General features: G+C 45.8%; 2 protein-coding genes across 3 annotated transcripts; one reads left to right on the top strand and one right to left on the bottom strand.

Moving 5' to 3' along the window:
- Positions 1-13,935: 13,935 nt before the first annotated feature.
- On the bottom strand, positions 13,936-65,922 carry C1H22orf15 (chromosome 1 C22orf15 homolog). Of its 2 annotated transcripts, none has more exons than XM_075321474.1 (5): positions 65,730-65,922; positions 64,538-64,624; positions 60,637-60,759; positions 59,701-59,775; positions 13,936-14,262 (listed from the first exon to the last, which is right to left on the bottom strand). In XM_075321474.1, the coding sequence occupies exons 1-5, from the start codon at positions 65,752-65,754 to the stop codon at positions 14,174-14,176; spliced, it is 399 nt and encodes a 132-aa protein (XP_075177589.1). In that variant the 5' UTR covers positions 65,755-65,922; the 3' UTR covers positions 13,936-14,173. The 2 variants fall into 2 exon arrangements, with proteins under 2 accessions (XP_075177589.1, XP_075177583.1); XM_075321468.1 differs by lacking the exon at positions 13,936-14,262 and adding an exon at positions 49,926-51,057.
- Positions 24,568-37,369, top strand: CHCHD10 (coiled-coil-helix-coiled-coil-helix domain containing 10). The gene is made up of 4 exons (XM_075321486.1): positions 24,568-24,856; positions 27,364-27,577; positions 35,573-35,732; positions 37,219-37,369. The coding sequence occupies exons 1-4, from the start codon at positions 24,813-24,815 to the stop codon at positions 37,236-37,238; spliced, it is 438 nt and encodes a 145-aa protein (XP_075177601.1). The 5' UTR covers positions 24,568-24,812; the 3' UTR covers positions 37,239-37,369.
- Positions 65,923-72,089: the final 6,167 nt, after the last annotated feature.

The following is a 72,089-nucleotide window of genomic DNA, read 5'->3' as shown; positions in this document are numbered from 1 at the left end:
GCCACTGTTACAACCAGAAACCCGTCGACAGCTGCGCTGGTCTTTGACCGCCCAACCATGGACTTGTAAATGTCGTTATCTTGACATGTTTAAACCTTACTATATTGCTGATAAGATTCACTAATAAAGAAGATTTACACCGAGAAGCTGGATCTCCCTTCAAGCAGCTTTGAATTCGCCAAACTAAAGACGTCTGTCTGTGCTCCGGAAAAAATGAGACATAGATGACGGTGAGCTGGTTTTCTTCAACTCAGTTTAAAAATGTCTTAAAGAAAGTCTGTCAGCCACAAAATGCATTCTAAACTAACTAGATATCCATATAGTATATAAAATTGTTCCTTTCATCTATTTCCAGCTTACTCCTTTGTTCATGTAACACCCTGGGGTCGAGGGGGTTAACCCGAATCGTTGCCGGGGATGCAGATCCTCTGTACCGTCACGGAGTGACATGGCCCATTTTCGTGATCCTGAGGCGTACAGGGATAGGAAGGTGAGGCTGATGGGAAGGATGGTCTCTTAAAGTGATGCCACCTGCGGTATGCAGCCAAGTAACAGTGGCCGCTGTTGTCGCTGTCCTCTGGGGCAGAAGTCACTGCAGTTAGGGTGGTGTTGCTTCCAGCAGGTGAAGCTAAGCCCCAGGGATATGATGATGTTAGAATTGAGTAATATGTTGAGGGTGCAGGACTGAGGGTGACGACAAGAACTGGACAACACAGGTTGGAGTCTCCTTTTACTTTTACTGGTACTCGGTGTAGTCCAGAAGTTAGTGGCCCAGTCAGCCTGGAAGCAGCAAGGGGGGGAGGTTCTCTCTGCCTGGTAGTTGTAAGCCTCCTTCTGTGCGCAGGTGAAGGATGCTGTGGTCTAAAACTGCACAGCGTCCCTCTATGTGTGTTTGTATCTTCCGTATGACGGGTATTGTGAGCCGGTACTGGGGCCCACTTTGTAGCAGCGACCCCAGGCTCTTTCTTGCCACTTCACCTCCAGATTTCAGATGGGCCAGAAGAGGTAGAATCCTCTGCCATCCGGCATCACTACTGGGCCGTTAGCACACAGTAGTCTGCGATGCCGGTATCCCGCTCTATATGATAGGTCCTGGAGAGCTGGGCAGCAGCTCTCAGACAGCGACTGTTCTCTTTGCTTTGTACTACTGTTCTGAGGTCTGGCTTCCTGTTACTCCCTAATCCCTTCTCTAAGTCAGAGAGGCTTCCTTCAACACAGGTTATGAGCTCCCCCTACTGGTCTGGAGAAGGAAGTGGTGTTGCATGTTAGCGTACCTGGCAGAGATTTCCCAACCGTTCCCAAGCATGGCATTGCTCCCAGTGATGAGAACAACGCCACTATGGCTCCCAGGACCACTGGGGTGTCACATTCAGAAAAACAACTTTATTGACATATACAAATTATGGTGCTCAATGCACCAATAGCATGGTCATGCAGCTCTGTCCATTGTTACATATAGTGGAGCACATACGATTGGTTAAACCTGTGCAATCACACAGGGGCCAAGGAAGTAAGGGGCCTACTATCACCTCCAAAGAAGGTGGAATTGTACATTACATTATGATAAGCTATTGGGGTGCAAATGGCCCATATACAGTTCTTGCACAAGGGCCCCTCTACTATGTGTGTTTTCCGATGGTTACATGGTATGGGTCAAATAAGATACATGTCCAACAAGTTCAACCAAGGGATGGAAAAGGATGAAGAGAAGGGAACTAGGTACATCCATAATACATAATACAGTCATGGCCGAAAGTGTTAGCACCCTTGAAATTGTTCCACAAAATGAAGAATTTCTCTAAGAAAATTGTTGCAATTACACATTTTTTGTCACACACACATTTATTTCCTTTGTGTACATTGGAAGACCACACAAAAACAACTAAGAAAAAAAAGGCAAAATGGACGTAATTTCACACAAAACTCTTAAAATGGGCTGGACAAAATTGTTGGCACCTTTCCAAAAATTGTAGGTAAAAAACCTTGTTTCAAACATGCGATGCCCATTCACACTCACCTGTGGCAAGTAACAGGTGTGGGCAATATGAAATTCACACCTGAAATCAGATAAAAATGTAAGAAGTTGACTCAATCTTTACATTGTGTGTCTGTGTAGGCCACAGTAAGCATGGAGAACAGAAAGAGGAGAAGAGAACTGTCTGAAGATTTGAGAACCAAAATTGTTGAAAAATAACAATTATCTCAAGGTTACAAGTTAATCTCCAGAGATCTAAATGTTCCTGTGTCCATGGTGCAGAACATAATCAAAACGTTTACAACCCATGGCACTGTAGATAATCTCCCTGGACGTGGCCAACAGCGAAAAACTGATGAAAGGTTGCAAAGCAGGATAGTCCATATGGTGGATGAGCAGCCCCAATCAAGTTCCAAAGAAATTCAAGCTATCCTGCAGGCTCAGAGAGCATCAGTGTCAGCGCTATCCGTTGACATTTGAATGAAATTAAACTCTATAGCCTGTGACCCAGGAGGACCCCACTGCTGAACACAGACAAAAAAAGCTAGACTGCAATTTGCCAAATGTACATAAGTCAAAATCCTTCTGGGAAATCGTCTTGTGTAGTAATAGGTGAACCTGCAGATACCCGGAATCAGCGGGTCCAACCAGGTTTAAAAAACCTCCGGTTCTGGCCTGGAATTGATCTATTGGTACTAGAACCTGGTGCTCTAAAATGATGGTATACAGGATAGGGGGATTAACACAGGCACGTTATACTTACCACTCTTCCGCATGGCTGTAAAGCTACTTCTCTGACTGCAACCAATCACAGGTGCTGTGTGTGTCAATATAGTGTAAAAATAAATAAATAAATAAATAAAAACATTGGCGTAGTGTCCACCCATATTATGATACCCAGCACAGATAAAGTATACAGCTACAGGCTGCAGCCCCCAGCCGTGTGCTTATGTTGGCTGTGTATCAAAATAAGAGGGACCACATGCAGCTTTTTCTTAAATTATTAGGCCCCCCAGAATTTTGATACCCAGACATCACAGCTGGGGGCTAGTATTCCCAGACTGGGGAGACCCATGGTTATTGGCCCCAGCCTAAAAATAGCAGCCTCCAGCTGCCCAGGATTGTCCCATCAGATGTCCTTTAGATGAGCTGTCATTAACCCCTTATTACCTTGAATGTCACCACACCAGGGTAATTGGGATGAGTTGGGTAAAGTTCTGGGATTGTTGTATCTAATGAATGCAGCAATTCTGGGTGGCTGCAGGCTGTTATTTTTAGGCTGTGGGGGTCCGATAACCATGGGTCTCCCCAGTCTGAGAATACCAGCCCTCAGCTGTCTGCTTTATCATGGCTGGGTATCAAAATTGGAGGGGACTGCAAGATGATTTTTAAAAATTATTTATTTAGCTAATTAAAAATAATCTGCATGCAGTCCCTCCAATTTTGATACACAGCCAAAATAATCATGGGGGCGGGGGGGGGGGGGTTAGCCTGTAGCCATATGCTTTATCTGTTCTGGCATTGAAAAGAGAACAAGAGTTTTTCAAGTGCAAAAAATACAAATTTTTATTAGACACAGTAGGGGTGAACATCGATTGGGTCATTAAAAACACATTAAAAGGTTAATGGCGGATTACCCCCATGCATAATGGTAACAGGCTGTGGTGTACAAATACAAGACATATAAATATAGCACTGTCAATTTACAGGGAAGACATATGGGCATTGTGGAGACACGGGGCCCAGTGGGTGCTCTCGTCCACTAAAACCCGCCGCCTTTAGAAAGACAGCGTGGCTCAGGGCTCATCCCAACTGAACGCCGGCCTCCTTAACCGTGGGCGTAACACTACTCAGACAACACAGGGTGAGGGAACCACAATAATTAGACTTTATTGGATCCCCAAACAATTAACGGCACATAACACATAACCAGCAAAGCACACAAATGTAACAGGCAACAGAGTCTCACCCTTCCGCTGGCTCACCAGGGATTTAGAATGTCCATGCCTCAGAGCTTCCAGGGCCGCTTACTCCAGTCCAGCAGCACCCTGCTTTTGGCGGGCACCCACCGAGAAAGGAATAATGCCAGATTCAGGAAGCTGTGTGAGGTCTGCAAAGTCTGTAACAGGTGACTGAACTGTCCCAACCTGAGTGTCCTCCTTAGGTAGTCCTGGTATGACGTTACAATCCTGGCAGCCGAAGTCGAAATCCCTAGGCTGTGGATATGGTCTCCAACCGGAACCGGAGTCCCTAGATTGAAGCCATAAGATATCCTGATCTTCTAGTCAGCTCCAAAGAGCTTAGACTGGATCCATCAGCATCCATCAACCTTCATCAACCCTGGTGGCTTAAAGAAGTCCCTTTTATAGCCATAACTTTCCCTTAGGATACACTGCGTCCTCATCGATTGGTTGGATAAGATTGCTTCTCCCATTGGATGAATTTCAAGCTGCATGGATAATGTTCATTTAAATGATGTGCATAGAAAGACTCAGTATATCTACATGGAGTCGGCAAGTCACCGACTAGACAATGGCTACTAAGGTAATTACATTATCAATACACAACTACAATACAATGATTACTGGAAGAGACTGGAGATACAATAGCTAAGCAAACATGACTTAGCACACATAAGAACAATAGTCTGGCTGAATGTTAAGAAACTTTAACCCATGAGAGTCCATGTCGTCACATTCCTCCCCCTTCTTAATATTAGCCAGACATGATAGGCTTCCGATCATCCTTCTCCTTTTGACGGCATTGTCCTTTTTAATGGTGAGGTCAGCAACAGAGGCTTGCATCTATACACCTCCCCCTGATTACCTCCCCCAAGTTGAGCAGCCATATTGTGGACAAGCACTAAGGTGGGGTCCATGAGTTGGGCCTGCACAAATCTCCCACTATCAATCCTCCCCCAGTCAATAGCCACAGTGTTGTTAGGCTTACTCACGGTTCTTGGCTCAGAAGTGGATGATGGAGACCGGGAATGCAAACCATCCCTGGAAAAGATGTTAGAAAGATCCACATCAGGGTCCTGCTTGGCTTGGAGGTGGGTGATGGCTGCTTCAAACTGACTGGATAGTCCTTGTCCTAGGTCATTCTCCAAAATAACTGGTGTGAGCAGGTAATTCACAAGCCCCACTTTCACTTCCCTTTGAGTGGTATCCGAAACAACAGGCTTGGTGGGGCCATCTATGAACCCCACTTCAACTTCCTCCTGGCTAGTCCCCGAAACAACAGGTGTGGGGAGGCTGTCCATAAACTCCATATGGACCTCTTCCTGGTCAGACCCCAAAGTAACTGGTGTGGGGACGGTGTCCATAAGCTCCACAACAGCCTTGCTCTGGTCAGTCTCCACAATGACAGGTGTGGGGAGGCTGTTCACAAGTCTCACATCAACCTCTCCCTGGTCCTTTCCCGAAATAACTGGTGTGGGGACGGTGTCCATAAGCTCCACATCAGCCTTGCTCTGGTCAGTCTCCACAATGTCAGGTATGGGGAGGCTGTTCACAATCCCCACATCGATCACTTCCTGGTTGGTCCCCAAAATACCAGGTGTGGGGAGGTTGTCCACAAGCTCCACCTCGACCTCTGCCTGGTCGGTCCTTAGGTCCAACTGCACACATGCCAGAGGAATGTCTGAGCGCTGGCCCTCAGCCAGGGAGATGGATAATTGGGAATCTGGTACAGGGTCTTCTGGGGAAACAATAACTGGGCTTACCAGAGTGATGGAAGATCCAGTGTCTCGAAGTCCCTGAGCCTGTATATCACCGACCTTGACCGTCTGGATGTGGGGATGGAGGTTGGCTGGTGTACGGTGTCCGGCCTGCCGTAGGGTGTGGACTGGATAAACCACTTCCTCAGCTATTGGTGTTTCTTGGGAGTAGCATTCCTCAGGTCTCGTTGGTTCATCTCGGCATATGTTGACTGGTTGGAGTGTCAGACGGGCTCCAAGCATGCGGTCTCGGTTTTGGAGACAATCTTTATCTATATGTCCATGGCGCCCACATGTATAACAGCGCCATAGATTGGGCGAGTCACAGGCCCTGTTTGTAGTCCTTTGTTTTGGCGCAGCTTCTGCTGGGTAGCAGGACCATCCTTCTCGACCGGCTGGTGTTAGCAGTACTGCAGCTGGAATCCCATAAACATATTCCAGAACATAAGCCCTCTCTTCTCTTGAGGATCTAGGCCCCAATGCATCCAACAACGCTGTGGCTTGGGCCATTTTGGACAAAGTTGATTCCCGATTGTCACTAGATCCATGATGTGGCACATAGTTTAAATCCTCTGGGTCAATATCGGCGGGATCCTCATCGTCCTCTGCATCATTCTGGGCATCCCAACGGACTAATTTCTGGATCAAGGCTGACCGAGTCTCAGCGTTCCAGTAGATAATCTTTCGCCTCTGGCACAGATCCTGTAGCATCCATTTACTCCAGCGGTCGTAACTCCTCTCTTGTCCTTGTCCCATGGCTGAGCTGGTGGGGTTGGACATGGCAGCGTCCGAAACCTGAATGCCTCCCCTATGGCCTGCTGGGTATGCTTATGTGCCTCCCTGGTTGTTGAGCCCTGGACGGTGTCCGAAAACACCAGTCCGCTGCAGCTCCCCTGGGTAAACCAGGCTGAGTAGTATCCCACTGCTGCCACCAATTGTGGAGACACGGGGCTCAGTGGGTGCTCTCGTCCACTAAAACCCACCGCCTTTAGAAAGACAGCGTGGCTCAGGGCTCATCCCAACTGAACGCCGGCCTCCTTAACCGTGGGTGTAACACTACTCAGACAACACAGGGTGAGGGAACCACAATAATTAGACTTTATTGGATACCCAAACAATTAACGGCACATAACACATAACCAGCAAAACACACAAATGTAACAGGCAACAGAGTCTCACCCTTCCGCTGGCTCACCAGGGATTTAGAATGTCCATGCCTCAGAGCTTCCAGGGCCGCTTACTCCAGTCCAGCAGCACCCCGCTTTTGGCGGGCACCCACCGAGAAAGGAATAATGCCAGATTCAGGAAGCTGTGTGAGGTCTGCAAAGTCTGTAACAGGTGACTGAACTGTCCCAACCTGAGTGTCCTCCTTAGGTAGTCCTGGTATGACGTTACAATCCTGGCAGCCGGAGTCGAAATCCCTAGGCTGTGGATATGGTCTCCAACCGGAACCGGAGTCCCTAGATTGAAGCCATAAGATATCCTGATCCTCTAGTCAGCTCCAAAGAGCTTAGACTGGATCCATCAGCATCCATCAACCTTCATCAACCCTGGTGGCTTAAAGAAGTCCCTTTTATAGCCATAACTTTCCCTTAGGATACACTGCGTCCTCATCGATTGGTTGGACAAGATTGCTTCTCCCATTGGATGAATTTCAAGCTGCATGGATAATGTTCATTTAAATGATGTGCATAGAAAGACTCAGTATATCTACATGGAGTCGGCAAGTCACCGACTAGACAATGGCTACTAAGGTAATTACATTATCAATACACAACTACAATACAATGATTACTGGAAGAGACTGGAGATACAATAGCTAAGCAAACATGACTTAGCACACATAAGAACAATAGTCTGGCTGAATGTTAAGAAACTTTAACCCATGAGAGTCCATGTCGTCACAGGCATTACATATCAACATGCTGTCTCTCTTAAACTCATACAGCCCATAAACAATATGGCACAGTACTGAACACAGCCCATATTAGACTAATGACCCCACTGAAATCCCTGCACAGGCAGGCATTAGAAATACCTATGGTGGGAGTGAACACCAAATATCAGCCAAAAGAGGTGAAAGGAGGGGGACACCGTCAGAAAAGAGCTTCAAGATGACCTGGTCATGGGCTGTATGATTTTAAGAGAGACAACATGTTGATATGTAATGCCCATATGTCTTCCCTGTAAATTGACAGTGCTATATTTATTTGTCTTGTATTTGTACACCACAGCCTATGTTACCATCATGCATGGGGGTAATCCGCCATTAACCTTTTAATGTGTTTTTAATGACCCAATGGATGTTCGGATATTAGACCCCTACTGTGTCTAATAAAAATTTGTATTTTTGCACTTGAAAAACTCTTGTTCTCTTTTCAATGCTATGCTATTGAGTTTGTGCTAATGGTGTGGGGTTCCAGCAGAATCTGGACCCACCCCTTATTTTCTATGGTACCTTGGAGTACCCTCTCCTTAATTTTATCTGTTCTGGGTATCATAATATGGAGGGGACCCTACTCCAGTTTTTGATTTTTTTAAAATTTATTTTCACACCATTATTCATTTACAGACAGCGTCTGTGATTGTAAGCAGTCAGACATGCTGTCATACAGGGTGGGGTGCTGTCTGACTGCAACCAATCAGAGATGCGAGGACTGCCGGTGGGTGAGAAAAGCAGTGCATATGTATGAAAGATTATGAATGACCCCAGAAGTAGTATGAGCGGTGCCGGTAGTAGCGTTACAGCCTTGTGGGACACTGATAAGTATAATGCGCCTGTTTTTCCCTTTATTTAATTTTTTTAATTACCTGGGTGGCTGGATCCGGATCGGTTCCCTGGTACATTAGGGATATGGTTAAGCCTGCAATATATTTATATACTGTAGCAACTCCTGATTTAGTGGTTATCATGAATAACTTTGTTGCTTAAATACTGACTTTTTTCCGGGGTTTATTCTAGGCTCCTGTATCTCAAAAGGCTTAGTTAATATACTCTATTTGAATAATAGGTATTTAATGTTTTCTAGTACATATTTGGTCGCATAGTACTGTATATATAGTTCACATTCAAAACATCACAAACAATCTTTTTGGGACATTGTGCAATTGCACAATAGTTGTGATAATTTTGGTGCCACCTTGTGGCCATTTTGCTTTGGTACTATTGATATGAATTATATCTGTGATATTTCTCTGAAGGGTATTTGTGGTCGGTACAATCGTGGAATCATACATGCCACTTATATGCACTGTTTGCAAATAATAGTTGGAATATGTTTTACAATTCATTCATACTATTTCATCTTTAGACAAACATTTGTGTGCATGTGAATATAGTATCACTTTCTGCGCAGACCTATTGCGGGTGCCATTTTTTTGTAGACCGCTCATAAGCGCTATTAGATTATTCCATGATGATTAAGTCCACATGATGTCATTTCCCATATGCAGACACGCATGACTTGATACCACTCTGTACATCTCTTGTAGCATTTGCTCAGGATGAAGCCGCATTCCTAGCGGCAATGCCTGTTTAATTTCTTCCTGGATACTCCAGTATGGTATACTTCAGCAACTGACATCTGGAGTCCAGTTTTCTTCTCTTGTTATTGTTATGCAGCTTCATAGCTGGGTAAGCGATTTTCGGTCCATCACATACGTAATTTTTTCGTTTTTCCACGCAAATTTTTCACCCGGGTCCCCACTCCCTCCTTTCTTTTTCCTCCCAGTCTCTTCCCTCCCTCATTTTTCCTTTTTGTTACATTCATTGTCTCAGACATTGTAAATTTTTTATTTTTGTAAATCATGAAGACTATGTCGTTATACTTTATACTAAAAGAAATTATGTTTGTGTTTTGTCATTCATCAGTTCTTGACAAAGGTCCAAACAGTGACCGAAACGTTGAACTGAAGTGAACCTGATGCTGTAAATAAAGACTTTTTCTTAAAAAAAAATATTTTGGAGGGCCTGGTTTTAAATGATTGCATGACGGATTTGGATCCTACCTGAGCACCCAGACGTTACAATCAGAAGTGCCGTAAAATCTATTCTTGTGCGTTTGGAAGAAGCTGCCTAGCCAGTTATGTAATATTTGGGCCCGATTCATTATTGCATTTATGTCTTTTTTGTATAACTTTGTGTTTTTCGTCTGTTTTTCATTTGCGCTTAATTACTTTCTGTCATCTTAAAGTTTATTTTATATGGGTTTGCCTGTTTTGTTTTATTTTGGGGTAGGGTATCCAGAAGTGTTTAGGGTATCCAGAAGTGTTCGCCTGATGAGCTTTGTCTTACAAGAATTGCATGCTCTATTTTGAAGAATTTGTTGGTAAAAACGCAACGAATTCCACAGGAGAAAAAACAAAAGTGACGTAGAAAATCCCACAATGATGATCTGGGGCCTTAAGGCTCATACAGACGTCAGCGAAACTTGGTCCAAGTATGGTCTGGAATGCACGGACTGTCCGCAGGTCTTCCAGCCTGAAATCGATGTCTTCATATATCCCTAAGAGACTGTCGAGTTCAGGTTGGGAGAAGTGCACAGCCTTTGAATTGCAGTCTGTGCTTGGACTTTCACGGACGTCTGCATGAGCCCTAATCCTTTGGCTTCCTGCTTAATACAATTGTCTCCCCATATCTATGTCACACATAAGATATTCAATGGCATGAATCCAGCAGAGGCTTCTGGATTGAAAACCGTCCAGCCACGTTTTATTAGAGAGAAGCTGCTTACCTCACCCTCCTAACTGAAAAAAATAAATCTACAAATTGTGTTTATGGAGAAGATAAAGTGATAATAACTTTAAGGAGCATTTATATTGTATAAATTAATAGTAAACATGAAAATAAGCCACTGTGTAGTATATTTTACAGAAATTTGCTCCTTTCTCCTCCTGGGCTCATTTTTCACTCTCTATTTATGGGTACAATCTGTCTTCAGGAACTATAGATTTTCCCATTACTGAAATAGGAGTTGACAGTTGGTGCTTTTAAAATTCTATGAAGAGAGGAAAGGGAAGGAGCTAGAGGCAAATACAGACATTTTGAAGCAAGTTCTCAGTTTTCCGAAAAAACCTTATGAGCACCAACTGCCATCACCTATTTCAGTAATTGGACAATCCCTAAAGACAGATTTTACCCATGAATTGAGAATGAATGGTTAGCACAGAAAGAAAAAAACAAAACGGATTTCTCTAATAAGATATATTACAAAGTCTCTTATTTTTACATTCACTATTGATTTATTGTATATACAAAAATGTTTCTTTTTAACCATTTGAAAAACTGGATGTATAGCACAACTCTTTAGTATACAATCTAGGAAGCGTGAAAACATGCCATTTACATCCCTGTATCCTTCTCGTAGATGCATCCTTTCCACACATTGCACTGAAAGTTACATTACTCTGTGGATTTCTATCTTTATATATGACACAGCCACAGAATTTCTTCCACAAAATTATTGCAACTGCACGTTTTGCTACACACGTTTATTTTCTTTGTGTGTATTGGAACACCACACAAAAAAACAGATAAAAAAGGAAAATTGGAAATAATTTCATACAACCCCAAAAATGACCCAGACAAAATTGTTGTCGCCTTTCCAAAATTGTGGGTAAACAACGTTGTTTCAAGCATGTGATGCTCGTTCAAACTCACCTGTGGCAGGTAACAGGTGTGGGCAATATGAAAATCACACCTGAAACCAAATGAAAAGGGGAGACGTTAACTCTGTTTTTGCATTGTGTGTCTGTGTGTGCAACACTAAGCCTTGAGAACAGAAAGAGAAGAAGAGAACTGTCTGAGGACTTGAGAACAAAAATTGTTGAAAAATCGCAACATTTTCAAGGTTACAAAGTTATCAAGAGATCTTGATGTTCCTTGGTCCATGGTTTCAAAAAGATTGAAGCTGCTCTGCAGGCTCAGGATGCATCAGTGTCAGTGCAAACTATGAATGAAATTAATTGGTATGGCAGGAGACCAAGGAGCACCTAATTGCTGACACAGAGACATAAAAAAGCTAGACTGCAGATTGCCAAAATTCTTTTTGGGAAGACTCTTCTGCACAGACAAGATCAAGATAGAGCTTTTTGATAAAGTACCTCATTCTACTTTTTACCAAAAGCAGAATGAGGCTTACAAAAAAGAAAACACAGTACCTACAGTCAAATATAATGGGTCTTTCAAAGATTTTTTTGGGGTTGTTTTGCTACCTCAGTGCCTTAACTGTGTGCAAGGCATCATGAAGATTATAAAAAAATTAGGGTCCTAGTGTAGTGCACAGTGTCAGAAAGCTGGGTTTGTGTCTTAGGTCATGGGTCTTCCAGCAGGACAATTACCCCAAACATAGTTCAAGAAGCACCCAAAAGTGGATGGAAACAAAGTGCTAGAAAATTCTGAAGTGGCAGCAATGACTCCAGCTCTAAATCCCATTGAACACCTGTAGAGAAATCTTAAAATTGCTGTTGGGAGAAAGCACCCTTCAAATACAAGAGACCTGGAGAAGTTTGCAAAAGAGGACTGGTCCAAAATTCCAGTTAAGAGGTGTAAGAAGCTGGTTCATAGAAAGCAATTAATTACAGTTATTTATTCCACAGGATGTGCAAGCAAGTATTAAGTTCAGGGAGAAAATAAAATTGTCTACACCATTTTTGAAGTTTTGTGTGAAATTATGTCCAATTTGTCTTTTTTCAATTTTTTTTATTGCTTTGTTCTAAGTCATACAAAGGAAATAAATACATGTATCACGACACATGCAATTGCAATAATTCAATCATTTTCTGGGAGAAATACTTCATTTTCCGGAAGAATATCAAGGGTACCAACACTTTTGGCCAAACCTGTGTAAAAAAACAAAACAAAACAGATCATTGAAGGCATCAAAACTATGAATTAACACATGTGGAATGAAATACTTAACAAAAAAGTCTTATATTCTAGGTTCTTCAAAGGAGCCACCTTTTGCTTTGATTACTGCTTTGCACACTCTTGGCATTCTCTTGATGAGCTTCAAGAGGTAGTCACCGGAAATGGTCTTCCAACAGTCTTTAAGGAGTTCCCAAAGATGCTTAGCACTTGTTGGCCCTTTTGCCTTCACTCTGCGATCCAGCTCACCCCAAACCATCTCGATTGGGTTCAGGTCTGGTGACTGTGGAGGCCAGGTCATCTGGCGTAGCACCCCATCACTCTCCTTCTTAGTCAAATAGCCCTTACACAGCATGGAGGTGTGTTTGGGGTCATTGTCCTGTTGAAAAATAAATGATGGTCCAACTAAACGCAAACCGGATGGAATAGCACGCCGCTGCAAGATGATGTGGTAGCCATGCTGGTTCAGTATACCTTCAATTTTGAATAAATCCCCATCAGTGTCACCAGCAAAGGACCCCAACACCATCACACCTCCTCCTCCATGCTTCACGGTGGGAACCAGGCATGTAGAGTCCATCCGTTCATCTTTTCTGTGTCGCACAGAGACATGGAGGTTGGATCTAAAGATCTCAAATTTGGACTCATCAGACCAAAGCACAGATTCCACTGGTCTAATGTCCATTCCTTGTGTTCTTTAGCCCAAACAAGTATCTTCTGCTCGTTGCCTGTCCTTAGTAGTGGTTTCTTAGCAGCTATTTTACCATGAAGGCCTGCTGCACAAAGTCTCCTCTTAACAGTTGTTCTAGAGATGTGTCTGCTGCTAGATCTCTGTGTGGCATTGACCTGGTCTCTAATCTGAGCTGCTGTTAACCTGCGATTTCTGAGGCTGGTGACTCGGATAAACTACTCCTCCACACCAGGGGTGACTCTTGGTCCTCCTTTCCTGGGGCGGTCCTCATGTGAGCCAGTTTATTTGTAGCGTTTGATGGTTTTCGCCACTGCACTTGGGACACTTTCGAAGTTTTCCCAATTTTTTGGACTGACTGACCTAAATTTCTTAAAGTAATGATGGCCACTCGTTTTTCTTTACTTAGCTGCTTTTTTTTGCCATAATACAAATTCTAACAGTCTATTCAGTAGGACTATCAGCTGTGTATCCACCAGACTTCTGCACAACACAACTGATGGTCCCAACCCCATTTATAAGGCAAGAAATCCCACTTATTAAACCTGACAGGGCACACCTGTGAAGTGAAAACCATTTCCGGTGACTACCTCTTGAAGCTCATCAAGAGAATGCCAAGAGTGTGCAAAGCAGTAATCAAAGCAAAAGGTGGCTACTTTGAAGAACCTAGAATATGTTAGGGCCAGGTGGACGGGCAGACCCAGGAGGTGGATCCACTGGGCCGAACACCTCACTGAAGGCAAGGGGTCCGGTAGCCGGAGCACTACAGGTAGCAGGACAGTCCGTTCAAAGGAGTGGAGTGTAGAAGTCCCTGGGACCACGGAGTCACCGAAGGTAGTCCGGATGACGGAGCTCAGGTTCGGAGGCCGAGATGTTGTCAGGCAGAGTCCGGAACCGACGGAGCGAGAAGACGGGTCACCACAGGGATCAGAGATGGTATGGACTGACGGGATGGCGGACAGTCACCGTTCGGGGTTCGGGAATCGTCAGGACCGGATGGCGAGGCAGGAGCGGCTCTAGGAGAGAGATAGGTAAGTATACCACAAGACACAAGGAGACCTGACTCCTAGCTTAGCAAAACACGAAGAACAGGCCCCGCCCACTTGGAAAGGATTCCCCTATATACCCTGTACCTGATTCTTCAATATCCTGTTGGAGGACACTGGCCCTTTAAGAGAGGGTCAATGACCGCGCGCGCGCCCTAATGCGCATGCGCGAGGCCTGGGTGCCAGAAGCCAGAGCAGGGAGCGGTGAACAGGAGGCAGGAGAGCCGGGCTGGGGCCGAGTTGCCGACGGGCGCCGGGAGCGGGGACTGGGCTGCCTGGGGACTGCAGGCGATGGAGCAGGAAGGCTGTGGAGCGGGGGACCAGGAAGCCTGGCACGGGAGCGGCGGAGCGCGACCTGAGAGCGGGGAAGCGTGGCAGGGGAGCCGGTAAGCAAGGCAGGGGAGCCGGGGAGCCTAGCAGGGGAGCCGGGGAGCGTGACAGAATATAAGACATATTTTCAGTTGTTTCACACTCTTTTGTTAAGTATTTCATTCCACATGTGTTAATTCATAATTTTGATGTCTTCAATGTGAATCTACAATGTTCATAGTCATGAAAATAAAGGAAACCTTTTGAATGAGGTGTGTCCAAACTTTTGGTCTGTACTGTATATATACTGTATATACACACACTACTTTTTTGTCTTTTGATCCCATTTTTCATGTCAGATACTGACGATTTGTTTTCTGACCCTCCAGACCTGCCAATACCGTAAGACTGCTCATTTTAGAGTGATCTTTTATAGTGGACAGCCTAAAGGCTGCTTTACACGGTACGACCAATTGTGCAATTTCACAATCGATCGTACCCGCTCCCGTCCTTTTTGTGTCACGGGCAAATCGCTGCCCGTGTCGCACAAAGTCAGTAACCCCCGTCACACATACTTACCTCTTGTGCGACCACGCTGTGGGCGGCGAACGTCCACTTCCTGGAGTGGGAGGGACGTTCAGCGTCACAGCGACGTCACACGGCCGCCGGCCAATGGAAGCGGAGGGGCGGAGATGAGCGGGACGTAAACATCCCGCCCACCTCCTTCCTTCACATAGCCGGCAGTGGCCGCGTGACGCAGGTGAGCTGCTGTTCATCGTTCCCGGGGTGTCACACGGAGCGATGTGTGCTACCCCGGAAACGATAAACAACTAAATTAAACGATATTATGGAACCTAGCGAGCAGTACACGACTCACGATTTGTGAGCGATACTGCGTCGCTAGGAGGTGTCACACAGGCCGGCATCGCCAGCGATGCCGGATGTGCGTCACAAAAACCGTGACCCCGACGATCTATCGCACTATAGATCTTCTGGTGTAAAGCAGCCTTAAGGCACACCTGTGCAATAATCATGGTGTCTAATTAGCATCGTCATATGCCACACCTGTGAGGTGGATGGATTATCTCGACAAAGGAGAAGAAATGCTCACTAGCACAGATTTAGACAAATTTGTGAACAATATTTGAGGGGAAAAAGGCTCAAGACTTTATAGAAAAAGTCTTAGATCTGACAGTTCAGCTCATGAAAAATAGGAGCAAAAACAAAAGTGTTGCGTTTATATTTTTATGCAGTATATATATATATATATATATACACACCAGATGAAACCACAGTGAGTACGCTACAGCTGGATGACAGTAGAAAGCGTGCACATGACTCGCATTTTCTCAGATGTGGTTTCTAGAGGTTTTTTGAGTTCGCATTTAGTAACGCAGGTCATGGCCTAGAGATACATGTATATACATCCATAGTATATGTATGTGAGTGAGGGTCTTTCATGTGGGGGTTCTCTTTGAACAAGCAGATGTTGAGGCCGCAGCAGGGAGGTCTTTGTGATGTATCAGTTTGGTATGTAGTGGTAAGCCAATATAAATACATACATGTACGTGTATTTATGTCTCCAGAATATCAATGACATACTGAGACCATGCTGGACAGAACACTACATATGGCTCTGTAATAGAAAACCTCTTCTTGTTAACGATTATTCTTTTAAAGACACTTAGAAATCCTACTTGTAAGTACAGAAATATAACCCACAGTTTAGCTTCATATTTGCATCTGACAGTTAAATGCTGATTCCTGACGTCTTCAATAATTCCGCATGACACACTGACCAGAGACTATATAACATCGCCATCTGCTGGTAAAGATTGTGAAATGGATTGCTGAAATCGGAGTGATCATTCTATTAACTCCAGAAAGGAGTTTTCAGACGCCATAACATATATTCCGTGGGGTGTATATGTTAAATAATTAACAAATCTTCATATCTCCCCAAATCACCCCATCACATGGGCTTGGAAGTTAGAACCTTCTCCTATAAGCTGTAATGTGTCACTACAGCCTCAGCCTGGGCCGCCATCAGGGCATTACTACTGTGACTGGTGTACCGGCCCGGTGAAGAGAGGGGGCCCGGTCAGGCCCGGGGTAATTACTTAGCTTTCTTAAGCCCCAGGCAGGACGGGCCCCTTCTCTTGACCAGGCCCCAGTCACAGTAGCAGCAGAGGGGCCCCACAGTGTTGCCTCACTACCATACATGACTAATTTACATGTAAAGGGGAGGAGAACGCAAATTAGCCATGTGCTGGAGTGAAGGCAGGGTCATTGGAGCAGAGCAGGGCGCCAGTGCGTCATCGTTTGGCTGTGCAGTAGGGTGGTGAGGTCATCACTCTGCGACCTCATTACACTCCTGCAAGTTGCAGCGGCTGAGGTGGCGAGGACGCAGCAGTCAGCCGGGAATTGGTAAGCGCTATGAGCTGAAGACGATCGCTGGGGGTGGGGTGGAGTGGCCTGTTAACTGATCCCAGCCCGGGGGCCCCCGCTGATTCTTTGCCCGGGGCCGCCTGCTGACCGACCCCAGCCCCTGCCTTGCTTCAGCTAGATGCACGGGAGGGTGCTGAAATGCATCATGGCTCACTGCTTAGAGAAGACGCCGTGCGACGTGGGAGCCGGGGAGAGTGAGTGAGTAAAATGTTTTGTTTTTTTTGCAGCAGACAAATATGCCAGGAGGCCCCCAGGATGGGACATATATACCGGGAGGAGGACATATTCATCACAAAGGGTTAGAAACCAGGCTGGGAACATATATACCCGCATGTCCCCAGGAGGGAGATATATATACTGTACATCCGAGCTGACCACTACAGGTATGTAGAGAATCAGCCTGATAGTGCCAGTATAGCACTGGCTTTAGGTTAAAGGGGTTATCCGGCTTCTTTGACATTTTTTTTTTTATTTCCCTATTGGGCTACATTGGGGCAGGTAAGTAGATAGAGACCACTTACCTGCCCTGCTGTCAGCCCCTCTCCCCCGGCTCAGAGTGGTCATGTGACCGCTCCTGTCGCGATTTTGCTGCTTCCGGTCATTTCATGTCTACATGGGCAGGGCCATGTTGACATGCAAATGTGGAACAGCTTGTCGCCTCCCTGCTGGGTGTCTACAGTGTGATGAGCCCTGCCCCCCTTCCCTGCACCCTCCCACACATTCCCCCGCACCTCCAGTAACCTCCCCCTGCACTGCTGTGGGGTCCGTGACCTGGGGGTGGGGCCTGGCGGCAGCTGCCATGGTGTCAGCGCCAGCACCGGGCCCCCTGCCCAGGATCGCACATTCAAATGTACCAGCATCACAGATCACCGATGCCGATACATTTGAAAGTGCTGATGAGAAGCAGCGCAGCTTCTCATCACTGTCCCTCCCGCTGTCTGCGCTCTCTTCAGCACAGTGGTGACGTCACTACTGTGCTGAAGAGAGCACAGACAGCGCACGAACATGCAGGAGCGGCGGGGACCAAGGACAGGTGAGTATGTACTCCACATGTGTTCCCGATGGGGATGGGGATGGGGGGGTTGCAGAGCCATATGTGTGCGTGTGCAGAGCCATATGTGTGCGTGTGAGGTGCAGAGCCATATGTGTGCGTGTGCAGAGCCATGTGTGTGCGTGTACGGTGCAGAGCCATATGTGTGCGTGTGCAGAGCCATATGTGTGCGTGTGCGGTGCAGAGCCATATGTGTGCGTGTGAGGTACAGAGCCATATGTGTGCGTGTGCGGTGCAGAGCCATATGTGTGCGTGTGCGGTACAGAGCCATATGTGTGCGTGTGCGGTGCAGAGCCATATGTGTGCGTGTGCATAGCCATATGTGTGCGTGTGCGGTGCAGAGCCATATGTGTGCGTGTGCGGTGCAGAGCCATATGTGTGCGGTACAGAGCCATGTGTGCGGTGCAGAGCCATATGTGTGCGTGTGCGGTGCAGAGCCATATATGTGCGTGTGCGGTACAGAGCCATATGTGTGCGTGTGCGGTACAGAGCCATATGTGTGCGTGTGCGGTACAGAGCCATATGTGTACGTGTGCGGTACAGAGCCATATGTGTGCGTGTGCGGTACAGAGCCATATGTGTGCGTGTGCGGTGCAGAGCCATATGTGTGCGTGTGCAGAGCCATATGTGTGCGTGTGCGGTGCAGAGCCATATGTGTGTGTGTGCGGTGCAGAGCCATATGTGTGTGTGTGCGGTGCAGAGCCATATGTGTGCGTGTGCGGTACAGAGCCATATGTGTGCGGTGCAGAGCCATATGTGTGCGTGTGCGGTGCAGAGCCATATGTGTGCATGTGCGGTACAGAGCCATATGTGTGCGTGTGCGGTACAGAGCCATATGTGTGCGTGTGCGGTACAGAGCCATATGTGTGCGTGTGCGGTACAGAGCCATATGTGTGCGTGTGCGGTACAGAGCCATATGTGTGCGTGTGCGGTACAGAGCCATATGTGTGCGTGTGCGGTACAGAGCCATATATGTGCGGTGCAAAGCCATATGTGTGCGTGTGCGGTACAGAGCCATATGTATGCGGTGCAGAGCCCGATGTGTGCGGTGCAGAGCCATATGTGTGCGTGTGCAGAGCCATATGTGTGCGTGTGCGGTGCAGAGCCATATGTGTGCGTGTGCGGTACAGAGCCATATGTGTGCAGTGCAGAGCCATATGTGTGCGGTGCAGAGCCATATGTGTGCGGTGCAGAGCCATATCTGTGCGTGTGCGGTGCAGAGCCATGTGTGTGCGTGTGCAGAGCCATATGTGTGCGTGTGCGGTGCAGAGCCATATGTGTGCGTGTGCGGTACAGAGCCATATGTGTGCGGTGCAGAGCCATCTGTGTGCGTGTGCGGTGCAGAGCCATGTGTGTGCGTGTGCAGAGCCATATGTGTGCATGTGCGGTGCAGAGCCATATGTGTGCGTGTGCGGTGCAGAGCCATATGTGTGTGTGCGATACAGAGCCATATGTGTGCGGTGCAGAGCCATATGTGTGCGTGTGCGGTGCAGAGCCATGTGTGTGCGTGTGCAGAGCCATATGTGTGCGTGTGCGGTGCAGAGCCATATGTGTGCGTGTGCGGTGCAGAGCTATATGTGTGCGTGTGCGGTACAGAGCCATATGTGTGCGGTGCAGAGCCATCTGTGTGCGTGTGCGGTGCAGAGCCATGTGTGTGCGTGTGCAGAGCCATATGTGTGCATGTGCGGTGCAGAGCCATATGTGTGCGTGTGCGGTGCAGAGCCATATGTGTGTGTGTGCGGTACAGAGCCATATGTGTGTGGTGCAGAGCCATATGTGTGCGTGTGCGGTGCAGAGCCATGTGTGTGCGTGTGCAGAGCCATATGTGTGCGTGTGCGGTGCAGAGCCATATGTGTGCGTGTGCGGTACAGAGCCATATGTGTGCAGTGCAGAGCCATATGTGTGCGGTGCAGAGCCATATGTGTGCGGTGCAGAGCCATATGTGTGCGTGTGCGGTGCAGAGCCATGTGTGTGCGTGTGCAGAGCCATATGTGTGCGTGTGCGGTGCAGAGCCATGTGTGTGCGTGTGCAGAGCCATATGTGTGCGTGTGCGGTGCAGAGCCATATGTGTGCGTGTGCGGTGCAGAGCTATATGTGTGCGTGTGCGGTACAGAGCCATATGTGTGCGGTGCAGAGCCATCTGTGTGCGTGTGCGGTGCAGAGCCATGTGTGTGCGTGTGCAGAGCCATATGTGTGCATGTGCGGTGCAGAGCCATATGTGTGCGTGTGCGGTGCAGAGCCATATGTGTGTGTGTGCGGTACAGAGCCATATGTGTGCGGTGCAGAGCCATATGAGTGCGTGTGCGGTGCAGAGCCATGTGTGTGCGTGTGCAGAGCCATATGTGTGCGTGTGCGGTGCAGAGCCATATGTGTGCGTGTGCGGTACAGGGCCATATGTGTGCGTGTGCGGTACAGAGCCATATGTGTGCGGTGCAGAGCCATATGTGTGCGTGTGCGGTGCAGAGCCATGTGTGTGCGTGTGCAGAGCCATATGTGTGCGTGTGCGGTGCAGAGCCATATGTGTGCGTGTGCGGTACAGGGCCATATGTGTGCGTGTGCGGTACAGAGCCATATGTGTGCGGTACAGAGCCATATGTGTGCGGTGCAGAGCCCGATGTGGGGCTGTTATTTGCAATGCTGTAGTGATACCAGGTCAGGTGCTGGGGAAGAATACTGACATGGAATGTGTGTGCAGGGGGCGGGCAGAGGGCGAGGCTGGACACTGGGGCGAGGCTGGACACTGGGGTGGGGCTGGACACTGGGGTGGGTGGTGACAGCTCTGACTGAGGTTTTGCACAGGAAGTGGTCATGTTTGCTGGAGCTGAATGTAAACAAGAGCTGCAGAGAATAAAGGGATAATTCAAGAGGAACAAAAGTTAGAAAACAAAAAATAACAATGTAGGTGTGATTTATATGACAATACAGCACAGATTAACTCAAAATTTTTTGTTTAGCTAATGTCAGACAACTCCTTTAAATACGAAAATCTTGGTGATTGGTTCCCTTTAAATCAATGGAATTAGACCTATCACTATGATCATGGTAGCAGGATAATGCCTGTGTATTAAAGTTGCCACCCATTTGCTGATGGCACAGTTCTGTTTTATGAATGACTATGCATGGCTTTCTTCGGAGGCCGTATGCTTATTTTAATTTATAACTAATCATGTAGTCAACAGAAGATAATATAGTATACCTCTGCTGGTCAGACATTTGTATTATATCTTAGCACTATCCCACGAATATCAATTTGGATGCAGCCACTTTATACAATGGTGCATACACAAAGATATATATGCTTGTACATATGTATATATATTCTATGTCTACATGGGGACTCCTAAATACACACTCACATGCATATGTGACGCCCCTGGACTATCACATCGTCACAGGGTACTGAACAAGCTGTCATTCTGTGCAGTATTCCACCTCCCTCTTGGTTCTGGGTCCCTAGCTAATGGTGTTGCCTCCAACAGCAAATCAAATCTTAGATACACCCTGCACCACACCCACCAGACACACTAGTGGATGGTTTGAGTGGAATAGAGTAGACCACCTGGGGGTCAGGAAGGGGACGTGAGGTGTGTAGTCAGTCAGTCAGTGAGTGGAAGGAGAGTGGTTGGGAAGTAGCCCTCGAGCTGTGAGGAGCTCAGAGGAAGTCGGGAGCGGTGGCTCCTGGAGAAACTGTCTACGTTGCAGACGGTGGTCTGGGCCTAGAGGAGTCGGACCCCCGGTCGCAGGGGATTGTGGCAAGGTGTCTGTACTTGTCGAGGACAGCCGGAAGCCTAGCACTGTCACCGGTCCGTGACCGAAGGCACGACGGGGTACACGGACTCTAGGTCGGGGAGTAGCTTCAGGCAACCCGACAATTCACCTGAGGAGAAAGGAGCCTTTATGATCTATTCCCACCTGCTCCAGAATCGGGGCATTAGCACAGCGAGGGCGATAGGACTTTCCAATCCAAACGGTCCAGAAAATCCGAAGCGTGAGCCCTGAGAGCAAGTTCCCATACTACTGGGCTACTAAGTTGAAGTTAAACTTAGTGCCAGGAGGCAGGTCACGGATCACCAGGCAACACTATAGGGGACGGGACCCGGACGAGCTCTCCTCAGCGGCAGCGGTGTCCAGAGACTTGGTTTACCCGGTTGTCAGTGTCTGCTTATGAACTGAGTGAGTACAAGAGTGACACCTGCACCCCACGGCACTCCCACACCGAGTTCCTAGGAATCCCCCCTACCCGTGGAGGGCTACGACACCTTGCTGCCCCACTTCATCACTCCGGGTACTCCCAATGGCAGCAGTGGTACTCCCCAAATTACCGTACATCATGGGTGGCGTCACAAACTATATATCAACTCCCCTGTAAATACCCCCTTTCATTTGAGTGGCCGCACGACCCCGGGTCCGGAGACCTTTGAGCCACAGCGAACCCGGATCCGAGCAGCTCGGCTGCTCCCACGGGGGCGGCACACATACACACGCATGCCCCATACAGGCGATGACGTGCCACTTACCATGTACTGTACATGAAGGACAGATGTTAAAAAAAAAAAAAAAAAGTTTGTATAGCTATAGCTAACTCTGTGTATATACAGTACATATGTCTCTACATATTTTTAGATAGCTCTCTCTGTCTAAGATATACATATACACAGCAACAGGTAGTAATGCTGACAAGAAGAACACAGTTTATATACATTGGTGTGGTAGCTGGTTTAGCCAAGCAATGACCCCTGGGGGGCTCTGTATACGTCTAGTTGGGTAATGACCGCTGGTAGAGGCTCCATATCCGTCTAACTGGACAATGACTGCTGGTAGGGTGCTCCATATACATCTAGGTGCGTAATGACCGCTGGTAGGGAGCTCCATATCCTTCTAAATGGGCAATATCTGCTGGTAGGAGGCTCCATATATGTTAAGCTGAGTAATGACTACTGGTAGGGGGCTTCATATCCGGTTAGCTGGATAATGACTGCTGGTAGGGGGCTTCATATACGCCTAGCTAAGTAATGACTACTGGTAGGAGACTCCATATACGTCTAGCTGGGTAATGACTACTGGTAGGAGGCTCCATATCCGTCTAGCTAGGTAATGACTGCTGGTAGGAGGCTTCATATCCGTCTAGCTAGGTAATGACTGCTGGTAGGAGGCTTCATATACGTCTAGCTGGGTAATAACTACTGGTAGGAGACTCCATATCCGTCTAGCTGGATAATGACTACTGGTAGGAGGCTCCATATACGTCTACCTGGGTAATGACTACTAGTAGGAGGCTCCATATACGTCTAGCTGGGTAATGACTACTGGTAGGAGGCTCCATATCCGTCTAGCTAGGTAATGACTGCTGGTAGGGAGCCCCCCATACGTGTAGCTGGGTAATGACTACTGGTAGGGGGCTCCGTATTCATCTAGCTGGGCAGTGACTGCTGGTAGGGACCTTTGTATACATCTGCTGGTGGGGGCTCCATATCTGTCTAGCTGGGCAATGACTGCTGGTAAAGGGCTCTGAATACGTCCAGCTTGGCAATGACTGCTGGTAAAGGGCTCCTTATACGTCCAGCTGGGCAATGACTGCTGGTAAAGGGCTCTGTATACATCTACCTGGGCAATGACTGTTGGTAGGGGGCTTCATATACATCTAGCTGCGTAATGACAGCTGGTAGGGGGCTCTGTATACATCCAGCTGGGCAATAACTGCTGGTAGGGGGCTCCATATGCATCTAGCTGCGTAATGACTACTGCTAGGGGGCGCCGTATATGTTTAGCTGGGCAATGACCGCTGGTAGGACGCTCTATATACGTCCAGTTGTGTAATGACTGCTGGTAGGGGGCTCCATATATGTCCAGCTGGGCAATGACTACTGGTAGGGCACTCTGTATTTGTCCAGCTGGGCAATGACTGCTGGAAGGGGGCTTTTTATTCATCCAGCTGGGCAATGACTGCTGGTACGAGGCTCTGTATTCGTCCAGCTGGGCAATGACTGCTGGAAGGGCGCTCTGTATACGTCCATCTGGGCAATGACTGCTGGTAGGGGATTCTGTATACGTCCAGCTGGGCAATGACTGCTGGTACATGGCTCTGTATTCGTCCAGCTGGGCAATGACTGCTGGTAGGGGATTCTGTATACGTCCAGCTGGGCAATGACTGCTGGTACATGGCTCTGTATTCGTCCAGCTGGGCAATGACTGCTGGTACATGGCTCTGTATACGTCCAGCTGGGCAATGACTGCTGGTACATGGCTCTGTATTCGTCCAGCTGGGCAATGACTGCTGGTACGTGGCTCTGTATACGTCTAGCTGGGCAATGACTGCTGGAAGGGGGCTCCATATACATCCAGCTGGGCAATGACCACTGGTAGGGATCTTCGTATACATCCAGCTGGGCAATGACTGCAGGTAGGGGGCTCTGTAGAAGTCCAGCTGGGCAATGGATAGGTGATCTGCAGCTCTGCATGTGACCGGCAGTACTTGGATGGCCTTGTCATAGAAATAACTGGTAAAGACCCCCATCCAGACTATCTGTAGACATTAGACAAAAGGCTGCAACTTACATAACAAGTCATGGAGGAGATAGAGCGGTTGCAGATTGTGACGTCATTAGGAGGCGCCGCTTGGAGGATTCTGGAATTGACAAGTGCGAAGTTTCCCAAGCTCAGGACGAGCGCTGTCATTGTGGCCAGCAGCGTGTGACTCCTGGAGGTCGTCACCATGCCCCGAGGCAGCCGCAGCGTCCCCTCCCGCACAGCCCCCAGGTAAGAAGAGCTGCAGCCCCCGGGCCGAGCCACAGGGCTAGGTGACAAGGTCACTCCATACCCTTGGGCTAATGTCATTATGGAGCTGCAGACGTGTGTCTGACGGCTTCAGCCGAGAATCCCTGCATTGCAATACAGCGGTCCCAGGTTCCCTGAATCATTTGTGTTAACCCTTTAGTACTTTCCAGTGAGTTCTTGCACATCATTTTCTGAAATAGACTTTGTGCCTGCAGCTTCCAGAGATAAGACCTGCGGCACCTGTAAACCTTTTTTTCTACCATTTTTATAGAAAATCCACATTAGTTGGTGGGCTCCTGAACTCTGAGACCCCCACTTATGCTGAGTATAGGGCGGCAGTTGTATGTGCTTGACAGGGTCCATATTTCCTATAGAAATCCTAATAATATAATTCGGCGTGTGTCCTCCAGTGCTGGCCTCTGCTCACAACCACATACTGAGTTCTGTCTCGCTGTTCTGTTTTTAGGAACAAAACAAATCCGAATTAATCTGAATAACGGATCCATTACAGAAGGGCTTCACTGACTATGATCAGACAGTCCCATTATAGTCAGCGAGCCCACCTGCTTCAGGATACTTCTTTTTTCCACTCTTCTGTCAGTGTTAAGGGGGCTTTACACGCTGCAATATCGGTAACGATATATCGTCTGGGTCACGTCGGTAGTGACGCACATCCGGCGCAGTTACCGACATCGCAGCGTGTGACACAAATGAGCAACGATTAACAAGCACAAAAACGTGAAAAAACGTTGCTCGTTGACACGTCGCTCATTTCATTAATATCGTTGCTGCTGCCGGTACAATGTTGTTTGTCGTCCCTGCGGCAGCACCCATCGCTGTGTGTGACACCGCAGGAGCGACGAACATCTCCTTACCTGCCTCCACCGACAATGCGGAAGGAAGAACGTGGGCGAGATGTTACGTCCCGCTAATCTCCGCCCCTCCGCTTCTATTGGGCGGCCGCTTAGTGACGTCGCTGTGACGCTGAACTCACCTCCCCCTTGAGGAAGGGATTGTTCGGCCGTCACAGCAACGTCGCTGCACAAGTATGTGCGTGTGACGCTGCCGTAGCGATAATGTTCGTTATGGCAGCGATCATCACATATCGCACGAACGAGGGGGGCGGGTGCTATCGCGCTCGAAATCGCCATCAAATGCTAGCGATGTCGCAGCGTGTAAAGCCCCCTTTCGGCTATGTTCACACACTGCATCTTTTTCCTGCATGCATCTTGACTGCATCTTTTTCCTGTGGTCTCAGAAAATGCAGCTTGTGGAACAAAAAAACGCATGACGTTTTTGACGCGTTTGTGTTAATGTGTTTCTTAAAGGAGAAACTATGATAGGATAATTGATTGATAGCTAGAGTAGATAGAGAATAAATAAATAATAGGTAGATAGATAATAGAACATATACAATAGATAGAAATATGGTAACAGAATAGCTTGATAGAGGGATAGCTAGCTTGGCCAGCTGATTTTTTTGTTAATAAAAATGACGTAGGGTCCCCCCCCCCCCATTTTTCATATCCAGCACAGAAACAGCTGCAGGCTGCAACTCTCAGATCTCTGCTGTACCTTGACTGGTTTTAAAAAAATAGAGGACATCCCATGCTTGTTTTTTTTTTAATTATTTGATTTATTTAGAAAAAAAAAAAAAAAAAGACATGTGGTACCCACCATTTTTCTAAAACCAGCCAAGGTACAGCAGACAACTGGGGGCTGATATTATTAGGGTGGGAAGGGCCATGGTTATTTGGCCCTTTCCAGCCTAACAGTAGCAGCCCACAGCTGTCCCAGAAGTGGTGCATCCATAAGGCTATGTGCGCATGTAGTGGAATTTCATGCATTTACGCTGCGTTTAACACATTCAGTTATCTATGATTTGTTTTTGTTCTGGAGTCTACACTGTTATCACCATATTTACATATAGAGATATCAGGGTATTTGAACAAGCTCAGAAAAGTGAGGACCAGTGAGGACCATGATTAGGAGACTTTCTCTGGAAATAGCCAATGCTGCTGAGCTTGTGGTTTTGCAGGATTTATAACAAGAGGGAAGGAGTTGAGCAATAACTAGTGTATATAAATCCATGGGCTGGAGAGAAGTGGTTTGGATGTTAAGAGTTAACCCCCCTGTCCACTCCTTCCTGGAATGTAATTACTAAATACTATTGGATAGGGTCTGGGCAGGCACTTGTGGCCTATCTTCATGGAAACCAGCTGTACACTATGAAAGATAAAAGCTGTCATTGTAAGCAAATATCAGTGCAATAACAGACAGAAAAAGCAAGTAATTTGCATCCTTGGCTATTTTCTCGATGTCTAACTAATTAAATCAAATTTTTATATGTATTGCATCTTATGAAACATTCTACATTTTTTTCTGTGGGACTTAGACATGATTTGACAGAAAAAACATCTGTACATATAAAATCTGATTACAACTGTTTGGAATTACATACGTATTTCTCTTTCCATTTGTTTTGGTAGCCATGCTCCCTCTCATGTCCAGGCTCCTGCGCATCCAGCACCTTCTGCTGTAGCCACAGCTCCAGCCCCATCCCAGGGGCCCGGATTAATGGCTCAGATGGCTACTACAGCAGCTGGTGTGGCAGTGGGGTCAGCAGTTGGACATGTCATTGGCGGAGCCCTCACTGGAGCTTTTAGTGGTGGCAGCTCCGAGCCTGCAAAGCCAGCTGTTCAGGTGGGTATCACCATAGAAGTATTTGTGATAGATGCCGTTAATCCATTCAATACTTCCAATAGGTGGCGCTAGAGTTGGTCTCCTTCCTCCCTGGAGAGACTATTTGAAGTGAGTCCATTCCGTCAGATATTATCTTGTCACAAATCTGATGTGAATGGGGGTGTTAACAGCCAAACCACTTCATCAGAGGAGCAGAGAGAAACAATAATGGCGGATCCCTTACATGAATGATACTAGCAATGTCAGATGGTCCCTTATGACCATAGTAGGATGTTATCCCGTCATGTAATACCATACACAATCCTCAATTTCTGATGTAATCTGCTATGGAAGCTTCGGTCACAAATGTGAATAAGGGCTCTTCTCCACTTGCGTTTTTATAAATCACAACGATACTCAGCTCAAAATGTGAGTCGAGTGTCCTGTGTATGATCTGCGTGTGGTCTGCGTACGGTGTTTTTTTTCCTCACATAGCATCCGTATGACATGCGAGCATCATGCGGGTGCTATTTGAGTGTTTATGCATACCGCGTCAGACTGGCTACCGGAGGAATCTCCAGTAATACCAGTCCTGGCCGCGGTTACCTGCACTGAGCTCCGGAGCTGTCACCTGAGCTCCAGAGATCAGCCCGATCTGTTTGCAGCTGTGCTGAACTGAACAGCAATCACCGGGGAAGCAATCACTGGGCGCTCGCTGTTCAGGCTGCACTCTGGAGCTCAGGTGACAGCTCCGGAGTTCAGTGCATGTATCCGCGGCTAGGCCTGGTATTACTGGAGATTCTTCCGGTAGCCAGTCTGATGCGGTATGCAAGTGTCAAGGATCTGTGTGACATGCGCATGCCACCTGGATTCTGACTTTTTTCTCGCTCCCATAGGATTGCATGGGGGTGAGAGAGCTGAGATTCGGTGCAAATTGCAGCATGCTGCGATTTCACCGAGAGCACGAGTCGTGCCGTTAAACATTTTGCAAGAGGACACGGCCTCATTAACACTGGTGCGAGTGCGATCCGATTTTTTTATCGGATCGCACTCGCACATAGAAAACGCAAGTGGAGAAGAGCCCCAAGGCCTTACATAGCGATGTAGATCCTACGCAAGGGTGGCCAAGCATTCTAAGCTTAAAATTATTATATATTTTTTTTCTTTACCCACCCATTTTAAGAAGGGGACTCTGTAATACCCCAATAAAATGGCTCAGGGATGGCACATACATGCCACCCTACCACTAATGCTCTAAGGAATGGCTGGAGATAGCCAAGCTCTACACTTGGTATCTAAGGCAGTCCCATAAAGAATTAACAGAGCGTTCACTGACCCACACTGTCACCGCTCCATTGCATTCTAGCCCCCCGTTCTTTGGATCAGGAGCTAGGTGTGGTTGGGGCGCTATGGGTCAGGCACTTAGCAATCGGCAAATTATCACCTATCCAAAGAGCTTATTTGTCCTTTTACATTTTGTTTTGATTTATTTTTCAGTTTAAAGCTTCATACATTTTTTAAACACACACAGTGCAGAGCCCAAACTCCCACCGCCCCCTGTGCAAAAAAAAAAAAAGACGTTCCCGCATACAAAGCATGTTTCTTATCACGCTCTGCTACAGTTAGAACTGTCCATCATATGGCAGAAAAGGGAGGTTTTATAAGACATACAGGAAAAAAGCAATACGGCAAATGAATCTGTAGAAACCCTCCCTTCTCCTTTACCCCAACTCCAGTATACATAGAATTCCTAATAAACTGAAAACAGGGACAAAGAGGACAGATACTATATTCTGCTTTACACCATTCTCCCCCTTATTGGGAAGTTGACAAGTCCTATTAAAATACCATTTATCTTTGTCCATAACCTACAACAATCCCAGACTGAACATCCATATGGTTTTAAAGGTGTGGAAAAAACCTTAAGACAACCTGTCAACAGGTTTTTCACTTATAAGCTGTGGTCACCACCAGTGAGCCCTTATATATGGCATTCCAGAATACTATAAGTGCCCAGGCCGCTCTGGGTAATGCAAAAAATACCTTTATAATACTCACCTAGGGGCGGTCCGGTCCGATGGGTGTCGAAGCTCTCGGTCTGGCGCCTCCTCCACCTTGCACGAACGCCATCCTCATTCTTTTGAGGCCCCTGTGGTTGACCTATCCTACATCATCCACACAGGCCGGCATTGCGGTCCTGCGCAGCCGCACTTTGATCTGCCCTCCTGAGGACAAATGAAAGTACTGTAATGCACAAGCGCAAGGAAAGGTCAAAGACCGCCCGCGCATGCACACTACAATACTTTGATCTGCTCTCAGTGGGGCATATCAAAGTGCGCATGCGATCCAGCCTATGTGGATGACGTAGGACGTGTCATCCACACCAGCCTCAGAAGAAGGAGGACGGCGATCGCACATCGAGGAGGCGGCGGACCAAGAGTAGCGACATCCATCGGACCGGACCACACCATAAGTGAGTATTATAAAAGTGTTTTTATGTTATACAGAGCAGTCTGGGCTCTTATATACAGTATTCTGGAATGCTATATAAGGGCTAACTAGTGGTGGCCGCAGCTCATAAGAGAAAAACCTGGTGACTGGTTCCTTTTAAAGGCACGCTGTTCGCAGATTTCTGCAATGTAATCTGACGATCACATGCTGCAAGTGTTAAAACAGGGACTTCAGCCCTGTGTTTATTATCTCAGTCTTTTTTTTTTTTGGTTTATCTGGAATGTTGGCCTAAAGGGCACTTTACACGCAGTGATATCGCTAGATCGCTAGCTTGCGTACCCGCCCCCGTCGGTTGTGCATCGTGGGCAAATCGCTGCCCGTGGCGCACAACATCGCTTACATCTTTCACAAATACTTACCTGCCTAGCGACGTCGCTGTGGCCGGCAAACCGCCTCCTTTCTAAGGGGGCGGTTCGTGCGGCGTCACTAAGTGGCCACCCAATAGAAGCGAAGGGGCGGAGATGAGCGGGACGAACATCCGTCCACCTCCTTCCTTCCTCATTGCGGGCAGCCGCAGGTAAGGAGATGTTCCTCGTTCCTGCGGTGTCACACATAGCATTGTGTGCTGCCGCAAGATTGACAAACAACCTGCGTCCTGCAACACCAACGATAATCGGGAAAGGAACGACGCGTCAACGATTAAGGATTAGGTAAGTATTGATCGTTACCGGTCGTTCGTGCGTTTCACATGCAACGACGTCGCTAACGAGGCCGGATGTGCTTCACAAATTCCGTGACCCCAACGACATCTCGTTAGCAATGTCGTTGCGTCTAAAGCGGCCTTTAGACTGTTATATTTATCATTAGTGGGTCTCAGCAGCTAGTCTGACTCGACCCCCCCCCCCCCCTCTATGATTAGCAGCTCCCCCCCCCCTCTGTGATTAGCAGCCTTCTGTCTATGGAAATATACACTGAAATTCTGGTGTGAGTGGGGGCAGCTCTGAGCTCTGCTACATGCAAAATCTAAAATCTTCCACTGTGTCAGAATGGCTGCAGACACTAATCTAAGTGATACATCATTGAACTCAGGGGCTCTTTGCCGCTCTCAGATGAGGTAGCAAAAACCTGCTGACAGATTCCCTTTAAGCTGCCAACGCACCTTAGCTATTGGCCACATGCCGACTGTAATCTAATGTGCACCTTTACATGTTGAACTCCCCCCCTTGTGGTGTCTTTGGTTAATATAAATATTGAGGGTAATAGGAGTTGTCCACTACTTAAGTGTTGATGGCCTACCTTTTATGAGAGGTCATCAATATCAGATTGGTGGCGTCCCAACACCCAATACCCCCAATGATCAGTTGTTTGCTGTTGTAGTGATGACCAGATATAAACAGCGATCATTCTCAAGTAATGAATTTCAGCTCTTACTCACTTCAGATCCTACAGAAAAAAGACTATTGAGCTGACAAATACAATAGAGATAATATTCATAAAACACAGCTTTATTTAGGAATCCAGATAAAAAGAGGTCACTCAACAGAAAATCTAAATCGTTGTTTGTCCATATATGTACACAAATATAGTACATGAACTGTATACAAGGATATATAAATGTATAAAGGGCCTACATAAGATATACAAAGAAACAAAATAAGAGATACTAAGCAAATAACATGTGTAATACCCCCATGAAGAAGCATTATGCGAAACGCGCTTCTGAGTGCCTTCTCATCTAAGGTTGTTTCTCCACCGCGTGTGGGCTTTTCTTTTACTTACACTGTGGATAACTGACATTGTTCTCTTTCATTGATATACTTTTCTGGATGCCTATTTCACCCCTCCTTTTTGCACCTACATATACTCTAAGTATTTAAATCACTAGCATTCAGATGCAGTACTTATAAAACTTTTACTCTCTCTCTCTCTCTCTGTATGTCTGTATATGTGTGTGTGTGTGTATGTATATATATGTGTGTGTGTATATGTGTATGTGTGTGTATGTGTATGTATATACACAGTGTTTTTTGCTTTCTTGCTTACACCATTGCCACCTTGTGGATTCTTTTGGAATTGCATGTATTTGCTTAGTATCACTTATTTTGTTTCTTTGTATATCTTATGTGGGCTCTTTTATACATTTATATATCGTTGTATGCATTTCATGTACTATATTTCTGCACATGTGGTTCATATATGGGCAAACAACCATTTAGATTTTGTTTTGAGTGACCTCTTTTTTTACTCTTTTTATCTTGATTCCTAAATAAGTTGGGCTTTATGCATATTATTTCTATTGTATTTTTCTCTTTCTGTAGGATCTTATTATTTTGAGTAATGCCATTGCCGACCCTCTATTTAAAAGCTTCAGTAGGAGCTGACCTGCAATAGGGGCATGGGCGCCACCCAGTGTTTAGATCTGTTCTGTACATTGTTTACATCGCTCACTGCTAAAGCTACTAAGGGTGCCAGCTGTTTTACCCATCAATGTAATTATTGATAACCTATTCCAAGGATCTACGATTAGTATCTAAATAGCTGACAACTACTTTGATGGTTAAAACCCTGTTGTTGGATTACTGGGGGTCCCAGTGGTCAAATGCCGACTGATCTGTAAGTTATCCCATATCTTTTTTGATGGGGTAACATATACAGTGAGGAAAATAAATATTTGATACTTCCGATTTTTGCAGGTTTTTTCACCTACAAAGAATGGAGAGGGCTGTCATTTTTATCGTAGGCACACTTCACCTGTGACAGACAGAATAAAAAAAATCCAGAAAATCACATTGTATGATTTTTAAATAATAAATTTGGATTTTATTGCATGAAATAAGCATTTGATCACCTACCAACCAGCAAGAATTCTGGCTCTCACACGCCTCTTATTTTTTCTTTAAGAAGCCCTCTTACTCTGCACTACCTACCTGTATTAATTACACCTGTTTGAACTCGTTACTTGAATAAAAGACACCTGTCCATACACTCAATATATCACACTCCAACCTCTCCACCATAGCCAAGACCAAAGAGCTTTCTAAGGACACCAGGGACAAAATTGTAGACCTGCACAAGCTGGGGTGGGCTATAGGACAATAGGCAAGCAGCTTGGTGAGACGATAACAACTGTTGGTGCAATTATTAAAAAATGGAAGAAACACAAGATGACTGTCAATCTTACTCGGTCTAGGGCTCCATGCAAAATGTTGTTTTGTGGGGTAAGGGTGATTCTGGGAAAGGTATCAGGAATCAGCCCAGGACTACACGGGCGGACCTGGTCAATGACTTGAAGAGAGCTGGGACCACAGTCTCTAAGATTACAGTTAGTAATACACTACACTGTCATGGATTAAAATCCTGCAGGAGACGCAAGGTCCCCCTGCTCATGCCAGCACATGTCCAGGCCTGTTTGAAGTTTGAAAATAACCATCTGGATGATCCAGAGGAGGCATGTGGTCAGATGAGACCAAAATAGAACTTTTTGGTATCAACTCCACTGCGCCGTGTTTTGAGGAAGAAGAAGGATGAGTACAACCTCAAGAACACCATCCCAACCTTGAAAAATTGGGGGGGAAACATCATCCTTTGGGGTTGCTTTTCTGCAAAGGGTACAGGATGACTGTACCGTATTGAAGAGAGGATGGATGAGGTCATGTATCATGAGATTTTGGCCAATAACCTCCTTCCCTTAGTAAGAGCACTGGAGATGGGTCGTAGCTGGGTCTTCCAGCATGACAATGACCTGAAACACACAGCCAGGACAACTAGGTAATGGCTCCGTAATAAGCATCTCAAGGTTCTGGAGTGACCTAACCAGTCTCCAGACCTGAACCCAATAGAAAATCTTTGGAGGGAGCTGAAACTCAAATTTGTCCAGTGACAACCCGAAAATTGGAAAGATCTGGAGAAGATCTGTATGGAGGAGTGGGCCAAAATTCCTGCTGTAGTGTGTGCAAACTTGGTCAAGAATTACAGGAAACGTCTGACCTCTGTAATTGCAAACAAAGGTTTCTGTACCAAATATTAAATTCTGATTTCTATTGTATTAAATACTTATTTCATGCAATAACATGCACATTAATTATTTAAAATAATACAATGTGACTTTTTTGGATTAGTTTTGTTATTTTATTCTGTCTGTCACAGGTGAAGTGTGCCTATGATAAAAATTACACACGTCTCCACTCATTGTAGGTGGGAAAACTTACAAAATTGGCAGTGTATTAAATACTTATTTTCCTTACTATACTTTGAACAGCCCCTTTAATACTTGTAGTTTAGCTTTTATTTGATCATGTTGAACAGTTATGTAAGTTGGTTTTTTTGTGTGGACCAACTGCTTTAACAGGCTGGTGGTGGCGCTGCATTGAGCAATGTGACCCAGCGCTGAGTGTCCCATGACACATTGTACAATTCCAGAACAGTAAAATATTAACCTGGAGCACGAGATTCATGACGTGTCGGACACAAATAAAAAATGAAATTGACTTACTTGTGACTGACCTTGGCCGTAATGAAAAGAGAATCAGAGACCGGCCTTGTACTCCTTCTAATTCACAAGTATTGGATGACGGTATGGAAGAGGAATATGGTATTCAGGAAGGGGTTGTCCAAGCCACAACTTGTGCAAAAATTTGCACAAAATATTAGCATGCTACTTATTCCCATGGATTTTACATGCAAGAGCATTAACATCACTGAGGGCCAATCCTCCGGCAGATCTGAGGCACTTCATGCTGCACGTCCTTGTCAGAAATCACTTGGGTGTCAGTCTTGGATGTACAATGTGAATTGCTGGGCATCTACATGAAGTGCGTGTCGGGGAGAATAGGTATTCGCTGGTTCTATTACTGCTTAGTATAATAATTTATAGGACGTGTGATAGTGCACTCACTGAATGTGATGGGGGTTACTCACTTCACTTGCTATGAGAAATAGCACAGGAACACAGTTCATTAAAAAGCTCAAACGGTTTATTAGCGTTCCATACACCGCACTTCAGAAACATAAAACAGAGACTTTTCTGGTTTAAAGGAACATACACACACATGCGATTTTCAAACCATTACACTTGTAGTACACCCGCTTAGGAGTATCCCAGTGGAGCTATCGCCCTCCACTGACTGACCCTGGTGAGCATCCATGCTCCTCTCCATGAGGTTTCTTCCTGGAAGCCTAGCAGCTTCCTCACACTGACTCCTATCAGTGCATACACCTCTCCCAGAGGCTCCTTCTCACAGACTGCTTCTCACACTGACTGCCATGTGCCAAACAATCAGTCTCATCAAGACACCTGGGACACATCTACGGGTGAGAGTATGTAGATAGCCAGACCCACCCATCTCTCCAGCTATCTGTAAACCTGGCCCTTGTGTATGCCTTAACTAAACTTGTGGCACTACAGGTACCAGCATAGAGATTCCAGGTTTACATCACAGAAGAAAACCACCTCTGCGATACATAGCCTGTCACCATCTTACAGACATTTTTGGATGTTACGGGTGTAAAGGATCCGATCTGTTATTTTTTTTATTTTTCTAATAATACCTATTTTTTTTCTTGTAGGAGCCTCCGAAGCCCCCTGCTTTCTCCCAGCAGCCTCAGTCACAATATGGCCCCTGTCACTATGAGATGAAGCAGTTCTTGGACTGTGCTACCACACAGGGTGACCTAACTCTGTGTGAGGGGTTTAGTGAGGCTTTAAAGCAGTGCAAATACAACTATGGTAAGTGGTCCATAATTGGGGTAATGGATTCTCGTGTAGGGTCACCCGTCAGAAGGAGTTAACTATTTGTGAGACTCCACAAAGGTGCCTCTGTTTTAAAGGTCATTACTTCATGTGATATCATTGATCGTTTATCAGTATGTCTAATGGGGAGGATTGGCCTCATTAGTAAATTCTCCGACTCTAAGATATAGGTGTGACTGCAAAATGTGTGCCCTCTATTATTCTACATCTTCTTAATGCCTCATTCAGACTTATGTTTTTCACAGATTGAACACGTAGCCATAATAATCTTCAGAGCTGTTCACATTTCTGAGGTTTTCTTGCCTCATGTCTGCAAAAAAAATAAATCCCTGAGATGTGTGTACGAGGGGCTGCTAATCAGTCTTCAGCCCCTTTCACATTGTGTTTTTACTTACGTTCAGTGGTCCCGTCGGCGCATGCGTCCGAACCGCCCCTCCCCCACGCAAAATGTGTTTCGGACGCATGCGCCGACAGGGCTATTGACTATAATGGAGCAGACTCAGTTAGTAGCTGATTTTTGCTCCCTGAACTTCTTTGGACAAGGAGAACCCCTGTGCCTCCACTCTTGACTGCTCCTTGTTTTCAGGGTCATACAATTAAATCCAGGTCTCATCCATAGTGACCAGTCGATCCAGGAAGTTCTTATCAGTCCGGAAACACTGACAAATGGACCGGGAGTTTTCACTCGCATGCTTCTCTGATCTGTTGTCAAACATTTGGGGACCCACTTTGCAGATAGGTTCCTTATTTACAAATATTCATGGATAATGACACAAACACGTTCATGGGAAATCCCCATCGTGTCTGCTATTGATTTAGCTGAAATACGTTGATTCTCCAGTATGAGGTTATGCACAGCATCGACAATCTCCGGAACAACAACCACTCTCAGTCATCCAGGACGTTCCTCATCATTGGTGCTGAAGTGGCCTGTTTTAGATTTGACAACCCAGTTCTTAACTGAGGAATATGAAGGGCATTGATCCCCCAATGTCTGCGACATGTCACCGTGAATATCCTTTGCAGACTTTCCTTGCAGAAACAAGAATTTTATCGCTCCTCTGCTCTCAGTTGCTGTGATTATCGCATTAGACTTCGCCATTTTTTTTCCCGCATTCATAGAACACTGTTGCCATAAGCAACAAACTCAAAATTTTGAAAACATATATTAGACACATAAGGCTTTCATGTGATATAACATTTGTTACTATAGAAACAAAAAAATCACAAAGCCAAAGACTTAGCAGCCTTTTGTATTTAATCACAGATCAAAATCATCCATACAATTTTATGGGGTTGTACAAATCGGCACAAGATGCAATATATGCATGTGCCGTCTCTTTATAACTTTGCAATGAGTAGGAGAAGCTTTGCCATTTTTTTATTTTTTTTTGCATACTAGAAGAATATTAACTGATAATTGAATTGATACATTGTAATGATGGCTTTCTGACTTTTGCAGGTGTCACCTCCCTTTTGTGACATTTGATGTTTGCCCTGATAGACAGCAGACCTAGAAGAAGTCACTATTTCACATTTCGGTCATCTGCTTTCAATGTTATATCTTCAAATAGAATAATGAATAAATCTAGATCTATTTATATGTAAGCCAACATCTTTGTGTTTGTGTCTTCTTTTCACATTTTACATTTAACAACATGATACATTTAAAAGAGTTATCCCCCATCGGCAGGATAGATACGTTTTACATTGATAATGGTACGACTGCTGGATCTGGCACTGATCGGCAGAGCTGGCACTTTTATCACTGTTGGTCTGGAGCATTGGTGCACAAGCTGAACTACCATGCCATTCATTCCTTTTATGGAGCTGTCAAACACCGCGCCAGCAGGCGAACCCCACCACTATTGTCTATAAACCCCTTTATGTAGTAAAGCTCTAAAATGAGCACCTAAAGTATAAACTTATTAGAAATTTCATAAAGAAGAACCTGTAGATCCAGAAATTGTAGTCAGTTTTGTAACTCAGGCAGAACTTTTCTATACAGTAGAGACTTTCCACACATTCTCTATTTTGCCCACTATATATTGTGCCGTATACTATTAGAGTAGTTGAAGAGGACCTATAAGACTCTGGAAGTCCACCAAACATTAACAAAAATCACTGGTTTATGGTGGAACATTTAAAACTTAACTTTTATTGATATAACTTGATAAAATGTGCACGATCCAAACCACTATATAAAATAAAGCCTATCCGATTGAGCCTAATCAGACAGAAAAGGGGCTCGGACACAAATCACATTAATCGTCCAAATGGTACTCTGAATATAGGACCTGTTTTACAGATAATGATTGAAGCCAAGGCTTAGAAGTGATTTATAAATTTTAAATTCATATCGGCCTATGTGTATCATGTAATTATACCTGGTATTATGCCTCTACGCCTTTCGTCACCCCAGCGTACGGGGGGGGGACACATCAGGAGGCTTCATATATTAATCAGCTGTCCCCTTTGTTCTTGGGGATTCATAGCATGTGGCCCAGATATGCCTCAGTTTATCATATTAGAAACCACAGATAAGTAAAAATGTAGAAAGGGGACAGCTGAATAATATGAAGCCTCCTGATTTGTTGTCCCCCTCCCCGTTCACTGGGGTGCCGAAACGCATGGAGACATACCAGGCTGCTGTATCAGATGCAGCTTGAGGCAATTAGGCTGTGAGTGTGCTGTGGAATCACAAATGGCACAGTCAGTAGACGCAATATTCAATAGGTTGTATCCCATAAATACCGTGTCATATAAGAACGTGTTAATGGAGGTGTAATAAGATAACTGCTGGACTAATAACAATAAGAGGATCAGATGCATGGTTGTGGTAAGCTTGTGCATGGTTAACCTTGGGAGAATCAATATGAAATCACAGTTATATCCCAGCTTGCAGGGGTACTAATATGCACGGATGAGAGATAGTACAGCTTAGGCTGGATTCACATGATCATATGGCATCCAATGTGATATGCTAGGGACCCTCTGCTCCCGCTTTGCTGCCAGCATGAGCCGAGTGTCATGCAACTGTGATCCGATCACAGCTGCAGAGGAGAGGGCGAGATTAATCCCCCCATCTCCTCCATTGCCAGCTGATGCAATTATCGCACTGTACTCGGATATCATCTGAGTGCAGTCCGATGTTTCTCTCCCACCCATATACTTTTATGGGTGCGAGGGACATGGCTCTTGCTGACAATCGCAGCATGCTGCAACATTTCTCTCATCCAGAATCAGGATTAGAAAAGCTAACCATCTGCTCTCCCTCATTGAATAACATTGGTCAGAGTGCAATGTGAGATTTTCTCGCCTTGCACTCGTCTGATTCATATGCTCTTGTGAGCATACCCTTATACATAGTATGTTTAATGTGGATAAACAGTCCTATAAAATTAATATTGGTTCACTTTAAGATAGATACCTTTTTATATATAATGTACAAAAGAAGGCACAAGTCACTTTCAATAAAGGACTCCAGTGCAATAAATGATCTAACCAAGCAGATTTAAAAAAACTGCGAGTCAACACATTTAGGGTGGCTTTACACGCTACGATATCGGTCCCGATATCGCTAGCATGAGACCCGCCCCCATCGTTTGTTCGAGAGGGGCATATCGCTGCCCGTCGCGCACAAAATCGCGCACCCCCGTCACACGTACTTACCTGCCCTGCGACGTCGCTGTGACCGGCGTACCGCCTCCTTTCTAAGGGGGCGGTCCGTTCGGCGTCACAGCGACGTCACTAAGCGGCCGCCCAATGAAAGCGGAGGGGCGGAGATGAGCGGAACAAACATCCCGCCTATCTCCTTTCTTCCGCATTGTGGCCGGCGGCAGGTAAGGAGATGTTCCTCGTTCCTGCGGCGTCACATGTAGCGATGTGTGCTGCCGCAGGGACGAGGAACAACTTCGCCCCAGGGACAGCAGCGATAATTGGGAGTGGACCCCCATGTCAACGAGGAGCGATTTTTGGACGTTTTTGCAACGATCCAAAATCGCTCCTAGGAGTCACACACGATATCGCTACAGCGGCCGGATGTGCGTCACAAATTCCGTGACCCCCCAACGAGATCGCCGTAGCGAAATCGTAGCGTGTAAAGCCCACTTTACACTAATTTTAATAATGGGAACCAGGCATAATTTACATGATACACTGATTTACAACAACTGATATATAAGTATTCCTTCTGTTTAAAATGTAAGAATATATAGTAGTTTTAGCTACAATAAGTTGTTAGTTAATATAGGGCATAATTGTGGCAATAATATGAGGAATACAGGATGAAAATCAATCTAAGTCTGTAACAAGATCTATACATCATGTTGATGATACTGATGATCTTTTTCTCTTTCTGTTCTTTGTCTTTTTGTTGTGAATTATTCAATAAAGAAAGATTATTCATAATTTACATGATACATGTCGCGGGCGGCGGGGCGCTGCGCTCGCCAACGCTCAGGTCCGGCGCTGCTGCTGCTCGGTTGGTTGAGCGGTGGACCGGATCCGGGGACTCGAGCGGTGCTCCTCGCCCGTGAGTGAAAAGGGGGGTGGTTTGTTTGGGGATTTAGTCCGTGACGCCACCCACGGGTTGTGGTGAAGGTGGGCACCACCACTGCTGGTGACTGGGATCCCGGGAGCGATGGTAGGGAGCAGCTGGGATGTTGTTTTTCCCCTACGTGGGTAGGGGTTGGTGGTCCCGGGGCCCGGTTGTGTGACGGGGAGGCAGGGTAGGTGAGGTGCAGGGTTGCAGGGACAGTGTGGCACAGTAACGGATGGCACGGGTGTACTCACTCAGCAAGAGATGCACAAAGTCTCCGGTAAACCAAACGGCTGGATGGACGGGTCCCGCAGCCGGCTGCAGTGTCTCTCCCCGGACAGGTGATGGCGGCTGTCTTTCCCTGCACCTTTGTGTACTGTCTTGACTACGATGGGTTCCCAACGGTAGTCAGGTCCCCGGTGTATGGATACCGGAGGAGCCCGTTTGCCCGCAGGCGCTGGCCCTTCCTGTCACACTCGGATTTGACTGTTGACGGTGACTCCAAGCCTAGTCGGGGTCCGATGGCCCTGCCTGTGCTAGCTTCACTTCGCTCCCCGGTTCGGTACCGGCGGGCCACCGCCCGACCCCGGTCCTACGGTTCCGCGTTGATCCACCACTCCTGCAGACGGCCACCACCGTCTGCCAACCTTGCTGTCCGTGTCCGGGCTCCTACCCAGACACCTCAGTGTTTACTCCTCACTCCTTCACTCCTAAAACTCAACTGTCACTTTTCCCGCCTCCAGGCCTGTGAACTCCTCGGTGGGTGGGGTCAACCGCCTGGCTCCGCCCCACCTGGTGTGGACATCAGACCCTGGAGGAAGGCAACAAGGATTTTGTGTTTGGCTAATGTAACTGCCTAGGGTGGTGGGGGTGTGTGTGTGTGTGTGTGTGTTACCTGTGACGACCTGGCTAGTCCAGGGCGCCACATTCCCCCTTGGTGAAATGCTGACCGTCCGCGGGCTGCCCGTCCATCACCGGTTTTATTTTTCAACTGTAAAAACATAAATAACATGTAAAAAATATAAAACATAGGCATTCTTTTCAGGTCACTTGAACGTTGCACATATAAACATTTTTAATACAGACGGACGGATGGATGTCTTCCGCTCTCCCACCCAAGCAACCTAGCCCTGATGCTGCCCCTAAGAAGTGGGCAGCACCCCTTGACCCCAGTCCAGGTTCAGGCTGCCCGAGCGGGAACGGGTACGGTAACTCGCACCCGACTGTCACTTCAGGGGACCCCACGTCCAAGGGGGACCCCTGACCCCCGGAGGATCGCCACCGGTTACGGTAGTGGCGGGCCTGGGCCATCCCCTTCCTCCAGGCCCATCCTCCAAATCAGCCTCTCCGGAGGCGGCAACGGTATCCATCCCACAAAACTATTTACAAACCCACTAGTTCGTGGGTGGCCTGCTAGTTCTCGGCCATGTTCATGAGGAGTTTCTCATGTGGGTATGGGGGGGAGGGTGTTAATTGAACAAGGGCAACTCCAGTCCCAACGGGGACGGTTCTTCTTTTCGGACGGCAATCAAGTAGACAATCAGGTTAAACTTCGGTGTGATTTGTATTCATTTTCATTCAAACTGCTGAGGGTCCCAACGGGGACAACTTGGTTGCAACGGAGGGCCGCTGCCACTATTTGAGGTCACACTCATCCAGGACCTCCTCCAGCTCGATATCCGGACGGCTCGGTGAAGGAGGGGGCTGGGGCTGCATCTGCACACCGCGGCTTTTCCTCTGTTTAACGTCCAGGGCGAACCAGCCCCTCTCCCCGCAGTGTCGGGTGTAAGTTACCAGGTCGCCCGGCAACAGATCGTGACCTGGGTGGCCCGTGGGAAGGTGTGAGTTTACATTGCGGTGGGCCACAAACACTTCAGCCTCCAGGCCCGGCTCGTAGATGAAACCGAACCCCCTCCACGTGTCAAACTGCCGAACTTGGCCCTCGTACACCGGGCCCCGCACCCGAAAGGTGGCATGGCGGAGTGCATCCTTCTCAATCACTCGCGCCATCGCTTCGGCCCTCTGCTGCTCCCTGGCGGCAATCTCTCAGCCCAAATGGCTTCGTTCCCTGTCCCAATAAGGAACGTTGGCAGACCCCTGCGCTCAGGTCGGGCCCCGCTGGACCGCACCCACACCAGCCACGACCGGTACTCTCTTGTGGGGATCCTGCGGTGACGTGGCCTGAACTACTACTTTGTAGTGGCGGCCCGGCGCAGCCTCAGCCGAGGCGTGGGACTCAGAGACAGCTGGCCTCACCGGTTGGGCCTTCGGGCCTGCAGCGGCCTGTTCTTCCAAGGCCGGGCGGACTGCCGGAGCCGGGAAGGTCTCGGGTGCGGCCACTTCCGGGGCCGATGGCTCCTCATCGCGGACGGGCACTTCCCGTGGAGTGTTCCATGGTAGCGGAAGGGATACGGGCCGTTCCCGGACAACGCCCCCAGGCCGGTCCTCTAGGGTGGACGGGCTAGGTTCCGCTACCGATATTGGGGGTAGCAGACCGAGCGGAGGGGCAACAGCAACCGGTACGGATGGCGGGGGAGGCAGGAGGGTGAGCGGACGCATGTCGGGCTCCTCAGCCGCAGCAGCCGGTCCTTCTCGGACACAGGGGCGTGGGTCGCTTACCCGCTCCTCCAACACTGCCTCCACCTCGCGTCTCCGCACGGCCGCCGCCACTTCCTCCATCTCAGCTACCAAGCGCTCCATCAAAAACCGGACCTGGGTTTGAAGGCAGCAGCACATTTGTGCGGTCCGGGCTTCCACCCACGCCGCTGTTCCTGGCGTGGGCTCGGGAATCTCGGCATCAACGGACGGGACGGACATGCTTGCTGGCAGGCTTCCAGGAACCAAATGTTTGCAGAGTCCTGGCGTCCCCGCTTTTATGGTCTCGGCTACATCAGGCAGGCTCTCACCCGCCCCCCTTGGTTCTCTTTAGCACTTCCGCTTGTTGGGGGCGGGGCTTCACTTTCGCGCCTTCCCTGCTCGGGGAAGACGCTCGAGCGGGAAATCTCGCCAAAGATGGCGGCGCTTCAAATTTTTCGGCCGGACGCCGCCGGCGGAGACCACAAGGCGCACTTCTACTGGTAAGTAGATGGGTTCAATCCTGTTCACAGCACCAAGTTATTGCGGGCGGCGGGGCGCTGCGCTCGCCAACGCTTGGATCCGGCGCTGCTGCTGCTCGGTGGCTCGAGCGGTGGGCCGGATCTGGGGACTCGAGCGGCGCTCCTTGCCCGTGAGTGAAAAGGGGGGTGGTTTGTTTGGGGATTTAGTCCGTGACGCCACGCACGGGTTGTGGTGAAGGTGGGCACAACCGCTGCTGGTGACGGGGATCCCGGGAGTGATGGTAGGGAGCAGCTGGGATGTTGTTTTCCCCCTCCATGGGTAGGGGTTGGTGGTCCCGGGGCCCCGTGGTGTGACGGGGAGGCAGGATAGGTGAGGTGCAGGGACAGCGCGGCGCGGTGCCGGATGGCACGGGTGTACTCACTCAGCAAGAGATGCACAAAGTCTCCGGTAAACCAAACGGCTAGATGGACGGGTCCCGCAACCGGCTGCAGTGTCTCCCCAGACAGGTGATGGCGGCTGTCTTTCCTTGCACCTTTGTGTACTGTCTTGACTACGATGGGTTCCCAACGGTAGTCCGCTCCCCGATGTATAGATACCGGAGGAGCCCGTTTGCCCGCAGGCGCTGCCCCTTGGGTCTCTAGCCTTTGGCGGTAGCTGTATACCCTCACGGTGCAAACGGTTGCCTTCTAACGGGTCTTTGGTTGTTAGGAAACCCCTGGGGTTCCTGTCACACTCGGATTTGACTGTTGACGGCGACTCCAAGCCTAGTCGGGGTCCGATGGCCCTGCCTGTGTGTGCTAGCTTCACTTCGCTCCCTGGTTCGGTACCGGCGGGCCACCACCCGACCCCGGTCCTACGGTTCTGTGTTGATCCACCACTCCTGCAGACGGCAACCACCGTCTGCCAACCTTGCTGTCCGTGTTCGGGCTCCTACCCAGACACCTCAGTGTTTACTCCTCACTCCTTCACTCCTAAAACTCAACTGTCACTTTTCCCGCCTCCAGGCCTGTGAACTCCTCGGTGGGTGGGGTCAACCGCCTGGCTCCGCCCCACCTGGTGTGGACATCAGACCCTGGAGGAAGGCAACAAGGATTTTGTGTTTGGCTAATGTAACTGCCTAGGGTGGTGGGGGTGTGTGTGTGTGTTACCTGTGACGACCTGGATAGTCCAGGGCGCCACATTCCCCCTTGGTGAAATGCAGTATAATTGTATATAATATACAATTATACTTATGTTATTTACACAACTGAAGCACAAACATAAAACCACCCCATTACAACAAATTACAAAAGACAGTGTGGTTACATGGCAAATAACATGATGGCTTGAATACAATAAACAGCTAAAAAAAATCATAGGAAAATGGATACATGATTACATATAAATAAGTAATAATTATAATGTTAGCAACAATAGGGGTTTGCTCCCAACAAAATCGGATCTGAAAGAACTGATATGAACTAGGTAAAACAATTGCACAGTGATGAATCCAGTAAAACAATATACAAACAGACCCCATTAGGAGGACATGAGGACATATTGCCAATTATACATATAATGTGCATATCACAAGTAGTGTGCCATAATACTCATAATACATGTGCCAGGAAAAAGACCACACTGCCAGAGTACTGGGACAGTGTTTTGGTCGGTTTAAACAGCATCCATAATGCCCACCTCTCTGAGAATCGGCGCACACCGCCCACCTTTCGCGCCATGCCTGGCGCCTCAAACTTCACACTGCACGTACAAGCTCAGTACGATGAATGACTAGACGCCAGGCTGGGAGAGAGAGGAGGCTACAAAGTCCACGCATTCCAAGGAGGCATGTTGCGCCTTGTTAGAATAGGGATGTGTAATAAATATAGATTAATATTAGAGCAATTATAGGATTAGATATAAAAGAGAAGTTAGAGGATAATGGAGATTAGTGAACTTCTTTTCAGGAATTAAATCTGAAACCTTGAATGGATTGCATATTCCACCTTGTGGTGAATTCAATTATTACACCCTGTAACAAAAACCTTTTCTAAATACATGAAGATAATGCCTGCATGATAAGTAAAAATGCAATAGTGTAAAAAGAAAAAAATAAGGAATAAGAAAGTGAAAAATCATTGTTATAATAAAAAGATTTGTGATATACCATACTCAAAAATTTATTCTTAAATAGGAGTACATATTTTTTTATTTATATTATATATATAATATATATTTACATATTTTATAACCCTTTGGCTTTGATTGCATCAAGAGCAGTGATCCATTTAACATCTCTCTGTGCTATGTGTGTGTGTATTTTTACATCACCACCTCTAGCCTCCAGATGAATTTTGTCAATTCCTCTGAACCTCAGAAAATGCAGAAATTGCAGTTATGATATTCTTTAAAATGTCTTGGAATATTTTTCAGGGCTTCTATTTGGTCAGGTTCACAAAGCCCTGCAGCATTCATAATGTTGCGTATGTGCACTCAAGAGTCCTAACCTTGGCGTCACATGCCTCCTTGAGGCGTATAGGTGCATGCGCCGCCCGCTCTGTCGCCTCCTCCCTCTCCCCTTCTGGCGTCCAATCATTCATTGTACTGTGCACGCATGCACAGTGTGATATCTGAGACATGTAGCGCGGCGCATAGCGGGGTGACAGGAGGGAAATGTGTGACGCTTCTCACAGAGCTGGGCATTATGGATGTTATTGGAATCGACCACAACACTTCCCCAGTGCCTCCTGATGAAACTGCAGGCGAAACGCTCATTGGGGCACTGGACAGTGTTGCCTTTTATCTGGCACATATATTATGGAGCATAATGGTGGGTACTTGTCATGATTTGCACTATGGCTCTTGATCTGTATAACTTGGCAATAAGACTCATGCCCTCCTAAGGAGGTCTATTTGTACATTGCTTTACTGGATGCATCACTGTGCAATTGATTTTACCTGGTTCATATCAATTTTTTCCAGTTTTGTGAGGAGCAAATCCCTATCGTTGTTTACATCAGAATAATTACTTATTTATATGTAATCATGTATCCATCTTTCTATGAATTTTTTCTTGTTTAATCTATTCAAGCCATCGTGTTATTTGCCATTTGACCACAATGTCTTTTAGTAATTGGTTGTAATGGGGTGGTTTTATGTTTGTGCTTCAGTTATGTGTAAATAAAATAATTAAATTGTATTTATTATACATTTGATTGTTACTCAGGTCTTTCTAAAGAATTTTCTGGTAGTCATTTATTGGTGATAATATCTACAAAAGACTGAACACGGAGTATCTAAAAACCAACCACTAATTTAATATAAAAAAAGGATTTTATTGAGGTACAATTAAAAGTTAATCATTAATTACAAGAGGTAAGCAAGGAGAAATATGGGATAAGGAGAAGGGCAGCTTTCACCAAATAATATGATCAAATTAGTATTAAAATGCATATGAAATGCTAACATAGTTTATTAATAGTTTAAAGACCAAAGTAACAGTTTATACAGTAGTAGGGACTATTCACAATAATAAGTAATCAAATGCAGGTGAATTAAAGGGGTTGTCAGGTCACCTGAAAAATATCTACAAGCCTGTCCATTACAATTGTAAATCCCAATATGCTCAGGCCTGGCGGTTGCTAATTGACCAAATGGAGAAACAATGTGAACACTGTAGTGCACTTAAATACGAAGGTGAACGAGCAGGAATGTGTTCTGTCGGAAAGGTTAGAATACCCGATTCACCTGTTCCACCAAATTCACCACTTTTCTTCCCATAGTAAAAACCTATTATATATTTGCTCCAAAGAACAAGACAGCAAATGTAGTATACCCAAGAATGTTATCTTAGATTGCTAAGAAATTACAATGTATACTTCCTTTTTATTACTATTATTATACAATATACAATAATCTAAATAGGCTGTGTTTAATTTTATATTTTTTAGTGAAAAATAAATATTTAATCTCCGAATATTTTTCATTTATTTTGTATATAGGTTTACTTCATTGGATATGTTAGCTTCATATTATTAGAAAACAAAGTATTAAGTCACAGAGACAAAAAGTTACAAGTAAAACACCTAATTCTGCGAATATATGTATAGTACAGACCAAACGTTTGGACACATCTTCTCATTCAAAGAGTTTTCTTTATTTTCATGACTCTGAAAATTGTAGATTCACATTGAGGCATCAAAACTATGAATTAACACATATGGAATGAAATACTTAACAAAAAAGGGTGAAACAACTGAAAATATGTCTTATATTCTAGGTTCTTCAAAGTATCCACCTTTTGCTTTGATTACTGCTTTGCACACCCTTGGCATTTTCTTGATGAGCTTCAAGAGGTAGTCACCGGAAATGGTCTTCCAACAGTCTTGAAGGAGTTCCCAGAGATACTTAGCACTTGTTGGCCCTTTTGCCTTCACTCTGCGGTCCAGCTCACCCCAAACCATCTCGATTGGGTTCAGGTCTGTTGACATTGGAGGCCAGGTCATCTGGCGTAGCACCCCATCACTCTCCTTTTTAGTCAAATAGCCCTTACACAGCCTGGAGGTGTGTTTGGGGTCATTGTCCTGTTGAAAAATAAATGATGGTCCAACTAAACGCAAACCGGATGGAATAGCATGCCGCTGCATGATGCTATGGTAGCTATGCTGGTTCAGTATGCCTTAATTTTGAATAAATCCCCAACAGTGTCACCAGCAAAGCACCCTCACACCATCACACCTCCTCCTCCATGCTTCACGGTGGGAAGCAGGCATGTAGAGTCCATCCGTTCACCTTTTCTGCATTGCACAAAGACACGGTGGTTGGATCAAATTTTGACTCATCAGATCAAAGCACAGATTTCCACTGGTCTAATGTCAATTCCTTGTGTTCTTTAGCCCAAACAACTCTCATCTGCTTGTTGCCTGTCCTTAGCAATGGTTTCCTAGCAGCTATTTTACCATGAAGGCCTGCTGCACAAAGTCTCCTCTTAACAGTTGTTCTAGAGATATGTCTGCTGCTAGAACTCTGTGTGGCATTGACCTGGTCTCTAATCTGAGTTCCTGTTAACCTGTAATTTCTGAGACTTGTGACTCGGATAAACTTTCCCTCCGCAGCAGAGGTGACTTTTGGTCTTCCTTTCCTGGGGCGGTCCTCATGTGAGCCTGTTTCTTTGTAGCGTTTGATGGTTTTTGCCACTGCACTTGGGGACACTTTCAAAGTTTTCCCAATTTTTCGGACTGACTGACCTTCATTTCTTAAAGTAATGATGGCCACTCGTTTTTCTTTACTTAGCTGCTTTTTTCTTGCCATAATAGAAATTCTAACAGTCTATTCAGTAGGACTATCAGCTGTGTATCCACCAGACTTCTGCACAACACAACTGATGGTCCCAACCCCATTTATAAGGCAAGGGATCCCACTTATTAAACCTGACTGGGGACACCTGTGAAGTGAAAACCATTTTCGGTGACTACTTCTTGAAGCTCATCAAGAGAATGCCAAGAGTGTGCAAAGCAGTAATCAAAGCAAAAGGTGGCTACTTTGAAGAACCTAGAATATACGACATATTTTCAGTTGTTTCACACTGTTTTGTTAAGTATTTCATTCCACATGTGTTAATTCATAGTTTTGATGCCTTCAATGTGAATCTACAATTTTCAGAGTCATGAAAATAAAGAAAACTCTCTGAATGAGAAGGTGTGTCCAAACTTTTGGTCTGTACTGTATACATGATTTTTTAAAAACATTTTTTAAAGGAGCATTCTCAAGTTGTCTCTTGAGCAGCTCAGAGCTTTGCAGTCTTTTTACTTCCTGGTTTCTGGCAGGGCAAGCTCTGCAGTAATACTACAGTAGTATTACTTAAATCAAACGAATCAGGGAAGATGAAAGGACCATATTAGCAGACAGGCCAAAGATGGGCCATAGTAGTCAAGGCCATGGTAAACACAATAATAATTGATAATTGAAACTACATTTTCAAAAAATTAAAAAAAGATTTGTATTACTAGATATCTTACAGCAAGAGAAAATATAGAAATTGCTTATAATTTAAAAAGACATGATAATCAAGTGCAAAAGAAAATCCCTAAAAACAACACTCAGCAGAAAAACCCATCAGATGAGTAGTAGCCCTATATCATCTTGTTATTAATTTACAAAATTATACACAGGTATTTCGTTAAATTAGATGAGGTACTCAGTACCATTCGGTGCCACTGGATGGCAGTAGAGGCCCCAAGTAGTGCAATGCACAGTGATACAAAATGAGACACTGAGCATAATAAATAAACAATAATCATTTACAAGAATAAATGTACGGAGGGCATATCACAGTCACCCATAACGGGCAAACTGCACAGTGTAACGTGCCCCCATGTGCACGTTTCGTGGTCTTCCTCGGGGGGCCGTGAGCACATGCGGCTTGATAACAAGATGATATAGGGCTACCATTCATCTGATGGGTTTTTCCGCTGAGTGTTGTTTTTAGGGATTTTCTTTTGCACTTGATCATCATGTCTATGTAAATTATATGCAATTTCTATATTTCCTTTTGCTGTAAAATCTTTAATTTAATTTTTTGCAAATGAGGTTTCTATTATCATTTACTATTGTGTTTACCATGGCCTCGACTACTATGGCCCCCCTTTTCTCTTTGCATAGTACAGTAGTATTACTGTAGTTTTACTAAATCAAAAAAGACCTGAAAAAAAAAAAGCCTAACACAATAAAAATAAAAAGCAAACGTTTTTGCCTATAGCCGATTATACAAGATAAACCTACAATAAAAAGGCGATAAATCACTGCAGTTTTAAAACCTATATTAAAGCAAAATTCTCCCACATTTTTATTATTAAATCTTCTCCAATGTCTACATATATACATAATTGGCCCAATTCTTTAAAGACCGGTTACGTTCACACCACTCTTGATGAGAGATCATGATGGTGTCAGACGCTACCAATTCATGAAGGGGGCATGCCTCTTCATGAATTGAGAGCATCTGGCGAGTGGCTTGCACCTCCATGCACTCCACCAAAACCTCAGTCCAGTCAGGTACTGGGGTGAGATTTCTGACATACAGAACACTACAGCTCGTCAAGAATTGGGCAATATGTTGTGTAATGCTGCCACCACGACTCTGTCCCAGCTCCTCCCATTTTGGGAGATACTGTGCTAAAAATGCCAAAAATCACAAAATTTAGGAGTAACTCCAAGTTGTGTTTTCACATTTTAACTTCAGAACTTTAACGTCAGAAATCTGCTATGAAAGCTTTGATGAATCGGGCCCTTAAAGTCTTTTAAATCATCTTTTTTTTAACTCACAACATATAAAGCAAAAAAACAGACATATGAAAAGAAAAAAGTAAAATAAAATTCAAATGCAGAATCGTATACTGAAGATCGGACCGAGGTATTTGTTTTCAGTCATTTAGCGAATCAACAAGTCCTTGTTGTACTAGCCAAAGTGTCCAGTCTGATGGTCGCATGACACAATGTCCATAGATCAGCATTTCATCTCGCCATTATTGCTGCTCTAATGTTTGTTGCTTCATATTTACTATGTTTCTGGATTCGTTCTTCAGGCCAGCTTGTTCTTTTGCTGAGAAGTTGCTCTTGTTTTTGTTGGAGAAGAAAAAGGCGTTTCCTTGGGGGTTCGAGTTTTCTTATGAACAGAATTTCTCCACTTGTCTCGTGCATGGGGATTAGAGAGCTTCTGCAAACGTTCTGCATGAGAAAAGCATGATATTTGCTGTTCTTAACATTTGCTTAACAGTTCATTTGGATGACTATGTTTTATTATGAACCATAAGATATTGAGCTAGGTGGTAATGTATATATTGACATTAGAGAGCTGCCATCTTCTAGATTTTCACTAACCAATTCCCCATTGCTTTTTTTTTTTTTTTTATTGTATGGATGTATGCGCTTGCATTCTGCAAACAGTTCCACTCCTGAGTTGTTTCATATTTAGATATGTCCACAGCGACTTTTTATGTTGTTTGTCAAAGTAAGTCCACATCAAAGAGTATTTTAATCACTTTTTGATTTGGATTTTGAAGCAAATACTTTTTAAAATCTACGTAAAAAAACTAAGTGTGAACGTTGCCTTTATGTTTGTGTTAATTCAAGTGATTTAGATTGAGCTGTGATATAGACATACAAGTGCATCTCAATAAATTAGAATATCATCAAAAAGTTTATTTATTATTCAGTTAGTCAATACAAAAAGGGAAACACATACATTATGTAAAGTCATCACACACAGAGTGATCTATTTCAAGTGTTTATCTCAGTTAATGTTGATGATTATGGCTTACAGCCAATGAAAACCCAAAAGTCATTATCTCAGAAAATTAGCTATTTTAACATAAAACACCTGCAAATGCTTCCTAAGCATTTAAAATGGTCCCATAGTATGGTTCAGTAGGCTACACAATCATGGGGAAGACTGCTGACTTCAGAGATGTCCAGAAGGCAGTCATTGACACACCCCATAAGGAGCGAAAGCCACAAAAGGTCATTGCTAAAGAAGCTGACTGTTCACACAGTGCTGTATCCAAGCATATTAATGGAAAGTAGAATGAAAGGAAAAAGTGTGGTAGAGAAAGGTGCCCAAGCAACCGGGATAACCACAGCTTGATAGAATTGTTAAGAAAAGGCCATTCAAAAATTTGGGGGAGATGCACAACGAGTGGACTGCTGCAAGAGCCAGCACACACAGATGTATGCAGGACATGGGTTACAACTGTCGCATTCCTTGTGTCAAGCCACTTATGACCATTGGACAATGCCAGAAGCGTCTTACCTGGGCCAAGGAGAAAAAAAACTGGACTGTTGCTCAGTGGTTCAAGGTGTTGTTTTCAGATGAAAGTAAATTTTGCATTTCATTTGGAAATCAAGGTCCCAGAGTCTGGAGGAAGAGTGGAGAGGCCACAATCCAAGCTGCTTGAAGTCTAGTGTGAAATTTCCACAATCAGTGATGGTTTGGGGAGCCATGTCATCTGCTGGTGTAGGTCCATTGTGTGTTATCAAGACCAAAGTCAGCGCAGCCATCTACCAGGAAATTTTAGAGCACTTCATGCTTCCCTCTGCCGACAAGCTTTTTGGAGATGGATATTTCATTTTCCAGCAGTACTTGGCATCTGTTCACACTGCCAAAAGTACCAATACCTGGTTTAATAAACACAATATCACTGTGCTTGATTGGCCAGAAAACTCGCTTGACCTAAATCCCATAGACAATCTACGGAGTATTGTCAAGAGAGAAGATGAGAGACCCAACAATGCAGATGACCTGAAGGCTGCTATCAAAGCAACTGGGGCTTCCATAACACCTCAGCAGTGCCACAGGCTGATCACCTCCATGCCCCGCCATATTGATGCAGTAATTCATGTAAAAGGAGCCCCGACCAAGTATTGAGTGCATTCACTGTACAGACTTTTCAGTAGGCCAACATTTCTAAGTTTAAAATCATTTGTTCAGTTGGTTTTATATAATATTCTAATTTTCTGAGATAATGACTTTTGGGTTTTCATTGGCTGTAAGCCATAATCATCAACATTAACAGAAATAAACACTTGAAATAGATCACTCTGTGTGTAATGACTCTATATAATATGTGTTTCCCTTTATGTATTAAATTACTGAAATAAATTAACTTTTTGATGATATTTTAATTTATTATGATGCACTTGTAGGCAATGGGAAAAATCAGACCCTCAGCCTTTATGAAACTGATTGAGTTTTCTCAGAGGTCTAGTGATGTCATCCATTGGCCTAGTTGGATGTTGCTTGTATTTAATCGGCTGCACAGCAAAAACTATGGTTAAAATATAGATTTATTTCACTTTATCACAAAATAAAACTAAACTATCAATCATTCAGATTAAACTATTTTGATTATCAGTCATCCTTTTCAGTTTTATGGTACTTCTGCTTTTGCATGTGTGTTTGATGGACCTGACGTTTATGGAATACACCTCAATAACATTTGTCTGTTTTACTATTTTTCCTATTGTTAGATACTTTTATTTTTTACCACTGAAAAGGTTCTACAGGACTGTCATTGCCAAAAAGATACCAGGCATTGTAGTTACAGAATTACAAGGGAATGACACGTTATCTTGGTGCTCAAGCCAGGATTTTCTGTAACATCACCAGTCTATCCCCAAAATTCATCATAAATGGTCTGGATGGAAAAATAATATTTCAATTAATTGTATCGGCAAAGGTTTTTCCCTAAAGATGGATAAATTGGAAAGTGTTTGAGGGAATAGTAAACTTTCCCATTTACTTCTTACTAGAATTCAGCCTTGTTCTCCTGATATAACTATTTGTTTCTATATTGTATATAGCTCTTCATCTAGGTTACCGGTCACTGTTGAGGTCAAGCAGCGGTGATCGAAGATGTGCAGCACTTACAAGCTGTTTCCTATTCAGCTTCTAATTCCTGGGCTGATCTGGCCTCGCTGGGATTGGGATTGAGCGAATTGCTAGCTTCTATGTCCGGCCAGCTGCAGTGTTACTGCGCTTCTTCAGTGCTATAGAGGTAAAGTGTCTTATTTAGTAGCATTGCAGAGTATGCAATGTCATGCCTCTAGGGTGCTAATTGTAAATGAAGTGGAAGCGCATGCCCCCCACCATGGAGGAAATCAAGAGGCTGGGAAGCGGCTCCTGAACTGAGAACAGAGGAATATCCCTTTATGGATCGTTCTACACAAGAACATTTTGGACAGTGTATTGAAGTACTATTTGGAGCCAAAGCCAAGGTTGGATCATGAACATTAAGGAGGTACAAATTTGTCCATAACACAGTATATTTTTTCTCTATAGCTTTCACTATTGGTTTTGGCTTAAAAATACTAATATAAAATACTGACCAGAATACTGTCGTGTGAAAGTGAAGAAAATTGAAGAGAAACGCTCACTGTCCCCTCTCATCACCAGCATTATCTGTAGCTCATATACATCAAAATGGTGGTAAAAAGAAATGTATAGGCAGAACATTGGTTTGATATCTATATTTTATTAATTGTCCCCCCCCCACCACGCCTGCTTCTCTGGTGCTCTGAATCTTGGCTACTTCATACTGGCGCTAAATGTACAACTAAAGCCCACTTTACACGTTGCAATTAGTTGTACAATCGCATTTGCGATGTGACACGCCCAGGTTGCATATGGGATCTCATGAGATTTCACGTTGGTCGTTCATTGGCTGTCACACGAGCGTTAGTAGTCTATGTTAAATTGATCAATGTTATGTGCGATCCTTTAGATCATGTGTTCTATGACGTATGCATTGGGCACCTTTTTTTTTTTTTTATTTATTGACTTGCCAAGCGTGTGTAATGTGTAGGGATGTGTTTTTACTATGTCATCTGCCATTCAGCTCTGCTACATGGCCGCTAACAGCAGACACAGACAGCCATGTAGCAGAGCTGAATGGCCGCTGACAGCAGACACAGACAGAGCCGCACTGTCAGAATGAACTCGGGTGAACTTCACCCGACTTCACGGTCATGCTGCGGCTCTGTCTGTGTCGCGCCCTGATTAGCGGTCACCAGTGAAGGACTCACCGGTGACCGCTAATCTCCTAAGTTACTGAAGTTAGCAGCCCTCTCTCATACTCACCAATCCCCGATCCCCGGCACTGCACGGCGTTCACACTGCTCCGGCGGCTTTTACTGTTTTGAAAAAGGCGGCCGCCCATTAAACAATTTCGTATTCCCTGCTTTACCCGCCCACCGGCGCCTATGATTGGTTACAGTGAGACACGCCCCCACTCTGAGTGACAGGTGTCACACTGCACCCAATCACAGCAGCCGGTGGGCGGGTCTATACTGTGTAGTGAAATAAATAATTAAATAATTAAAAAAAACGGCGTGCGGTCCCCCCAATTTTAAAACCAGCCAGATAAAGCCATACGGCTGAAGGCTGGTATTCTCAGGATGGGGAGCTCCACGTTATGGGGAGCCCCCCAGCCTAACAATATCAGCCAACAGCCGCCCAGAATTGCCGCATACATTATATGCGACAGTTCTGGGACTGTACCCGGCTCTTCCCGATTTGCCCTGGTGCGTTGGCAAATTGGGGTAATAAGGAGTTATTGGCAGCCCATAGCTGCCAATAAGTCCTAGATTAATCATGTCAGGCGTCTATGAGACACCCTCCATGATTAATCTGTAAATTACAGTAAATAAACACACACACCCGAAAAAATCCTTTATTAGAAATAAAAACACAAACATATACCCTGGTTCACCACTTTAATCAGCCCCAAAAAGCCCTCCTTGTCCGGCGTAATCCAGGATGCTCCAGCGTCGCTTCCAGCGCTGCTGCATGGAGGTGACCGGAGCTGCAGCAGACACAGCCGCTCCGGTCACCTCCACGCAGGTAATGAAGACAGCCGCGCGATCAGCTGCTGTCACTGAGGTTACCCGCTGTCACTGGATCCAGCGGTGGCCGCGGGTAACCTCAGTGACAGCTCAGCTGATCGCGCTACTCACCTCAGTTGCTGCGTGGAGGTGATAGGAGCGGCGGTGAGTAGCGCGATCAGCTGAGCTGTCACTGAGGTTACCCGCGGCCACCGCTGGATCCAGTGACAGCGGGTAACCTCAGTGACAGCAGCTGATCGCGCGGCTGTCTTCATTAGCTGTGTGGAGGTGACCGGAGTGGCTGTGTCTTCTGCAGCTCCGGTCACCTCCATGCAGCAGCGCTGGAAGCGACGCTGGAGCATCCTGGATTACGCCGGACATGGAGGGCTTTTTGGGGCTGATTAAAGTGGTGAACCAGGGTATATGTTTGTGTTTTTATTTCTAATAAAGGATTTTTTCGGGTGTGTGTGTTTATTTACTGTAATTTACAGATTAATCATGGAGGGTGTCTCATAGACGCCTGACATGATTAATCTAGGACTTATTGGCAGCTATGGGCTGCTATTAACTCCTTATTACCCCGATTTGCCAACGCACCAGGGCAAATCGGGAAGAGCCGGGTACAGTCCCAGAACTGTCGCATATAATGTATGCGGCAATTCTGGGCGGCTGTTGGCTGATATTGTTAGGCTGGGGGGCTCCCCATAACGTGGAGCTCCCCATCCTGAGAATACCAGCCTTCAGCCGTATGGCTTTATCCGGCTGGTTTTAAAATTGGGGGGAACCGCACGCCGTTTTTTTTAATTATTTAATTATTTATTTCACTACACAGTATAGACACGCCCACCGGCTGCTGTGATTGGGTGCAGTGTGACACCTGTCACTCAGCGTGGGGGCGTGTCTCACTGCAACCAATCATAGGCGCAGGTGGGCGGGTAAAGCAGGGAATACGAGATTGTTTAATGGGCGGCCGGCTTTTTCAAAACAGTAAAAGCCGCCGGAGCAGTGTGAACGCCGTGCAGCGCCGGGGATCGGGGATCGGTGAGTATATGAGAGAGGGGGATAGACTGACATGGACAGAGAGTGAGGGACAGAGATAGTGACCGACTGACAGAGATTAGTGACTGACAGACATTGTGAGGCGCTTCAGAACGCAGCTTTTCAGCTGCGCTCTGAAGCGGACCTTTTTTAAGCTGCGGTGCAGAGCGCACACCTGCGCACATTGCATCAGACATCACAATCGTATGAGGGATGTCACACGTTACAATTCACTAGGTTCGTGCAACAAAACGCTCAATTCTAGAGAATGATACGATGTGTTTGCGATCAACGGTTTTGCGTTCAATCCTGATCGCAAGTAGATGTCACACGCAGATACCTCACAAACGATGCCGGATGTGCGTCACTTACAACTTGACCCCAACGACAGATTGTGAGATATATTGAAGCGTGTGTAGCGGGCTTAAGACTCCATTCTCACATGTCCATGTTTCATATACGAGTTCTATTCATGTTTTTTTATGGATAGAAAACATATCAATTATAGTCTATGGGCATGTCACATGTCTTTTTGTTGATTTACTGTCTAAAAATAAAAAAAGACCAAATAAACAGACATCTCATTTTGATTAAAGCATGAATGACATTTTTTTGCAATGTCACATTGAACATACATGGACCAACAGGTCCGAGAATCGAATAAAAAAAAATAACACTGATCAAAATCTGTTTCCCTCATATACAAAAGGACAAATAAATAAACAAACTGCAATCAAAACTGCACCTTGTTACAGAAAGCCTGGAAATGTAAAAAAAAAAACCCAGCTTGTAATGTAGTTGCATTTTGGTGCGTTTTTGATGCGTTGGTTCTGCGTTTTTGTTAATGTGTTTTTAAAGGAGAAACAAAATATGATAGGAGAGGAAAATTGATAGCTAGAATAGATGGATAGCTAGACAAAAATAGAATAGATAGATAGAAAGAACATATAGAATAAATAATAAGAAAGAACAGATAGAATAGATAGAAAGGTTGGCCAGCTGTTTTGTTTTTTTTTCTTCATTTTTTTGTTAAAAAAATGACATGGGGTCCCCCCGTTTTTCATATCCAGCACAGGAACAGCAGTAGCTGCAGGCTGATATTATTAGGGTGGGAAGGGTCATTGTTTTTTGGCCCTTTCCAGCCTAACAATAGCAGCCCACAGCCACCCCAGATGTGTAGCATCCATAAGATGCGCTAATTCTGGCTCTGGACCCAGTTCCCGATTGCCCTGGTGCGGTGGCAATCGAGGTAATAAGGAGTTAATAACAGCCCATAGCTGCTACTGAGTCCTAGATTAGTGATGACAGTCGTCTATGATACCTCGCCCCCATCACTAATCTGTAAGTGAAAGTAAATAAACACAAACACCCTAAAAATCCTTTATTTGGAATAAAATACAAAAAGCACCCTCTTTCACCACTTTATTAACCCCCAAACACCCCTGCAGGTACGACGTAATCCACACATCTCTGTTCTTTCACAGCGAGTGTCATAGAAGATGACTGGCAGCTGTGAGTGCACACAGAGATGTACGATCAGAATGAACCCCTGACTTCACAGTTACAGGACCCACAATACAGAGTGTGTCGCGGCAGTGACGTCACGGGTTCACCACTGTGAGTTTCAGGTCATGACTGAAGTGAGCCTCGCGATCAGCGGTGACGTCACTCAGGTGAGTCCTCCACCTGCGGCTCACTTCAGTCACTTCCTGATTTGGGGTCACAGGTGGAGGACTCCAGCTGTGGCTGTGGCTAACCTGAGTGACGTCACCACTGATAGCGCGACTCACTTCAGTTGCTGCTAGGAGCTCACAGCGAGCAGTCTTGTTCTATGGTGCTTGCTGTGACCTTCAGATGTAGCAGACCTGGAAGCGTCGTGGGACATCGTATAGATTACGTTGGTCCTAGAGGGGTGTTTGGGGTGTTAATAAAGTGGTAAAAGAGAGTGTTGTTTTGTCTTTTATTTCAAATAAAGGATTTTTTGGGTGTTTGTGTTTATTTTCACTTATGGATTAGTAATGCGGGTGTCTCAGATGCCTGCCATGACTAATCTAGGACTTAGTGGCAGCTATGGGCTGCTATTAACTCCTTATTACCCCGATTGCCACTGCTATGCGGCAATTCTGGGCGGCTTCTGTCTGATATTTTTAGGCTGGGGGCTGCCAATAATGTGGGTCTCCCCAGCCTGAGAATACCAGCCCTTAGCTGTGAGGCTTTATCTTGGCTGGGTATCAAAACTGGTGGGGGACCGCATGCCGTTTTTTTTTTAAATTATTTATTTTTTTATTGTTATGTAAGATATAGACCTGTCCACTGGTGGCTGTGATTGATTGCAGACAGGCAGCTGTCACTCAGCATGGCGGCGCATCTGACTGCAACCAATTACAGACTGGGGAAGCAGTGAATATATATGAGCCCAATAAGCGGGTGCAGTGAATATGTAATGAGGCTAATGAGCGATAGGGAAGAAGAATGAGAGGCCGCGAGAGCACTGTGACAGTCGCGTTTGCGCCGGTGATCGCTGAGTATGAAGCGCTTGGAGAGAGACAGAGAGATATAGACCCCGACACCCCAAAATCACTCCAGCATTGATTTTGTCATTGTGGAACTAAGTTTGTGAGCTGCGTTTTTGTTGACAAAACCGCGGGTAAAACGTATGCAAAACACAAACAATTTGTAACCATGCGTTTTGTCATGCGTTTTTAATCCCCTCATTGATTTCAATGGGTGACAAATGTTGACAAAAACGCAATAAGAATAAACATGGTGCTTCTTTTTTGTCACAAAAATTAGGCAAAAAAACTGCTGACAAACTGCAATGTGCGCACAGAAAATCTGACTTCTCATAGACTTTGTTGGAAAGTCAAAAGTGAGAAAGTTCTGACAAAACTGTAACAAAAAATGCAACAAAAAAACGTAGCGAGCGCATATAGCCTTAAGAAATTGATTCCTTACCTGCTAACTCTGGATGACATTTCCATAGGTTCTCCAGTAAAGATTCATAGCGTGCTGGCTCAGATCCTTCACCCCCTGGAAATTTAGAGAGTTAAAGGAAAATTGTCATCAGGTTTTTGCAACCTTAATGGAGTACAGCATAATCTACAGACAGAGGCCCTGATTATAGTGATGTGGCACTAACTGGGTTGCTTGCTGTAGTTTGGATAAAAATACAGTTTTGTCAGCAGGAGAGTATCACTAGAGAACTATTTAACCCTCTGCCATATAGTCATCCATAATCATGAACTCTTCATAACCCCACTATTGATTACCAACTTTCTGCCTATGCACAGTATACCCAATGTGTGTGGTTATACAGAGCTCAGGACTCAGAAAACTGGTAAATCTGAAGCAGATAACAAGGGTTTTATCGGAATTACAGCAAGTAAACCAGTAAGTGATATATCACTGGAATCAGGGTCTCTGCCCCTATATCATGATTCTCTTGGATAGATTATCTTTAAAATAATAAAGTTAGAACTTGAGTTGCTATTAATCAGTTTATTCATTACTAAACTGTGCTGTCTTTGCTTCCTTTTCATAATAACATGCTACTTTTTACATCATTTTTAAAACATAAATTTTACTAAGATGATATTCTTCATACTCCTGGATTCTTTGGATCTTTGCTTATGTTCCCAACACAGAAGGGAACTTCATATGGTTCACAGTTATTATTCGAAAAGCAGATGTCACCTGCATCAAGTGGTAAATGAAGTGTCGAATAAAGCAAAGTGGAGGCCCTTTTTCATGTACCCATCAGATAATCTAAAACGGTCATCATGTTCCATATCATGATCATGTCATTGTACTGTATGGTGAACCTGACTACATAGGACTTTGGATTAGATATGATGTATTCCACAATATAGAATTCAGGATATTTCTACTTACGGATAATCTTTACCAGAACATACGTCTGTCGTTCCTTCAGGTAGTTAGTAGCATTGTCTTGCGATCCTTCAAACTCACTGAGATTTATTAGATTTCCAGACTCATCAAGGAGATCAATAGAAACTAAACATGTAAAAATGTGTGTTATGTAAAAAACTGTAGAACAAGATACAACAAATGAAAACTTACAGGACATGTCACTGTCCCATAATGCTTGATGATATGGAAATTATAATTATCTAATTAGTTTAATGGACGTAAGGAATAGCATAATTCTCCTGGGCAAGTAAACGTACACATTATACAGTATGTGCCAGTGCGGAAATCACTCTTTTGTTAAAAGCTCATAATGTAGATGAAATTATGATAAACCAGTTTTTTTCTTAAAGGGAATCTTTGCCTTAAGCGGGCTTTACACACAGCGACATCGCTAGCGATGTCGCTGGTGAAAGCACCCGCCCCCGTTGGTTGTGCGTCATGGGCAAATCTTTGCTCGTGGCGCACAACATCGCTAACACCCGTCACACATATTTACCTGCCTAGCGATGTCGCTGTGGCCGGCGAACCGCCTCCTTTCTAAGGGGGCGGTTCGTGTGGTGACACAGCGGCGTCACTAAGCGGCTGCCCAATAGAAGTGGAGGGGCAGAGATGAGAGTCCAGAACATCCCGCCCACCTACTTCCTTCCTCATTGCGGGCGGCCGCAGGTACGATGATGTTCCTCGTTCCTGCGGTGTCACACGTAGCGATGTGTGCTGCTACTGGAACAACGAACAACATCGTACCTGCATCAGCAATGATGATCGGGAAAGGAACGACGCGTCAACGATCAACGATTAGGTAAGTAATTTTGATCGTTAACGGTCGTTCATGCGTTTCACACGTAACGGCGTCACTAACGAGGCCAGATGTGCCTCACGAATTCCGTGACCCCCAACGACATCTCATTAGCGATGTCGTTGCGTGTAAAGCCCGCTTAAGGCCTAAGACACACGACATGAAAATCGGAGCGAGTGGAATGCGATAAAACATCGCATTCCACTCAGACCAATATTACTCTATGTGCCAGCACCTATGAGCGATTATTTTCTCAGTCCTAATCAAACCGAGAAAACAGTCGCAGCATGCTGCGGGTACAATGTGATCCTCTTTCTTTCACACCCATTCAAGTCTATGGGGCAAGAGAAACATCGCACTGCACTCGCATTACACCGGTGTACAACGAGTGCAGTGCGAGAATGGCAATAGCCGGCAACAGACGAGAGAGGGAGATAAATCCCTCCCTCCCCTCCACAATGCCAGCCCTCCCCTCTGCAGTGCCCCCCCTCCCTTCCGCAGCCCCACCCCTCCCCTCCTCAGCGCCGACTCTGCTTCCCGCAGCTGTGGTCTGATCGCACGATTGGAACTCAGTCGCAATGACACTCGCATGACACTCGGCTCCCATTGTGAGCCGAATGTCATGCGAGGATCGCAGTAGTCCCCGTGTGGCCCCGACCTAATAATAATCGCTTTATCCCTCCGGTATTACTTTACAGCTACCTTGTAGCCTTATCGATCCTTCACATATGGCTCAGCTATTATCTGTACACAGAACCCGAAATGATTAGATTTAGTTCCATGGATTGGTAGCTAAGATTACAACACCTTCACATCACAATGTATTTGATTTCAATAACAACAGGCAGAATGATCAAAGCCTATTTATATAATTGCAGCTAAATATATTTTAAGTAAGAAAAGTAACCCTGATGCCAACGATGTATCATTTCATTTACTAGGTGCAGCTGTTGTGACATAATCAGAGTTTTTAAATGTAGCAGAGCTCAGAAAGCTAACCACAGCCACACATCAGCTTTGGTTGTACATTGTTTATTGACAGTGAGCTGTTTATCAGAGGAGGGGGCGTGGACAGACTAGCAGAGGTATGAGCTGTAGTCTGGGCAGTGATAATCTCCTAGTGATAAAACCTTCACTGTAAGTAAACAACAGCACACAGCTTAATGGGAACATGTGAACAGATTTGTCCCTTACAAGCTAACGTCACTAAGAGTAAGCACCAAGAGGCCGATCTGTATAAGTCTGATGGGCGTTGCTGTTCTTAAGGGCACTTTACACACAGCGACATCGCTAGCGATGTCGCTGGTGAAAGCACCCGCCCTCGTCGGTTCTGCGTCACGGGCAAATCACTGCCCGTGGCGCACAACATCGCTAACAGCCGTTACACGTACTTACCTTCCTAGCGACGTCGCTGTTGCCGGCAAACCGCCTCCTTTTTAAGGGGGTGGTCTGTGCAGCGTCACAGCGGCGTCACTAAGCAGCCACCCAATTGAAGCGGAGGGGCGGAGATGAGCAGCCATACATCCCGCCCACCTCCTTCCTTCCTCATTGCCGGAGGACGCAGGTAAGGTGATGTTCCTCGTTCCTGCGGTGTCACACATAGCGATGTGTGCTGCTGCAGGAACGACTAACAACATCGTACCTGCAGCAGCAGCGAGATTTGAGATTAGAACGACGTGTCAACGATCAACGATATAGTGAGTATTTTTGATCGTTAATGGTCGTTCGTGCGTTTCACATGCAACAATGTCACTAACGAGGCCGGATGTGCGTCACGAATTGCGTGACCCCAACGACATCTCGTTAGCGATGTTGTTGCGTGTAAAGTGGCCTTTAGTCTTAGCCCTCTTCTCTTCTTCAGATCTCTGTCCTTCTTCTTGCTTTGTGTGGATGATGCGTTCTACGACATCCACGCAAAGTCCGCCATTGCGCTGCAGCACATGCGCACTTCTCTCTGCCCTGCTGCGAGCAGAGCAAAGTACTGTAATGCGCGAAAAAAAGGTCACATTACAATACTTTGATGTTGAGGGCAGAGAGAAGTGCGTATACGCAGGAGTGCAAAGGAGGATTTTGTGTGGATGACTTAGGACCCGTCATCCACACGAAGCAGGGAAGGAGGACAGCGATCTGAAGAAGAGGAGGCACTGGACCAAGACCAGCGACACCCATCAGACCAGACCACCCCACTGGTAAGTATAATAAAATATATTTTTTACATCATACAGATGGCCTGGGATCTTATATATAGTATTCTAGAATGCTCTATATAAGGTCTTACTGGTGGTGGCTGTAGCTTATAGGGGACAAATCTGGTGACAGGTTCCCTTTAATAAATGACACATCGCTGAAATCTGTGTTTCAGTCCTTATCTCCTGCTGTCTTCAGATTACACAGCAAAAACCTGCTGACATATTCTATTTAAAGATCCAAGTACTGAGCTAGATGATTTACAGGTCTCTCACTATGTGATATAAGCAATAAGTATTTCATTATTAGTAATTTGAAACCAGGAGTGACATTTACAGAGAGAAAAACTAAATCCTATAGATTTGCAATTCCTATGTTATTTGTATTAACTTTTTAACTTGCAAATACTGATGTGAAATACTACATGTGTCACACATGAATCACTAGCCTGATCTAAGTTAAAGGGTTTAACTTAATCATTGCAGTGAAAACGTTTGGTACTTACCTTCTTGAGTACTGCCATTTTAGCAATGTCAGAAATGCGATTCTCAGCAGTCTTGGTATATAATTATAGTTAGTGACCGCTGCAGCAAATCAGTAGCTGCTGATTGGCTGAAGTGGTGATGAAACATAAAAATGTCACTTGACTGCAGGAATTGCAGCGCTGATAACACTGGAGCAATGGCGCTCTGGGAGGTATTAAGAGTTTTTATTTTATGATGGCCACTGGAACAATTAAGAAGGGGTTGTCCAGTAGTAAAACTGGAAAATAAGGCAGACATTTTTTTTTTCTATTCCTGAACAACCAGTTTATACAGAGTGTTTGAGTTGCTTGATAATCTTGCAGTTTTCCTCTGAAATAATAGTGACATTACTCACCCTCCGGTCCACATTGGCATCTTTCCCTTAATCTTTCGCTTAGGTTGATAGCCTTGCAGTTTGGATTTAATAAAATATGATGATCAGCTGAAAAAAAAATGTTATGGTTAAAAAGTGGTGAGTTAAAAAAGAGCAGCTGTATTTTCTAGGATTATCTAGAAAGAAAATCTAACAAAATTATATATAATGGGTAGAGTAGTACAGCCATGGATCATTATTAAACAGGACTCGCTACCATCTCCCCTTAGCCTCCTGATGAACCTCTGACGGGAGAGGAGAAACGCGTTGAGGCCGGGCAGGCCTGGATACCTGCTTTATCAGGGAAGTGGTTTATCTTTTTCCTCCCTAATTATCTGCTATTTTGATTAGGATAGATGCTATCTGATATGTCTACCTAAAATGATCCTAGAGTGGTGATCTATACTCTATTTTCTGTAAAACCTTCAGAGAATGTGTCGGGAGCATACTGATATGAGCTCTGTGACATATCATATGGATGTTACTCAAAGATTAGTTTCAGAAAACTTTTTGTAAGAATATTATTGGTCACACCACTCTGAATCAATTTCTTTCAATTGTATTTTTTCTGGATCAGGAGTGAAAAGTAAATATGGGGATGTAACTGGGACCTCCCCTATTAATTCTTATATCAGGGTCAGGGAGAGGGAGAGCCGACGTGGAACGGGGGCGCCCGGTAACTTATGGTGTCATACCCTCTGTTGGCAGGTAGGGTCATATCCTTCCATTTAGGGTCAACCAGCACCCCTCCCTTCCCTTTATTTCCTTGTTGCTCTATAAAAAAAATTGAGTAATTACAGGGTTTATCTGATCGAGTTTATTTGTGTTTTTTCTTTGGTAAATTTGGGATTTTTAATGAATATCAATAAAAAAAATGTACATTTTAACTAGGGTTTGAGGTTATATGAGTATCTAGAAAGGGAGCAGCAGATTTGCTTTAGGTAATAGTGATTGATGACTGAATTGCTAATAATGTGATTCCTTATCGTAAGCTACAAAGACGAGCTTCAGCAGAAAGCCTGTAATGCAAGTTAGTAGATATTTCTCTATAATTTCCTGTCCCCGTTATTTGCTTTTATTCTCTCTCAAGCCCCCATGGTTTGTTCTCTTCGGCATTCACTGTGCATTGTGCACATATGGAAGCACAAAAATGAAATGAAAGCTCTTACGTTACCTCCAAATTTCACAGTGATAAACATCTTCCACTCTTGTAGTCCTCGGAAATATGAGTTTTATATCCGTGACGTGTTTCTATTACTAAGATCTCCTGTAACTAAGGCAGCACTTTTTCTAGGGTCCTGGAAGAACATGGAGTCTACAAGAATGTTTCTTACTGTTCATAGCTGAGCGGAGAGTCGATCCTTTTGTCTTGGTATCTAAGAGGCAGCACAAGCTTGTGCCAAGAGGCATATAATTATCCCCTATTGAGGTTTACAATGACACTGGGTGGAAGATGTCGCACTTGTCGTTAAAATCACAACCAACCGGACATGTAAGTGTCGGAATGTAGGCAACTGAGATGACAACACTTGTGTTTCTACTCTGACAATATAACATGGGTTGTGCAATGAAGAAAGGGGAAACACGACTTCCAATATTAATTTACTTTACGTAATTGTGATGTTGAACAAGTTTATCTTCTTGTACGCAAGGCTGAGGAGCACGAATCTGTGTTTAAAGGGATCCTGTAACCATGAGAATGCAGTCCAATCTGCAGGCACCATGTAATAAAGCGAAGAGTTGAGCAGACTGATAGAGAGTTTTGTGAGAAAACATTCAGTATAACCTGTGCTTTAAACATTTAAGACTTTAACTTGCTACATGCAAAGAAAGCTATCAATCACTGATAGAACCGCTCAGTGGACTGATATTCTGAGAAAGAACAGAAGGTGTAAATTATTAAAAGAGAAGTCATACAGAATCTTTTCACACAAGTGTATATATCAATCTGCTCAGCTTTATAACATGGTGCCTGCAGATTTGAATGCATTTTCGTGGTGACAGGTTCCCTTTAAAAAAGAACCATGTGCAGCATGAATCAGACACTGGCTCCGTCACTTCAGTCAGGTAGGTTCTACTCTGAAATGCTGCAACATTTAAAAGCTGGTGAGGATCTTACAACTGAAATACCTACCTGAAATGACAGTCTGCTATGACTCGGGCAGCATGAATCAGCTGTCAGGTTCACTTTGATGTTTTCTATGGGTTATAGCAGGGGCGGGTAACCTTCTTTCTGGCAAGGCCCATTTGGATATTTTTACCATGATTCGGGAGCTCCAAAAAATTATCAATTTGAAAATTATCTTGCTATTAGTGATGAGCGAGTATGCTTGTTACTACTCGGTACTCGCACGAGTATCACTGTACTCGGGCTACTCGGCGGGGACCGAGTAATCTCGCGATACTCGTGCTGTACTCGTGGTCTTCATCCCTGCATGTTGGCGCTCTTTTGAGAGCCAGCCCTCATGCAGGGATTGGCTGGCAGACCACTGCAATGCCACAGCCCTGTTAGTTGTGGAATTGCAGTGATTGGCCGGCCCGCACAGCGTGACCGAGCCTTTATACCGGCCGGCGCGCTGTGCTCTGCTCACAGCCATCCAGACAGTCAGTGCAGGGAGAGTGTTGCTGCTTCAGGGAAAGGTTTGCGGCCCTTTATAGCTATTTCCGTAGCAGGGCTGCAAACAGTGTGACCAGAAGTCCTTCTCAGGACTATTCTAGTTGTATACAGGCAGGCAGGGAATAGCCAGGTCGGAGTACAGTAGCAGAGTCCTTCTCAGGACTATTGTTGCTATATACAGGCAGGGTATAGCCAGGTCGGAATACAGGCTAGTAGTGACCAGAAGAGTCCTTGTCAGGACTTTTGTAGCAGTATACAGGCAGGCAGGCAGGGTATATAGCCATTCCTAGTGGTGACCGTATACCAGCCTTCATCATATCTGGGGCTGGTGTACACAGTCTAAAACAGTCCAGATAGTGTCAGACTTCTCAGTAATCATTGTCGCTCCTAAAAACCTGTTAGGTTCTTAGTGCGTCCGTGCTTGCATTTAAAAACCACACGTGTGTGCCTGTCGGTGGCAGCGTACAGGTGCACTTGTGTGTGTTTTTCACAAACTATTATATAACGCACAAGTCTAGTGTATAATACACGTCAGTCAGCAGTGGCTGATAGTGTCAGACTTCTCAGTAATTTTTTCTCCTAAAAACCTGTTAGGTTCTTATTGCGTCCGTGCTTGCATTTAAAAACCGCACGTGTGTGCCTGTCAGTGGCAGCGTACAGGTGCACTTGTGTGCGTTTTTCACAAACTATTATATAACGCACAAGTCTAGTGTATAATACACGGCAGTCAGCAGTGGCTGATAGTGTCAGACTTCTCAGTAATTTTTTCTCCTAAAAACCTGTTAGGTTCTTATTGCGTCCGTGCTTGCATTTAAAAACCGCACGTGTGTGCCTGTCGGTGGCAGCGTACAGGTGCACTTGTGTGCGTTTTTCACAAACTATTATATAACGCACAAGTGTAGTGTATAATACACGTCAGTCAGCAGTGCCAGATAGTGTCAGACTTCTCAGTAATTGTCGCTCCTAAAAACCTGTTAGGTTCTTATTGCGTCCGTGCTTGCATTTAAAAACCGCACGTGTGTGCCTGTCGGTGGCAGCGTACAGGTGCACTTGTGTGTGTTTTTCACAAACTATTATATAACGCACAAGTGTAGTGTATAATACACGTCAGTCAGCAGTGGCTGATAGTGTCAGACTTCTCAGTAATTTTTTCTCCTAAAAACCTGTTAGGTTCTTATTGCGTCCGTGCTTGCATTTAAAAACCGCACGTGTGTGCCTGTCGGTGGCAGCGTACAGGTGCACTTGTGTGCGTTTTTCACAAACTATTATATAACGCACAAGTCTAGTGTATAATACACGGCAGTCAGCAGTGGCTGATAGTGTCAGACTTCTCAGTAATTGTCGCTCCTAAAAACCTGTTAGGTTCTTAGTGCGTCCGTGCTTGCATTTAAAAACCGCACGTGTGTGCCTGTCGGTGGCAGCGTACAGGTGCACTTGTGTGCGTTTTTCACAAACTATTATATAACGCACAAGTCTAGTGAATAATACACGTCAGTCAGCAGTGTCTGATAGTGTCAAACTTCTCAGTAATTGTCGCTCCTAAAAACCTGTTAGGTTCTTATTGCGTCCGTGCTTGCATTTAAAAACCGCACGTGTGTGCCTGTCGGTGGCAGCGTACAGGTGCACGTTTTGCACAAACTATTATATAACGCACAAGTCTAGTGAATAATACACGTCAGTCAGCAGTGTCTGATAGTGTCAGACTTCTCAGTAATATTTGTCGCTCCTAAAAACCTGTTAGGTTCTTAGTGCGTCCGTGCTTGCATTTAAAAAACGCACGTGTGTGCCTGTCGGTGGCAGCGTACAGCTCCATATTGTCCCTGGATAGAGATGTGCATGAGGGCCTCAAAACATTGTTCCCATTGCAAAGGAGCGGGTCTCCTGTCGTTGTAATGCCCATTCTGAAAGAATGGGCGAAAAAATTTACCACTGGTGGTATACCTGAAACAACGGCCTAACTATTGTAACGGTCATCATGATGGCGCATGAGGAGAAGGAGGAGCAGTCCAGCGATTAGCCAAAGTCCAGAAGTGTGTTACCATGGGTGAGTGGAGGTACATGGCAAATTCCCGTTACAAACTTTAAATTCCGCTGTCATTTGCTGGTGGTGTGGTGAAGTCTGGCCCAATCCAACCCTTGTTCATCTTGATCAGAGTCAGCCTGTCAGCATTTACAGTTGACAGGCGGGTGCGTTTATCTGTAATGATTCCACCTGCGGCACTAAAAACACGCTCTGACAAAACGCTAGCGGCAGGGCAGGCCAGGACTTCCAAGGCGTAGAGAGCCAATTCATGCCACGTGTCCACCTTGGATACCCAATAATTGTAAGGCTCAGAGGAATGTGGGAGTACAGTTGTTTGATCTGCAAGGTACTCCTTGAGCATCTGGGCAAACTTAGGATTTCTTGTGGCACTACCCCGCACCTCAGGGGCTGTGGTATGTGAGGGGCTGAGAAAACTGTCCCACTTCTTAAAGACTGTTCCCCTACCTCTGGCGGATTGGACTTGTGCCCCTCTCGGCTGTACGCCTTGGTTGTCCACTGATTCCTGACCTATGCCGCTAGCGTTTTGTGAGGGGAATGCTTTGCCTACTTCCGTGACTATGGCCTTCTGGAACTGCTGCATTTTGCCTGACCTCTCCGCCTCGGGAATAAGAGACATAAAGTTCTCCTTTTAGCGTGGGTCTAACAGTGTTACCAACCAGTAATGATTGTCGGCCAAGATGTTCTTAACGCGAGGGTCACGAGACAGGCAGCTTACCATAAAGTCAGCCATGTGTGCCAGACTCTTAACAGCCATCACTTCAGTATCCTGACCAACACGATGACTGAACATGCTGTCCTCCTCCTCCTCCTCCTCATCATCTACCCTGTCCTCTGGCCAGCCACGCTGAACCGAGGATATGACTGCATGTCATATCCTCAATTTGGCCAGAGAGTTGCTCCATGTCTTCATCCTCCTCCTCGTCATAGTCCTCCACTGCACGTTGTGATGAGACGAGGCTGGGCTGTGTGTTATCACCCACACCCACTACTGTTTCTTGCTCAAACTCATCGCGCTCCGCCTGCAATGCATCATGGTTGTTTTTTTGAGCAGAGACCATTTTAGAAGGCAGAGAAGCGGTATGGTGACGCTAATAATGTCGTCATCGCCGCTCACCATCTTGGTGGAGTCCTCAAAGTTTTGGCGGATGGTACATAGGTCGGACATCCATCTCCACTCCTCAGGTGTTATGTGTGGAGTTTGACCCATTTCCCGACGGCTTAGGTGATGCAGGTACTCAACAACTGCCCTCTTCTGCTCACATATCCTGACCAACATGTGCAGAGTTGAATTCCAACGCGTGGGGACATCACACACCAGTCTGTGAGCCGGAAGATGCAAACGGCGCTGAAAGCCGGCAAGGCCGGCTGAAGCAGTAGGTGACTTTCGAAAATGTGCAGACAGGCGGCGAACTTTTACCAGCAGATCAGACAGCTCTGGGTATGACTTTAGAAACCGCTGAACCATGAGGTTGAGCACATGGGCCACGCATGGAACATGTGTCAGCTGGCCTCGCCTCAAAGCCGCCACCAGGTTCCGGCCATTGATTTGTCACACACGACCTTTCCTGGCTTTAGGTTCAGAGTTGTGAGCCAGTGATCTGCCTGCTGTTTCAGAGCTGTCCACACCTCTTCTGCATTGTGGGGTTTGTCACCTATGCAGATTAGCTTCAGCACTGCCTGTTGCCGCTTCGCCGAGGCAGTGCTGCAGTGCTTCTGTGTCGCCCTGGACAAGCCAGGGGCCACAGAGCACAACACTTAAACACCCCACACTCCCTGCAGGCATATCATAGTCAAAACACAAAATCCTTGTTGCCTTCCCCAGGGGCTGTTGTCCACACCAGGGGGTGGAGCCAGGCGGTTGGTCTCCACCCACGGAGGATGAGGGAAAACACAGGCAGTGAGAGTTAAGCTAAGGAAGTGGAAGGAGGAAAGTAGTAGAGAGGAGAAAAGTGACAGCAAAGAGCCTGAAGTTGGTCCGGGGGTGTGGCCCGGACAGGACAGCAAGGTTGGCAGGATGTGGTGACCGTCTGCAGTGGAGGCCGATTGGAGTCTGCCGTAAGGACCGTGGACGGGTGGTGACCCGGCCGTACCGGACCGGTATACAAAGAGAAGCCAGCACCATTGGCAGGGGACTTTCGGATCCCGGCAAGGCTTGGTGTCGCCGTGAATTTGCCAAATCCGTTAGTGAAGGGGACCTCAGGGTTTCCAAACAGCCAAGTCCCGATAGAAGGCAACCGTCCAACCATGAAGGGGAGACACCGCCACCGCCAAGGGCAACCGTCTCCCAGGGCCAGCGCCTGTGGGCAAAAGGGGCTCCTCCGGCCCATATCCAGGTCGGGGAGCGGGTTACCGGTGGGAAACCATCACTACCAACACTGAACTTAGGTGCAGGGAGAGACAGTCATCACTAACCTGCAGGGAGGAACAACCGCAGCCGTCCGAGGGACCCGTCCATCCAGCCACTTGTTTTACCGTGAACTGTGTCATCATCATTGGGCTGAGTGAGTACTTCCGTGCCATGCGGCACAGCGCTGCCCCTGCGACCCTGCACCTCATCAGGCCCCGCAACCCGCCTGTCATCCATCTCTACCCCATCACCGGGCCCCGGGACAACCAACCCCCCTACCCACGGAGGGGAGAAATAACAACAAAGCTGCTCCCTGTCACAGGCTCCCGGGATCCCCGTCCAGAGCAGCGGTGGTGTCCACACAATCACCACAACCGTGGGTGGCGTCACGGACAATATCCCCAAAACCCAAACCACCCCTTTTCACTCAGGGGCGATGAGCGCCGCTCGAGTCCCCGGGATCCGGCCATCGCTCGAGCCACCGAGCAGCAGCAGCCGTAGAGCAGCGGCAGCCGGACCCGAACAG

The sequence above is a fragment of the Anomaloglossus baeobatrachus genome, chromosome 1, assembly GCF_048569485.1.
Source record: "Anomaloglossus baeobatrachus isolate aAnoBae1 chromosome 1, aAnoBae1.hap1, whole genome shotgun sequence".
Lineage (NCBI taxonomy): Eukaryota > Metazoa > Chordata > Amphibia > Anura > Aromobatidae > Anomaloglossus > Anomaloglossus baeobatrachus.
Note: the sequence above shows the minus strand (reverse complement) of the source record. Positions and strands in the feature narration are given on the sequence as shown.

Excerpts from the sequence above, each read along its gene's own strand:
- CHCHD10 (XM_075321486.1), top strand. The coding sequence starts at position 24,813 with ATGCCCCGAGGCAGCCGCAGCGTCCCCTCCCGCACAGCCCCCAG. Across the intron at positions 24,857-27,363 it reads CCCTCCCGCACAGCCCCCAG|CCATGCTCCCTCTCATGTCC; the intron begins GTAAGAAGAGCT and ends TTGTTTTGGTAG. Across the intron at positions 27,578-35,572 it reads CTGCAAAGCCAGCTGTTCAG|GAGCCTCCGAAGCCCCCTGC; the intron begins GTGGGTATCACC and ends TTTTTCTTGTAG.
- C1H22orf15 (XM_075321468.1), bottom strand. The coding sequence starts at position 65,754 with ATGTTTATCACTGTGAAATTTGGAG. Across the intron at positions 60,760-64,537 it reads ATGCCAATGTGGACCGGAGG|TTTCTATTGATCTCCTTGAT; the intron begins GTGAGTAATGTC and ends TTACATGTTTAG. Across the intron at positions 51,058-59,700 it reads ATGTCATCCAGAGTTAGCAG|AACGTTTGCAGAAGCTCTCT; the intron begins GTAAGGAATCAA and ends TTTCTCATGCAG.